Here is a 71,801-nt window from a genome sequence, read left to right as displayed (position 1 = left end):
AAAGAAATTAGGAAATGTAATTAGTAGGTTTTGGAGTTATGACGGAAATTTGTATATGGTGATTGGTATTTCATGACTATTGATGGAAAGTAAATTATGTTTTTTAAGTAATGTGATTCTCTCGCCTAGAATGAATGGTGAACAAAAGATCTTCGGAACTAGTCGTATCACGGAATTTTTTAGCAATAGAGCTATTGAAAAAAATTGTGAAGTCAATATATTTTTGAGGTACGAGAATTTAAGGTTTACGAGTAGAAGATGATTTAAGTACACTTATGCCTTAGACATGCACATTAAAGTTTTAATGATTAGGTCAGCATTATTAGAGAATAACACGAGATGTCGAGGTTTGATCTGGGAGTTTAATTGATGTTGCTATGCTTATAATTGGAGATATGGACCCATAACCTTAGGCACATGATTATTGTGGTATTTCATATTTTTTTAGAATTTTAGAATTGAGATATTTTAGAGATCTGAACTTTGGAGAATCTTAGGTTATGATTTATTTGAGGTTACTATTGCATGTTGAGAGTTTTATTATTCTGTGGAGAATTTAATTATATTTATGTGAAGTTTATGAATAAATATCGAATGACTAAAAGACTAGAAATAATAGATTCAACTAATTGATTAAGGATTTAGAATAAAGACATCGAAATAATGTGGTGATTATGCACGTAGGTTCTTGAAGTATAGCAAATTCCGAGGACGGAATTTTTATAAGGATGGGAGTTTGTAACATCCCGATCCTATATCATTAGAGATAATTACATGGATATTTTATTAGGTTTGATAATTAGGTTATTATTATTATTATTATTATTATTTTGGATTAACATTTTATTGACGAAGTAGGATTAACTTTATTAAATTGAGATATATTTTAAGATAGGTTTCTAGATAGTGTGCATTTTTTTTTTAAAAGTTCTTTTCCTTTTTCATGCGTGCATGTATTCCTATATTGTTGGTTTCCTAGCCTACGGGAAAGGGGGGGCACAAATCTCCTCCATAAGCAATAGTTGGAAACGAATGAAAATTATTATGAATGTTAAATAGTCTTAGACCATTATTATTGTATAAACTTATCTAAGGTATAAAGTGAAATTGAAAGTGTGCGTGAAGGCACACTTCCCACCCGACCCGATCATGTAGAATTCCGTTCGACCGATTAACCGATTAGCCGACCCGAAAAGAATGTCTGGAAATCGGGGTATTCCAACCCGACCCGACTCTTTTTTTTTTTTTTTTTTTTTTTTTTTTCCTTTTTTAAATTATATATTTTAATAATTTGTTTATGTGTGGTAATAATCTAGAAAAATTTGATTACCATTTTATACAAAAAATTTGAATACATAAAACAAAATCAATATTCAAATTAAGAAATCACTTAAAAGTTAGCTATCAGTTAAAAAAAAAAGTAATAATAATAAGAAAAAAAACAAGAGTGACTGAAGACATACTAAGGCCTCGTTTGTTTTCACAACTCTTCTCAATTTATCTATTCTCATCTCATTTAATCATTACAATTTTCTCAAGTTTATACACAAAATAAAATAAACAATTCAACTTTTTTAAATTTTAAAATAAAAATAATACTAAAAAAATATATTTCAATAATATTTTATTTACTTTTTAATTTTAATCTAAACTAAACTCATCTTATTTTATTTTATCCACAAAAACAAACGAGAACTTGGAGACATACATATCGCGACATAGATATAAGGTACAAGGGAGCATGTATTTCATTTTACCATAAATTATAAACTCTTGTTTTTTGGCCAGTTGGGATAAGGGTATTAAATTATGACACATTCTTTTTGGACGTATGGGGCCCACATGCACTAATTATATACTATAACTGTAACTTGTAAGTTGTATGTCAGAGATTGAGAGACAAGGCAAATGGCCTTCCTGAGGTACAAAAACGTTGTTGTTGCTTTCTGAAGAGGGTTGAAAGTTCGGGTAACGGATAATGACCGATATCGAACCGTTTTATGCGGTTAAATGCGGAAGCGGAATTTATTACTCGTTTTACGTTTCGGGTAGATTAAATATGATCAGGTTGGGTCAGTAAATCAGGTCGAGTCGGGTCCACAGCTTATTTGTTCAGCCCTACATGCACTACAATTTTCATAAAAGTTGAAGGGATCAACTATCAGAAGAGCTAAACCATTATTTTGCATTTGAAAATCTTGTGGGCAATAACGAAAGTTGTGCGTTGTTTTTTTGTAACGAGATTAATTTCTCCTATATTTGAGGTTGAGCATTATAATCTTAAAAAAACTTAGATTAACTTACAGATAAGCATATACTCTCTAAAACTTGCTAGTATGTTTGGCAAGTAAGGACATTAAAATTTGAGTGTGCAAGAGTGTTGAGGACATTCTTGATTGACACATTCATTTTAAATATTGTTTTTCAGTGCACCTCTTTGTGGTGTTAGCACTGATAATTTTGCTCAAGTTTTATTTCTCTCTAGCGAGAACAAATAAGTTCTTGCAGATATATGAACTTAGGAGCACCCCTTGAGAGTAATACCAAGCACATTGGAGGTTTACATGATAACTATGACAAAAGTCTGAATAATTAGGTAAAACTTAATTAAGCCTAAAAATTTTGTTTGTGATTGCATTGATATAAGATAGGTTTTAGGTTAAGATAATTTCTCGTAAAGTTATTATTTTCTCTCTTATAATGGATTGAAGAATATGAAAAATATTAAGCAAGAAATATGAATATATCGTTAGTTAGCGGCTAAAACGTTACATACTATAATTGTTGCACAAAGCGACGTTTTTTAGCACTTTTAATGCGATATTAGTGAAGTCTATACCTAATTGGATTTAAGACTCATTTCAAATAGTGATGTTAGTGAGAATTCCTAGAGGTTTAGGAGTTGGATGGTCACTCATGGACCGAGTGATATTATTTCTTAGGTGGAGAAATTGTATACTAAAATGTGTCGTGCAAGCATAAGATGATAGGTGTGAAATTTGAAAAACTAAATGTTTTCTCGCTAATAAGATCACTCTCCTTTATTTAGAATAGTCAAAGAGAAAAGGCAATATGAACATTCTATGTGAAAGTTCCTATACATGCACACTAAGGATATAGAATTATAAAAATATTATTTCATCATATAAATGCGATTCCAAATTTTTTTAAGAAAAATATTTTTTTCAGTTAAAATATTTTTTTCAAAATCGAAAATCGCAATTGTATGAGTTATATGATGGAACAATTATCTCCCAGTTTTATCACTTGCTGAGAATGGGATTATAAATGAATTATAGTATAAAACAGTTGTTACATCACACTTGGGTTGATGTAATATGTGGTTATGGCCTTAATTATAAATTCTCGTCCTTAAATCAAGTTCATTCGCCATTAGGTAAGACTAAGTGATTATTTTGTGTATACGTAAATTCAATTAAGATGAAAATATAGAGGATTTAAGTTTGAATACTTTTTGTTGAGTTAAGAAAATTACTCGTATTTTCGGCGAGGGTGGGGTATTATCAATTTTTGTAAACATTTATTTTTTAGAAAGAACATTTTATTACGTTTCATTCCACATTACCTTAACTTTAAAATTTTTTAATTTTTTTTATAAAAGATCGCTAAAAATAGTGGAAGTAATTCAACAACTAGTGTGAGTATGCATTTGAGTGATGGTATACCACTAGTGATAGTGACTCCGAAAATTCATAGAATATAAAAATTCTATTAAGTAGTGTGTTGGCTATATATTAGTAATTTCTCATTGTTTAAGAGATTAGAAGAGAATATTTATAATATGGCTTCGTTAAAGGTATTAAATTCACATAGTAGGAATTTCAATATAGAATTTTAGATTCACTTCACTTATATGATCTAACCTGAGTTGTTGATCTGATTGACACAGAAAAAGTGAAGTTGATAGAGGTATAGATCTATCTGTTGACACTAAGTAAGTTGTCTTTAGATAGTTATTGATTGCATATTTATTGAAACTTTTATTGAATGAGTTAATTAGTTTATTCTCGTAGGAGAATTAGATGGTTAGTTTTTGTGATATTTAAGCGTGAAGTACTTTGAGCGCATGATTGTTGCCAATACTATTTTGATACAAAAAAAGAATGAATATTGATGGTGTTGTTACATGCGGCCCTAACAAACCATCTATTTAAAGATACCCAATGTACCTAGTCGTTTTTTATTAACGACCTATTGAATAAAATTGGATTCTTTAAACGTTGTTGACAATCTTAGAAACATGTCATCCTAAGAGATATAACAATCTGATTGTCTTAGATAATTAATTGTCACCTAATAAGAGGTTTTCGATACTATGAGATGATGGATATGAGTTTGTGAAAAGTAGCTAAAACTTCATGTCTTGTGAGACTGTGTATAAGAAAAAAAATTTCTAAGAGCTCTTGTTCAAAATCCATAGACAATTAATGAAATGAAAAATACTAAAAAATCTAGTTTTGTCCATACTATTTTGTGTTTCCATTATGGTTTGCTCATGGGAGTTAGAAGTTGAGATTTTGTTAGAGAGTAAATATAGCTTACATGATTAAGTGAGTTTGTGATGCGATTGTCTTTAAAAGTAATGACTAGACTATTGTGATTGTCTTTGAGGGTAAAAGTCATAATCGCTTTACCCTTAATGAAAAATAAATTATTGTTATCGCACATGTTTTTGTTGAGTACAAGAAATTTATATGAAATATTGAAGTTGTAAATTAAGTTTGTTGAATGACATTTGTGGTCACCTTGTAAATTCTTAAAAATCGCAGTTGAACTTTCTGACTAGAATCTAAGGTCTATATTGTGAGTTTGACCTTAAATGAGATTCACAATGAGTCGTTGACTTCATAGTTGTGTAAATAACTTTTATATATAAAGCAGAGTCTCTTGGTAGGAGTATGTTTTGGAAAGTTACTACACATGAAATTACGCATGGAGAGAAATGGTCATTAAAGACCACTTGAGAGTTGTGGTCTGATTATGTTTTAGTTGATCATGTGATTTCTCTCCGTCATGGTTTTGCTCGTCGTGTACATGACACTGATGTGTTTTATGATCATGTGGCATCATTGAAATTTTTTTTATGTAAGCACATACATTTACCATATATTTGTGAGTTATGGTGAAAAATGTATGTCGATAGGCATAGATCGGCTCACTCACATGAGCAATTACCTTTGGCACTACAAAGAAGTAGCAAGCAAAGATGAGATAATGTGTCACTCGATAGTTGTCCAGAGAGGGATAAGTTGTAAGACACAAAATATATGTTGTCTTAATGAGAGCTAAGATGAGGTTCATCATATTTAAAATGATCGTGCATGATTACCCACAATCCATGTAGCATGTAGTTTAGCCAGATACAAGATCCTCATTGGCGCTCCGGATAGCAAGCAAATGGAGGGACTTGGGTTAGGCGCTATTATAGCGACTAGACTAAGATCTATATGGTGTATTGAGATTAGATAAACGTTCTTTCTTTTAAGAAAGAGAACTCCACCGTACCATTATTTCATACTACATGTGTTTTTGCGACAAACAGTGGAGATGGGTGAATGAATCTCTGCTTTCTCATTGTGTGAGTCTTGTAGGTCATAATTGATTACCGTAATTTATTTATGCCATTAGGAGACTTTTGACTATGTCACGAGATTGATGTTTTAGTGTCTGCTACTTTGGTATGTTACCTATGACCATGAATGATGCGGTCTAAATAAGCATTATTGGGAAAGCGACTAGACTGGGATTAAATGATATGAGGGCGAAGGGAAAACTATTTTGTAATAAATCGATATTGGTGTGTATTCATTGCCGGCAAATTATGTTGCTTCTTGGAAGTTACGACATAACTGTAAGTACATTATGTTTTATGGAGATCAAGCATTACTATGAGTCATTTGGACGAGTCATTTGGACTTGAGAGTGATTAGGGATGCTTAGTCTGATGTGACCAAATGAGTCAGGGCATAACGAGACACTTTTAGGTATATTGCTATGCTAGTTTTCTCTCAAAGAGATTTTGTATAGTGCTCCCATTTTTCTTTTACAGCTGTGCTCGATGGTCGCACAACCTATTTGCCACAGTGAACAAGATTGAGAACATATTGAAAGATACAGACCTGAGGTATTGCCCACTATGTGCAAGTGTGAGATGTAAGAAAGGGGCACCCCTTCCCCTTCTCTTGGGGGTTATGAAATGGCTCTTAAGCCCCTTCATGAGCCTTGATGACGGACCCTTTATAGCCAACCGGGGTTACACTTAGAGGGGCTATTTACATAGCCCCTCCTCACTTTGGATGAGAAGTGTGTATGGAACAAAATAAAAAATGATCTCTCTCAAAAGAATGATCTCTAGTCCTAGCATTTAGGCTGTAGAATTTGTGAGTGTTGCTCTGGTATTACCACGTAGCATATTCCACTATCGATACGAGAGGATTTTAGATGAACAACTACAACGGAGAATCCATGGAACAACTGCATTAGATCTACGATTTGCCAACGAAGTAATATCGCTTCCGTTGTGTACTTCGATCTAGTATTTCTAACAACCAGGGTTCTTGGGTCGGAACCCAAATGAACAGTGCTAGACACACACCAACATGGCTCCCTCCCTTCTAGCCTCCCTCTCGCACTTCCTCTTCCTTATGTCCATACCACCTTTATAATCTATATTTTTGAATTTTGTTCTCTTTCTATAACTCGAAAATTGGCCTTTCTGTTACATTCTGGTGTTTTAACACTTTATACACAGTGTCTCATTGCACTCATTTATCGTTAATCTTTCAATTTATAAGAGAAACACAATCAACGATTAGTGTGTATAGCTCATGTATGACTTATGAGCAGTCTAGGCATGGTTTGTTTTGACATACTGCAACGCAATGACATGTGGATCTCACAGGCAGTCTACTTGGTTTCTAAATGAAAATATAGTCTGATAGGTAATTTCACATGATTTGGATCGTAGGCGGCCAAGTATGCTCATTGACAATTGTGTCGATACGTGTTCACCAAGCATGCACTGGGAAGGGTGTGGGAGTGTTGGATCAAGGAGATTCGATGTCGCAAAGTCATGTATCTATAAGAGACAAACCACAACGCAATGAAATGTGGATCCCACGAGCGGCCTAGTTTGTTTTTACAACACTTCTCAATTCATCTCATTTCATCTAATCATTACAACTTTATCAAATTCTCACACAAAATAAAATAAACAATTCAACTTTTTCAAATCTCAAAATAAAAATAACATTAAAAAAATATATCCTAACAATATTTTATTTAATTTTTAATTTTTATCTCAACTCATCCCATCCCATCTCATCGACGAAAACAGACCAAGCCTAGACTGCTCATGAGATCCACGTGTCATTTCATTGCAGTTTGTCTCTTATAGATATGCATGACATCAAAAGACTATGCAACATCGAATCTCCTTGATCCAACACTCCCACACCCTTCCCCGCGCATGCTTGGTGACCACGTATCGACACAATTGTCAATGAGTATACTTGGCCGCCTACGATCCAAATCGTGTGAAATTACCTATCAGACTATATTTTCATTTCCCTTGACTAGGGATCAACAAATTAAGGAAGTGTAATTCTCTATTAGCTAACCCAAAACGGCACATCTCTTGGCCATAGCAATACAATCTGTAAATCAAAACTATACAAAAAAAAACCCCATGTGGCAACTCCCCCTTAGCGGGAAAGGGCATGGGTCAATTAATTGATATAGAACATTTTTTCTTATTTTTCTCTTTGTGCTATATTAGATATGATTGATTGTTTGTCGGTTTCCTATCCTATTAACATTTATCTAATGTATACACAAGACATGCCTAGGAAATAAACTTGCAAACTTAAATAGGGCTAGTTTGGATAACCAAGTATTCTAAAGTATTCTCAGATAATTCCTTCTCAAACATCACTCAGATACAAAACATTTTTCAATTTCAAATCTTAAATTTTTCATCTAATCATTAGCTAATTATTATAAAATTTTCAGACTTTTAAACAATACGACTCTTTTAAATTTCAAAATAAAAATAATATTAAAAAATTATATTCAAACAATTTTTTAATTCTATAATAATTTTATTCAATTTTTTCTCTCTTCTTTCTGAAAAATCAATAAAATATTTTAACTCAAACTATTTTGCTATTATTTACAAATTATTTTAAAATTATTTATAGATATTATGATATATTTAAAGTGTTTGAAAGATCCCTTGGAGCACCAAGATGGGGGAGGGTTTTGCAGCCAACATAGGAGGCACATGAGACTTTGCAATATTTTTCTACGAACAACGATAAGAACACAACTAGGGTTTTGCAGCCAAACTGTTAGGACAGTTTGGTTACAACTTTTTTTCCTCTCGGTTCTAGAGTGCTCTAGTAAGGAGGAAGAATATCCTTCACCCTAGTGGAAGGTTTTTTTTGCCAAGGGCAAATTCTGAGAGGAGAACAACAGTGTTTTGGACTTAAGCTTCATACAAGAACAGAATAACAGTGACTAGGTATAAGATGACTGAAGAATTAGCTGAATTATGGAACAAGTTTTTATTGACAGAGGATGAAAAAGATGAAATTGTGATAACGGGAAAGGATATCAAGGAAACTATGGAAAGATGTAAGCTTTGTTTAGTGGGGAAAATCATAGAGGATAAGAAAATTAATCGAGAGGCCTTAAAAAATACTATGTTTAAGTAGGAGTGTAACTGGTCCGGTTTTAGACAAAATCTAGGACCGAACCGGTATGTACCGACTTTTTCATTTTTCAAAACCGATTACGCCCCGGTTACCTTCCTAAACCGGTACATCCGGTTTTATCGGTTTCCGGTCCGATTTTCTGATTTTTTTGAAATGTAAAAAACATATAACAAAATATTACTTCTTATGATAAAATATTATTAATAATTTAATATATATATATATATTATGTTTAAAGCATATGATCAATTAAATTTTCATTTTTAAGATTAAACTTTTATTTTATAAATTATAATAACATTATCTTATATATAATGTTATTAATAACATATGATCAAACAAATTACAAGTGCTCATATTTAAGATTAACATTTTATGTTATAATTTATAAATTATAATATAAAATTATTTCATATATGATATATAATTATATATTATATATGATAAAACTTATGTATATAAATATTTTGTATAATATATAAAATTAATTTATATATATATATATATTTCAACCGGTCCAGTTCGGTCTGGTCCAGTTCCGGAAACTACGAAACCAAAACTGGACTTGTTCTGGCCAGTTTTCATAATATAGGAACCGGTTCCGGACCGGACCGATTCAAAACCGGACCAACCGGTCTGGTCCAATTTTTCGATTTTCCGGTTTAAATTTACACCCCTATGTTTAAGATATGGAAATTTTGTAATGTCACCAAGGTCATAGAAGTGGGAGAGAATCTGTTTATATTTGAATTCCAATCTGAAAATGATTTAAATAGGATATGGGAGGGCCAGTCATGGATGTTTGATATGAATCTGCTATGCTTAAGAAAAATCAAAGGTTACACTCCACCTACTGAAATGACTTTCACTCATACTAATCTTTGGGTCCAATTACATAATTTACCCTTGGGGTGCATGAATGAGGAAGTTGAGAGTAAAATTGGATCTTTGATTGGTACAATTTTGAAGGTGGATTATGATATCAATGAAAATTGTTGGGGCAGATGGTTAAAAGTTCTGATTGAAGTGGATTTGATGAAACCATTGGCAAGAGGAAAACTGATGGACCTGTAAGGCCACAAGGTTTTGTTCAATTCAAATATGAAAAACTCCCTAAGTTTTGTTTTACATGTAGGATGATCAAACATGGTTCGAGTGGTTGTGAAGGTCAAAACACTCGAATAGATACACCTAAGATGACTGGCACTAATCAATATGGAACATGGCTTAGGGCTACTAACTCTGGAACAAGTCCAACCAGTTCAGAAACCAGTTCAAGCTATGGTTGCAGCTTAGACAGACAATATACAAGTATTACTATGTCCAAGTTTGAAGATCAGGACAAAGGGAAACAAAGTCTAATACAATATGGGAGAATTACAAGAGAGGAAGGAAAAAAGTTTGAGTTGCATATAGCACCACATAAAGATATACAGGAAAGTAGGACAGAAACACATGTACAATATGTTTCACCTATGTTGACTCTGGATAAGGAAGAAAACATGATGAATATATATGTTATAAAGTCCATACCAGAAATGATGTCTAGTAAGGAGAAGGCCACCACAGCTCTTGAGAGAACTCAATGTTTTCATAGTAATTCACAACAGGTGGTTGAGGCAAATGTAAATAAATGGAAGAGCAGGGCAAGGGGACAGGTTAATGTTGACATGGAGCCTACTACTCCTTATGCTACAAGGAAAAGAAAAACAAAATATGAGAATATTCTCTTTACTTTGGAGAACAATCAGGATGCTAGGGATAAGAAACCAGTTGTGGCATCTGTAGAGGATATATTGGCGGAGGCTGTTAATCAGCCCCGCCGAGAGAAATAAGGTTTCTAAGTTGAAACTGCCGAGGGCTTGGCAACCCTTGGACAGTTAGGGATCTTAGCCTTTTGGTTAAGGCCCATAAGTCAAGCATATTGTTTCTCATAGAAAATGCATAAGAATAAGTTAGAAGCTATCAAAAACATGTTGGGTTTTAAAAAATGTATTCTCAGTTGAAGGAGTAGGAAAGAGTGGAGGATTGACTTTGTTTTGGGAGGAGGATGTCAGACTCAGGATTTAGAATTATATGCAGAGGCACATCAACACTTGGGTTGATAAAAAATAATTCTCTTAGATGCTAACATGTTTTTATGGCCATCCTGAAATAGAAAATAGGCACAAAGGATGGAGCATTTTGAGACATCTTAAGCTGCAACATCCTAGAAGATCGCTTTGTATAGGAGATTTCAATGAGATTCTATATCAAAGTGAGAAGTATGGAGGGGCTAGAAGAGAAGAAAAACAGATGGAGACATTCAGAAAAGTATTGCAAGATTGCAAGCTTACTGACTTGGGCTCAACAAAAGCCAAGTACACGTGCAAATAATAGAACTGATCAAACCTTTACTAAGGAGAGGCTTGATATAGCTACTGCAAATTCTTAATGGTGTGCAACATTTGGTGGAGGTGAGGTGCAAGTGTTGGCTACCTCTACATCTGACCACTGTCCAATTTTAATGTCAATAGGTCAGCATAATAACAAGGCAAATAGAACCTTACAAGTGAGAAGATATGACGATAGATAGTCCACCTTTTTTTATTGTGAAGATGTGATTAAAAAGGCATGATAGGAAGGGATAGACAATTCAGGTGGCTACTAAAAATAAAATAAAAGTTAGAAAAGTGCATGAGGGAACTAAGGAGTTGGAGCTTAAAAAAAGAGTATGATACAAAAGGGAGCTTAATTCAGAAAACCAATAGATTGCAACAAATGCAACAATCACTTACAACAAACTTAGTATAACAGATGAAACAACTTTAACAAGAAAGAGATGAGTTGCTTGAAAGAGACCACCTAAAGTGGAAGCAAAGGGCTAAGGTGACTAGGCTAAAACAAGGGGATCGAAACACAAGGTATTACCATCTTTGTGAAAGTCAAAAAAAGAAGAGAAATACAATTGAGCAAATTATGGATGGCAATGGTGTAAGCATTTCAGACACTGACCAGATTGGGAAAACTTTCACTCAGTTCTATATGAGACTGTTTACATCCTCCAAGCCTACAAATATAGAGACCTTTCTTAATGCAACTAAAAGAAGAGTTGCCCAACAAATGAATGATAGATTGTTGTTACCTTTTAGCAAAGAGGTAGTGTTTCAAATGGGTCTCTATAAAGCTCCTGATCTAGATGGCTATGGGGCATGTTTCTATCAAAGATATTGGCTAATAGTGGGAAATAAGGTATGTGAGGCTATCTTATCTTTTCTAAAATCTGAGCAAGATATGTCTGCTATTAATCACACATACCTAGTGATGATACCAAAGCACAACAGTCCAAAGAGCATCACAGAGTATAGACCAATCAGTCTCTGCAATGTGCTCTACAAAATTATTACAAAAATGTTGGCCAATCGAATGAAGGAAATTCTGTCTACTATTATTTCACAGAATCAGTGTACATTTGTCCCAGGAAGATTAAATTTTAGAAAATATTTTCGCTACATATGATACACTTCATACTATGAAAACAAAATTGCATGAAAATAAAGGTTATATGGCTATGAAACTAAATCTGAGCAAGGCCTACGATATAGTAGAGTTGAGTTTTCTTAAAGAGGCAATGCTCAAGATGGGGTTTGATACATAATGGACTGACTTGATTCAAAAGTGCATAACATCTTCTTCTCTTGCAGTATTACTTAATGGGGTGACTTAGGATGTGTTTAAACCCTCAAGGGGGTTAAGGCAAGGCTGTCTATTATCTCATTTTTTAATTCATAATTTGTGCTGAAGTTTTGACTGCTAAACTACATCAAGTAGAACAGAAGCGGCTCATTTCTGGAGTTCCTATAGCTAGGGGAAATATCAAGATGAATCATGTATTTTTTACTGATAATAGTCTATTATTTTGCAAGGAATCTATGCAAGAATGGGCTGAGTTAAATCAAATTTTACATGGTAATGAGTTGGCATCTGGACAACAACTAAACAGAGGGAAAACATCATTATTTTTCAGCACAAATACTAAGCAACTAACAAGAAACTATATCATGGAGATGGCTGGTTTAAGAGCTTCATCTAACTTGGAAAAATACATGGGATTGCCATCTCTTATTGGAAGGTCAAAAGTTAGAGAATTCCATGGTATAGTAGAAAGGGTCAAAAAAAGATTAGAGAGCTGGAAGAATAAATTTCTTTCACAGGCTGGCAAGGAGATATTAATAAAGGCAGTCATTCAAGTTATCCCCACACATAGCATGAGTGTGTTTTCTTTACCAAAGACACTGTGTAATAAGCTTAATGCTTTGATGGCAAACTTTTGGTGGGGAGCTCAAGAAAATCATTCAAATATTCACTGGAAAAAATGGGATAGTTTGAGTATGAGCAAAACAGACGGGGGGATGGGATTTAGAGATTTGGTGAGTTTTAACCTTGCTCTTCTAGCTAAACAAGTATGGAGAATTCTCAATCATCCAACATCACTTGCAGCTAGGATTTTGAAGGAAACCTATTTCCCCAATTCCATTATTTTACAGGCCAAATTAGGATCAAGACCATCATTTGCTTAGAGAAGCATAGACTCAGCAATTGATATAGTAAATGAAGGAAACATTTGGAGAGTCGGAGATGAAAAAAGATTAAAGTGTGGAAAGATAAATGGATCCCCAGACCTAAACTATGCAACATTCAATCACCAGTGCAAGTCTTACCAGAAAATGCAAGGGCTGCAGATTTAATCGATCAAACCAGTGGATGGTGGAATGTGCAACCTCTTAGGAATGCTTTTAATGAGGAAGAGGTAAGGAGATCCTGAAAATACTTGTTTCACAGATTGCTAGTGAAGATAAGCTAGTGTGGAAAGGTACATCAAATGGTGATTTCTCAATTAGAAGTGCATATCACCTTTATAAACAGCAACAAATAAGTAAAATGGAGAGTGCTCAATTAAAGGGGATCAATGAGATTTATGGAAACTGATATGGAATTTGCAAAATAAAAACTCTGTCAAAGTGTTCATTTGGTGAACATGTAAGGATGCTTTACCTACAAAGCAGAATTTGTTTAGAAGAAAGGTCATTGTAGACCCATTATGCCCCATTTGTCAAAATGCAAGTGAAACCCCAACACATATTATCTAGTCATGCCCATCTACACAGGATGTGTGGGGTTTAGGAAGCAGAAAATTACAAAAAATTGTAATAACATATGAAGATTTGGCTCTATTTTTCTATCTATGTTTCATAGAATAGGCCAGGATGAAGTCTGTTTATTTCCAGAAACATCAAGGGCACTGTGGCCTAGGATAAATTAATGGGTTTTTTAAGGTAGTCTCTTATCTCCAACATCTATATTCATTAGATCTCAACAGGCACAACATGAGTTTAAACAAGCACAATTAATGGATCGAGGTTCACAAAGAACAACACAGCAGCTGGTCAACACAATATGGAATGTTCCACCTCCAACTTGGCTAAAAGTAAATTGGGATGTGGCAGTCAGAGCAACAGAGGCAAGGGGATTAGTAACAGCTGCACTATTGTGTAAGGATTTGGATCTTAAAAATGTTGTCTTAGAGGGGGGACTCAAGTCAAGTTGTCAATGAAATGAGACAAAGCAAAGTGCAAAATGGGATGCCAAGCTACTTGGTGGAGGATGCTAAAGCTGCCTTGAGGGACACAAGATGAGAAATTCAACATGTAAAGAGGGAAGCAAACAAGGTAGCACGCCATTTAACTCAAAAAGTAGTCTCATTGGGTTATGAAATGCTAGATATAGACTATGTAAACTCATGTATTATGTCTCTTGTAATGGCTAAAGCCAATATACAGTTTGAAGTAATGGAAATCTTTTGTGTTAAAAAAAAAAAGACAGTTTGGATATTTCATTTTTCTACTTTCCTACGCACAAAATTATTTTACTAACTTGTATTTAATTCTATAATAACTTGTGAAATAATTATCGATATATTTTTTATTCACGTAAATGTTCACGTAAACAAAACAAATGGGGACAAGTTAGTAAAACAAATAGAAAGAGTGGTTTATCTGTCGCACTTAGATAAATCCGCCCCCTCTCCTCTACCTAAATCTCAACGGACTTATCGATGCTCTCTCCTCCCTCTCTTTCAGCCTTAAACCCACCCAAACTATATTTCAACCCGCACGTCTCTCTCACTCCCATTTCTCTGCGTCTCTCCGGAGAGAAAATCCTCGGAAAATGCAGTCGTCCCTAAGTATCTCCGTCTCTCCCCACACCTCACTCACCGTTCAAAGATCAAACCGCAATGCCCTCGAACCCCTCGCCTTCGCTCCACCTTCCAAGCCTTTGAACCTCCGCTTTTGCGGTCTCACTCGCGAGGCCCTCGGGTTCTCCTCCCTCCGTAGAAACTCCGATTCGTTCCGATTTCGGCTGTCCTCCTCCGCGCGCGTACGCCGTGCTGATAAGTTCTTCGTCTCCGCCTCGCTCTCCGACAATGGAAGCCCTCCCAAGACATTCGACTACGACTTGCTCATAGTCGGAGCTGGCGTCGGCGGCCATGGAGCTGCGCTTCATGCCGTTGAAAAGGTAAGATGAATTGAGTTTGGTTCGACAATCAAACACAACCTAAATGATTTGGTAAAGGCCATCGTAAAGGAAGAATATCTAGCAGTGGCCACATTTTACGATTGAAGTGACAGGAAAATGTATTTGTTGTAGAAGAATTTTAGACTGAAGATGTGCTGACTAATATATTCAACTTATCCATTGTCCTTGTTGATTGCACCCAAGAACTGAGATTAGATCCCGAGAAAGTTACTTTTCTGGGATGAGAGTTATCCATCCACCTATGATCCTTATTAGACCATGATGTCAATCTTCTGGAAGTAATTTCTACCCTTTTTGGCACATATTTAGAGTTTATCTTGTGATGATGTTTATTTTAGAATTTTTCTGGGTGGTGTAGAAACATTTAAGCATTGTATCGCTTCTTCTTAATTTCTAATAAGTGTTTCCTAAGAGGTGAATTAATTCTGAAAGTGATCATTGCAGGGTCTGAAAACTGCCATCGTTGAAGGAGATGTGGTGGGTGGAACATGTGTAAACAGAGGTTGTGTTCCATCAAAAGCTCTTCTGGCTGTAAGTGGCCGGATGCGTGAGCTTCAGAATGACCATCACTTGAGGGCCTTAGGTTTGCAGGTAACGAGATTGGAGTGTCAAAGTTTGAAAGCTTAGCTGACAGAAACTACATGTTTAGACCACAAATACTATTAAATGCATATATGCAGATGTGTTGGTGGGCTGCTGTACGTTAACTGTTTGCCTTCATGCAAATAATGATAGGTTTCGGCTGCTGGTTACGATAGGCAGGGAGTGGCTGATCATGCAAACAATCTTGCTTCAAAAATTCGTAATAATTTAACCAATTCTATGAAGGCACTTGGAGTGGACATACTGACAGGTTTTGGCACAATTCTGGTAAGTCATACTTGCTGTCATGTTGGACTCGGTGGCAATGCAACCAAAAGTTATTTTGGTCACTGAAAAGTCACAACCAGTGTAGTGACAAATTTAAGCTGTTCAGTACATGCTTCTCAATTATTACTGTCCTTTAATTCAGTTTGTGAATGGTTTATAATCTTTGCATCCTTATGTTTGTTGTTTCATTTACCAAACCATTCAGGGCCCTCAAAAGGTGAAAGTTGGATCTGACAAAGTAGTAACTGCAAAAGATATAATAATTGCTACTGGTTCTGTTCCTTTCGTTCCAAAGGGCATTGAAGTTGATGGTAAATGTGTATCCTTCTCTTATTCCTCTATTAAATAATCATGAACTCTTCTTCTGGGTGGAGGACCTTCTGTGCCAGTGTTCTACAATCTTCTGCAATATTGTCATCAGAGGATGCTTAATTGCTGAATATTGACCTGCAGGGAAGACTGTAATTACTAGTGACCACGCACTCAAGTTGGAATCTGTTCCTGACTGGATTGCCATTGTTGGAAGTGGTTATATTGGTCTTGAATTCAGTGATGTATATACTGCACTTGGTAGTGAGGTAGCACATTTCTTCACTTCTTTTAATGGCTGTTGCAATTCAATCAATATGAAATGAAGTCAGATATTTATTTATTTCCAGGGTAAACGAAGAAAAAAAGTGCATTGTTGTCCTGTATATTTTTAATAATAAATTGAAGGACAGATGCTTTCCACCTCATCTTCGTTTATAAGGACTAATCATGCCATAAGAAAGATGCTTGTTGATTTTTCTAGGTACCCTTGTATTTCAATATGGCTTAATATTCAGTTATATTGCATGAATACATGAGTCGTGTCTCCTCTTTCCAACTTTAGTTTGCAATGACATCTTATTTAAATTTGGGATGGATACTACTTCTCAGTCTAATTTTAAGTGTCAAAGTTTTGATACTCATGGTTTGAAATTGCTGCAAATGCCTCAAAATCTGCTCTGCAAACTCTTTGTTGTTAAATTAACTTGTCTAAACAGCCATTGACTCCCTGTTCTATCGAGAGAAAAATAACGAATGGATTTTAAACTCAACTGATCTTTGCCTTTGTCCTTTGGTGCAAGAAATGTTTAGCCCTTTATTTGGGTCCCAATATGATTTATATTACACAAAACGTGCCTTGTATGGCTAAAATCGTTTTACTGCATAAAGGATAAAAACCTTGATAGGTCTAGTCAGTAACTCTTTCCAGCAATCAGAACAAGAAGTTTGCTTTGTGCTTATTTATTTAGTTATTGTTTTTATCTGTGAAGGTTACTTTTATTGAAGCTCTAGATCAGCTCATGCCTGGATTTGATCCTGAGATTGGGAAGTTAGCCCAAAGGGTTCTAATAAACCCAAGAAAAATTGACTATCATACGGGCGTTTTTGCAACCAAGGTAACCTGTTGCTTACATTTGAATATTTAAGTGCTTCTTGGTTGACAGTTTCTTGCATTTAGCTTCTTTAGGGTATTCTTTTTGCAGATAACTCCAGCAAAGGACGGGAAGCCAGTCACTATTGAGCTCATTGATGCGAAGACAAAGGAACCTAAAGACACATTGGAGGTAACCTGAATACTATGAATTAGTTGTTGGAGCTGTCCTACTATGTTCTTTCCTTGCTTATAATTGTCAATTGATGCTGTCAACCTTCATTTATTTTTTTAATTAATTAAATAAATATGAGCTTATTGGCTCCATTAGCTTGAGCTTTAAGTGGCACTTGTTTACGGATTAACCTGCTGCAATTTTCAGAGTGAACAATAATAAGCAAATTACCAAAATCAAACATATGTTTCAAGTTTCACCCACCAACCTATGCTCAATGATGACTTTCATAGAGTTCTTGTTTCTTTGTATTGAAATTGAACCTGGATATCTGAGCTCAAATGTTTGATGTTGATGCTTGGGGAATGAGATGAGATGAGACTTTTGTGAATGGTAGTAAGATAGTTTGAGTTAAGTATTTATTAGATTTTGGGAAATGAGAGAAAAAGTTGAATAAAAAATATTATAAAGTTAAAATATATTATAAAGTTATAAAGTTAAAATATTATAAGTACTTATAAAAACAAATATATTATTAGATTTTCAAGTTATTAAGTACTTATAAAAACAAATATATTATAAAGTTAAAATATTGTTAGAATATAATTTTTTAATATTATTTTTGTTTTGGGATTTAAAAAAGTTGAATTGTTTTTTGTTTTTTGTTTTTTATTTGGAAATTTGGGAAAGTTGTAATGATTAGTTTGAAAAAGTTGTAATGATTAGTTTGAAAGTGTTTGTATTTGAATGATGTTTGGGAAAGAAATGAGATGAGATGAGATGGAAATTGTTTCCAATCTCCCGTATGAGTTGCTTGTTGGGACTTCCTATTTTAGGTCAGACTTTTTTTGCTTCATACAAGTCGCCTCATGTTATCTTTAACAAACCTTCGTTCACTTTGCTGCAGGTAGATGCAGCATTAATTGCAACAGGAAGGGCTCCATTCACACATGGTCTTGGCTTGGAGAACGTAGGACTTCTCAGAAACTAATGATTGAGATCATAGAGCTGTTACCCAAAGAGAAATGGTTTCATATTTGCATTTTTTTTTCTGTAGATTAATGTAGCAACACAGCGTGGTTTTGTTCCTGTTGATGAACGCATGCGAGTAATGGATTCAAATGGCAATCTGGTTCGTTTTGAATTTGTATGACCGTATTTCCTTGTATAGTTCCAGCAAATTGTTAATGACACAATCTTGAACATTAGGTCCCTCACTTATATTGCATTGGTGATGCTAATGGCAAGATGATGCTTGCTCATGCAGCCAGCGCACAAGGAATTTCAGGTAAGTAGTTTACTAATTGATTGTCTGCTGCCTTGAGTCTAAAGACTTTCCATGACATCCATTACATTTTTTGGCCTAAATATTTTTTACAGTTGTTGAGCAAGTCACTGGAAGAGATCATGTGCTCAATCATCTAAGTATACCAGCAGCTTGTTTCACTCATCCTGAAATCAGTATGGTTGGATTAACAGAGGTGATTTTGAATCTTTAAAGGCCTCGTTTTGATGTTGAGATGATATGAGATGAGAAATCTGTGAATAGTAGGGAAATGGTTTGAGTTAAGATATTTTATGGGGTTTTGGAAAATGAGAGAAAAAGTTGAATACAAAAATTATAAAGTTAAAATATTTTTAGAATATAATTTTTTAATATAATTTTTGTTTTGGGATTTTAAAAAGTTGATTTTTTTTTTTTTTGTTTGGAAGTTTGGAAAAATTGTAATGATTCGGTAATGATTAGATGCAAAAGTTGAAAATTTGAAATTGAAATGTGTTTGTGTTTGAGTAGTATTTGAATGTTTAGATAAGAAGAGATGAAATGAAATGGGTTGAGACCATCTCAACATCCAAATGGGGCCTTTGCGTTCTGTTATCTAAAAACATTCCTGTGCGTGTTTCTGTGTATCATGGCCTATACATTTGTATCTATATTATATAGTTCACTTAAAAAAACGATATAGTTCACTTCGCCGTTATCTTCATGTAAATTATTCATTGCCCCATTATTTTCTTGCGTGTGTTTAATATTTTATGCGTTGTGAAAATAAGAGCTGTTTTCAATGCACCCTTTGAATATCTGAAACATCACTAAACATCTACAATTTGCAGCCTCAAGCAAGGGAGAAAGCTGAAAAAGAGGGATTTGAAATAAGCATTGCCAAGACAAGTTTTAAGGCCAACACGAAGGCCCTAGCAGAGAATGAAGGGGAGGGACTTGCTAAGGTGATATTTCTGTACCATTGTCCTATGGTTGATATATATATATATATACACACACACACACACACATATATTCTCACTAGCTTCTTTAGGTGTAACAACTTATTTATCATTTTCATGCAGTTAATATACAGACCCGACAATGGAGAGATACTTGGAGTCCACATCTTTGGATTGCATGCTGCAGACCTCATTCATGAAGCCTCCAATGCAATAGCTTTGGGGACACGTATTCAGGTAAGTTTTCTGTGCCAAAACTACAATGTTTATGACCGCAACTTTTAACATGATCTCGGGAGAGTGCTGTTTTATCAGTGAAATTTCAGTCATTCTAAAGCTAAGACTGAAACTGTATCATGGATGCCGTTCAGCAATTTATTTTTGCTACATTTTATTACCACGCAGGACATCAAACTTGCAGTTCATGCGCATCCAACCTTGTCCGAAGTGCTTGACGAACTGTTCAAATCAGCAAAAGTGAGTCACCTATACTCACCTCTAGAAATCATGCTGAGCATGCTGCACTAGAATTTTTTCTGTTCCATGCTATGTGGTAGAGACAATGACAAGTAGAGGGTGCCTTGGCAGTCACTTGATGTGTAGTGGCTGACAAGTTACCGGTAGCATATAATAATGCATGTCTTGTTAGTGGAAAGCACTAGAAGTGGGCTTTAAAACATAAGCACATCCCAACTGACTATCACTAGCAGGCATAAAAGGTCCCCTGATATTACATATTATTGTTATAGTACTTATTGAATAGCTTCTTCAATTTATATCTTTCCTGATATGTTGACCCACAAACCTAATCCGGGCAGGTTAAAGCTCATGTTTCTGGCCCAGTAAGTGAACCGATCGCAGTCTAAGCTTCTCAACAATCAAGTATGTATTTTTGAAATTTGCTTGTACTAGGGAGTTTTGAGGAATTACGCATCTCCAAGCATTAGAAGAGATCAACACGCTCGCTACTCAACAGAAAGAAGGAAACTGGCTGACATCTTGAAGACGATTCTGGCCGAAATATTGGAAAGTTTGATTTGGCATTTATAACGCTTTTGATTTGGAAACTTTTCTACTTCCTAATTTTGAATAACGTTATATATATGGTTCTGAGAGTTATTCAACTACTTCCAAAATCATTTCGCTTTTCAAGCGCCCTCGGACCTTTAGATATTTTAAAGACATCTGGTCACAGAAAATTCAGACCCACTTTCCTCCCAAACAAAAGCTCTTTTTATGATTAACAATGATAAACATCGGAAGAGCATGTGAGGTATAAACATAAATCTTTTATGAGATAGATTTCACGAAAAGAAACTTTACAATCTAGTGGGGTTACATCGTCAATTTAAATTTTCATGTGTATACTAAACATCTTTCTTTTAAAAGTTTTCAACATAACTATTTCTTTTAAAAGAAGTTGATGTATTTTTAGGTTCGATTGGGTAAAGTTTTGAATTCCATTCCAGTTGAGATACTAAAATGGAATATTTTTAATATGTTTCGATATACTATTTCAAGATGGTCATAATATGGATAAATTAATTATATATAAAAACAATTATATATTTATTTTTATGATGGGAGAACCACCTTGTGACAAAGCTCTTAGGACTCACTCAACCTAAACCCCAAGAGAGTAGCACAACAATCCACTTAAATTGCAATTTGATCTCAAGAGAAATCAAACTTGTAACATAGAACTCATACACACAAGTTCGCTTTTACCACTTGGACTACTAGCGGGTGGATATATATATATATATATATAATATATATATATATTGGCACAGGAGCAAAGTGCAAAGCACGTTTGTTTAATTCTATTTTTAAGAAATAATATGTTTTTTATAAAAAAACAAAAAATAGATTTCAATCAATAATTTAATGCATAGAGAAAAAAAATGTAAATTCTAATAAATATTTTTGGGTAATAATAGTTAAGTATTGGATAATAATTATATGTTCGCATAGATTATAACATAAAGACATTAGTTAATACAATTATATTTAACAAAAATATTAGTTCAACATATGATTTCGTTGATCATTCTACCATGATCTATTATTTGTGTCATCTTGCGCAACATCAATAAAGAGGACATTGAAATTTTTATGCTTCTATTGCTTGAATCGGTTAGGATCTACAGAAAGTTGAGTCATCCACTCTTTCTCTGAAGCTTTTTCTACAAGATTTTCTATATATGACTGTTCTTACAAAATAAATTTTGAATAGCTTTGCATGATTAATAAAAACCTAAACAACTTTATATACTGAAAATTGAAGTATTGTAAATTAACAGAAATCTTAAAATAGAATGTTTTTAATTAAATTATTATGGATGCTATAAATAAAACTAAATTTGGCATAGCACAAATATATAAAAATCAATTAAAATGATTTTTATTATAATTAGTAAATAAATAGTAAATGAACATGAATAAATAGTAACACTTTTTTTCTTCCATAAAGAGCCTTGAATGAATAGTGATGCTTAGTGAACAGCCCCAACTGAACAATGCAGTGCCCTCAAACAAACAACGCAAAAAATAAAACATAAATAAATAAATAAACAAATGAACAATACAAGAATTAAACAAAGAAAATAATAACAGAAACAACACTTAAATAACAACAGACGCAATAACAGAAACATTAAAAAAAAATCTCATGAACCTTTATTGTGTTTTATAGTATTGTTTTTAATGATACTCTGCCAACTGATATACAATTCATTTACCACTTAGTTGATATATAATAAAAAATAAATAAAAAAAATGACATATTTTGAACATTACTTTGTAAAATGGGAAATCATCTCAGAGTATCATTGTTGCCTCAAAAACCAAAACTTGCACTAAAATGGTACATGTTTTTGGAGAAAATTAAAAAATTGAAATAGGAGAAATACCCATTTGCATTTGCGCACCATATGTTTAACGAGAAGTGGAAGGAATGCAGATTCACTATTTGTGACAAAAAAATAATAATAATAATGGCAACACAACTTTCAATCAGAAAAATGTACTTTGATCTTTACTTTCTCGCAATTTCTTTAACTTTCTCAGGTGCTAAACGAAGAACCAAAACTTTGGAAATAAAGAAACAAGCGAAATTTCAAAGAAAGAGAAAGTAAAGTGAAAAGGAAATGGGGTTGGATGGTGCACCTAATCTGGTGCTTCTGGACCTCAAGTTATCTCTTTTTCTTCGTAGTCATATATTTCTTCTACCTCTATGTCTGTGTCATTCCTCAGCTCGTTTCCTTTCCCATTTACCTCCCCACAAGGGTCTTAACCCTCCCTACCTCTCCTCGTAATCTCTCTCTAGGAGTTAAAAGAAGTCATTTTTTGCTATTTCCAAAGACAGAAAACCCCAAACCCACACCCTCCCATGCATCTCTTTCACCCTCATTGATGACATTGATTCTTCTTCTCAGAACTGGCTCGGCTTCTCTCTTTCCAACCACACCAACTCCCACTTGCCCTCTGACTCGTCCCCACTCTCCCTCTTCCAAGCCTTCACGTCCTCTACCCCAAGTTCAACATCACTCACCATCTCTCCCAACATCCCCACACATCTCTCACACATGACATTGATTCTATCGTAGGTACTATTGTCAACGCAAGGCCTAAAGAAGATGCAACCGCTGGTGCAACCGACCTCTCCATGTTCATCACCTATCCGAAGCTTGAGGACTTTCTCGGCTGCTCCACCGCCATGGCTGAAACTGCACCGCTGGCTCAATTTTCTAGCGAGACTCTATGACGATGACTATGTGCAAGCCCGAGATGTACGACTCTGAGCTCAAGACCATAGCCATTATCTTCCTCCAAGGGTTCTCCACCCAACAGCAAACCCAAGCCCAAAAGTTGGTGCACCTAATTTGCAAATCGTTGTATCAGAGAGCTGTTGGCCATCAGAAGGGGTGATGTAGCAAGCATAGAAAATGCAAGCACTTTCTACAAGAATTGAAGGGTGGTACTCCAAAGAGGCCTGGACAAGCAATAGAAACTTGTTTGCCATGTATGATGAAAACATGAAGAATGTTCCTCCAGTCGCTGCGAGTGGGAAACGTAGGAGAGATCGAGAGAGAGCTATTGCTGCTTGAAGGAGGGCTATTGTTTGGCCTGGTCCGCGACTGCTAACGGCGGCTAGTGACAAGAGGTGGAGAGAGAAAAAAGCGTGAGTCTCAATTAAGAGAGAACACATAGATGAAGACAAATAGAAGATGCAAATAAGAGAGAGAGAGAGAGAGAGAGAGAGAGAGAGAGAGAGAAGAAGAAGAAGAGAGAAAAATATTACTTCGGTGATAAGAAGAGACAGAAAATGAAGAGGAAAGAAAAAAACAGGAAAGTAAAAAGCTAAAAGATTAAAAAAAGGAAAAGCTGCCGACACATAACACAGCTGAACCAAAAGATCAAAGTCACCTCGTATAAACGAACACAAAAAAAGAGAATAGAAGGATAAAAAAAATACAAAATGTTACACAAGGATTATTAAACAGAATGTGAAAATTTGTGAAAGCGCAATAGACACTAATTATAATAAATATATATTGATAAAAATGTAGTTATTGAAAAAGCCTTTTATCAGTGATATCACTCTTACAAAAAGGAGGGCCTTACATATCCCATAATCCACGAGCTAGGTGCTAAGAGTGAATGATATTACCGTTTCTCCAAATAAAAAATTGGATTGAAACCCCCCACCACCATATAATAATAAAAATAAAAATAAAAATCCTTGAGCTAGGCTCTTGGAGTATTTTTTTTTTCTTCTTTTTTTCATGTATTTTTTTAATCATTATAAATATTTAAAAAAAATAAAAAAATTCACAATATCATTAAAAAATATTTTATTAATCATTCAGTAAAAAAAAAAATTCCCATTCGGGACACTTTTTGGAAGCATTTCTCCATATGAATTATATCACTCACTTCGGTTTGGCCCAAAACCAGAATAAAACGGTCACACCAGCCGGGCTGCCATTGTGACTGATTTCGAACCAAAACGTCCTTTCCATCTGGAATGCTAAAATCCAGCCAGAATGCACAAAACAGGCCAGAAGGACCAGAATTTTCGCCGGAACAAAACATCCCACGTATCCGCACCAATTACTGTTCCGGCACAAAAATCTCTGGCCATTCCAACTGGAAAAATACAAAACATTGGTCTAGCTTGCAAACCGACAATTGGGCGGAAAAATTAAAAGAGGTACTTTTTTCTAAATTACTGAAACCATAAGATAAGACCATACACATCTGAGCACAAAATTGGAAGCAATATAAGTACAATTAACATTTCAATGAGGTAAATCAATCCCAATAAAGCACAAAGACCATAGGCTCCATCCAACTAAATGATTAATAATGATAATAACAACAATTCAGAACGTAAGCATATCCTTAACAATCATCAGTAAAAAGGCTCGGAAGTGCCGCCCCTACTAGGAATTCAAACAAAACCCATTACAGTAGCATCAAAGCACTATACTACTGAATATTAAAGTAAACATGAAGGAAATGAAATCATAGATCTCAAACAAAATGTCTGTCTGTCTGTCTAGTCTTCTACTCCTCCTCGGTGGCGGAGTCGGCACTCTTCTTGTTATGCTTTCTCGCGTACCTTTGGTTCCTCAAGAACTTTGGATCCATCTACCAACAATATATTAAAAAAAAAAATTGTATTTTTTTATCAATTACACGATTGAAATAGTTGTAAAATAATATAGTAAAAAGGAAACGAAAAATAAAAAAGAGTACCCCTTTCGTGGAGGCATGGCGGTGCTTGCGGGGCTTCTTGATGCCGTTCTTGTGAGCCTTGTAAGACTGGTTGTGAGCCGTGTGGTTCTTCGACTTCGCCATCTCTGAAAACCAACACACACAATCACGCAACAACACAGACGCAGAGAGATATACAGATAGAAAAAGATAGAGAGAGAGGAGAGACCTGTAAGAGGATGTAGATGTGTTGCTCTGCTAGGGTTTGGTTCGGCGGAGAAAATGAGAAGCTTTGGGTGCTTTATCTAGAACCCTAATTCTGACTTAAGTCGTGGGAATTGGTATATATCAAACGACGGAATTGCCCTCGCTGGTTTTGTGGTTTTGGGCTTCCGTTCAAACTTCAAAGTGCTCAACCTTTATAATCGGTAAGTGGTCTGGTGCGAGCTGAGCTCGTGTGAATGGACCAATTAAAAGGCCCATAATCCAACTAAGGCCTAGTCTTCTCAGCTCAGAAAAAGGACCATATACCTCCTTTCCTTGCTGTAGATAGAGACACTATTTTTTTTTTTTTTAAAGCAAATTGTATTAATTAATAACGGACATTATAAACTTGACCTGAAATATATATTACAAGTCAACTATAATATTAATAGCTCCCAAGTACATATATGTGACTAACATGGTCTAGTTCAAGCTGCAAAACCTTTACAGACCTAAAATCTGAGAGACAGCACTACTCTGTCCAAGACAGAGTTAACCAAACTCAGACTCCATCTAAGATGGAGTAGGGTTAACCAAAACCCACACTCCGTGTAAGACGGAGTTGAGGACACACTCCACGGACGAAAGTCAAAGAGACTATATGTTTTTTATTTTTATTTTTCTAAAAACAAAAGATATTATAGAAATTAAAAATACATGAAAAAATAATCGATTATATCTTGAAAAGATATAGATCCGCATTTTCAATTTTGGAGAAAAAAAAAACACAAACAACGGTTGTGATGGCACGTGAGAGCCACGCGCCACCCTGGTGGTATGGCGGACGGCCAGGTCTAAAGTAGTCAGTGGTCTGGGACCCAGAGAAGCCGCGCGTGGAGGCAGAAGGGCACCATGAGTGGTGGCGCGTGGAATACATGCGTTCTCTTTGGACCGCGCTTGTAGCTCACGCGCCGTTCCGTTCGGCGAAATTCTTTGCTCGTCTGAAGGATCGGTGCCTTGGGAAGCCTGCGGTAGGGCGCGTGGTGGTCGCCAGATGCTGGAGAGCAACAGATCGACCTTTCTCCATACTTAGCCCTGAAAAACACCCAAAAATGAAAAAGAAATTGAGAAAACTAGAGATGAGAGGAAGGAGAGATGAGGGAGGGAGGGAACTTTGCACCGTTTCTGATCTGGGTAGTTTCTAGAAAGGAGGAGTCTCTCAGCTCTCTGTCACTAAAAAACTAGGGAAAGATGGCCTAAGACACTATTTTAGTTAAGAGTAATGATACATGTATAATTCTTTTATAGTCTTTATACAATCATATTTTAAAATAAGAGTATTTGTCTAAAGTAATGTACTTCTATAAGTTATTTTACAAAATTATTCTTCATTTAAAACGAAAGTTTATAAAAATTGTAAAAAAATTATAATTTATCATTTTAATTCTATCCTTCTAGTCACCTGCTAATATGGATAATGATTGTTTTAAGTAATTTCATATCTCAATCACTTAAATGAACAGTAATTTAAAATATATCACATTAGCAAGTGTGACTAAGGATAATAAAATTCAAACGAAGAATATAATTGCTAAAAAAATATTGATTTCTAGTGCTTTTCAACTGATTTGTATTGGTTTTTTTTTTTTTTCTTTTTGGTTGAGTAATAAAACAGGACATACAACCACCCTATGTGGCTATTTATTTAGTTATATTTTCCATCTGGCGTTTCTTCCTTGTGTACATCTATCTCATTGATTGAATTGATCACATCAAGAGTACCTGATCCTTCTACTCGAACTTTCTTACGAGCCAGCGTACGAGTATTGAGTTCAACTACATAAGAGAATGATGTGTGATCTGTTCTCTCTATCCACGTTTCATGTATCATACTCTTGTAGTTTATACTTATTTTCCAACATCCATTACTAGGTCTAGGTGGTTTTCATGTAGTTTGTTTGGATTGGTTGAGACTATGCATGAGATGTTTGGTGCTAAAAGAAGGCAGTGTGTGATGTGAAAAACCTACTCCCACTTGGCACTCCTTTGCTCATTGAGAAACATCATTGATGCAAGCATAACTTATTTTCACTTTGTACAAACTCTAGCGTTTATGTAGAATACAAAGATGTGACGATGAAAAGGGACGATTTTAATGAAAATGTCCATGACAATTTGGAGGAGATCCATGTGGTTTATATGTTATACACCACACTCTCATCATATTTTAATCATATTAAGTGGTATGTGACATATTTATCACCATTAAATGATAAAAAATATAATAAATGATCATTTAATGGTGATAAATATGTCACATCACCATTAAAGTAAAATCCAACTTGAAGAAACGCATGTGGGCTTCTTGAGTACTATTATAGTCACGTCCAGATAAGGAAGCCACCTCCGATTACCTCCTCCAATCCTTCTTAAAAAAAAAGGTAGCATATTCTAATTCTAGACTCAAATAATTTAGAATAAAATTTTACAAAATCTGAATTATTATTTTATTAACAATTTAGTAAAATGCAATTGATGGTAAATTATAGTTTGCGGGCTATATAAAAAATTTATAAAACTAAATTATTTTACTAAAAATAATAATTAAATATTATAACAATGTTTACATACTAATCTTTGAACAAATATTTAAAATATATCATATTGTGATTTAAAATAACAAAAAAAAAAAAAAAATTAATTGATTTCCTCTCCTAAATCGAAACAAACGACAGCAAAGCGATTGTTTTTTCCAGTTGTAAACACGTAACCCTGAAGCGTCTGCACAAAAAACACTATCTCCCATTGTCCCAAGTGAAATAAATGACAGCGATGCAGTTGTTTCCCAGTCGTAAACTTATAACCCTGAACAATCTGTACAAAAACAAAACACTCACAAACACCAATGCCCCCATTTTCCTCGCCAGCCTGAGTTTTCCATCGTCCTCCATTCCTCTATAGCCTTTTAGCTGTCCTATATATAGTCAAACCTAGATTGGATCTTTGCTCGATCTGGGTCTTTCGTGTTCCGTACCCCGTATCGATCTGGTTCTTTTTCAGACGTATTCCGCCCATTCTTCTGAGGCTTTTGGTATTTTGGTTCAGAAAGACAGACAGATATGTTCCTCATTGATTGGTTCTACGGCGTGCTCGCATCGCTTGGCCTGTGGCAGAAAGAGGCTAAGATTCTTTTCTTGGGTCTCGACAATGCTGGCAAAACCACTCTTCTTCACATGTTGAAAGACGAGGTGGGTTGTGTTTTGTCTTTACCTATTGCTCTCTATTTATCGTCCACTGATAGCGATTAAGTTATTCCTAAAATGTTGGAAATCGGGTGACTGTTTTCGGCAGAGACTAGTGCAACACCAGCCAACCCAGCACCCCACTTCGGAGGAGCTGAGCATTGGGAAAATCAAGTTCAAGGCTTTTGATTTGGGTGGCCACCAGATCGCTCGCAGGGTCTGGAAAGATTACTACGCTAAGGTATATTCGATTTGATTTCTTTCCTTTTGTCTTGGCTGACGTAAAACGCAACTAAATATGATCATGATTGCTTGTTTTAGATTTTTCTTTGGTTTTTAAATAATATTATTGGATTGGGACTCTTTCTTGATCCACAGTGAAACTTAAACGTGTATCTGGCCATCGTATTCTTTTGAAACATCTTATAATATACATATCAAGTATTGGCTATTCTTGTTTCCACTATATCGACCTATAAGTCTTATCTCTTGCATACCATCTCGTGCACTTGGGCTATGCCTATCTGTATTAATAATATCGTTTACTTGTAAAAAAAAATCAAGTATTGGCAATATTTTTTCATATGCGAAGATGAGAAAAATAAGAGGAAGTAGTGGGGCCATATTTGAATGTCATTTATGCACGTTCGAAACTTTGAATCTGTTTATTTTGGTAGAGGTTATTTGAATGAACCGCTGGAAGCATTAAGCAGATCTTGCCGTGCCCCTACAAGTTCAATATTAATTTACTGCGATTTTACTATATGTGTTAAGTCAGGTGATCTAGTATATTGTTCTATTTGCAGTTTATTCGTTATTGTTTTACTCGAATCGCATCAATGACAGAATCTCTTTTACTGTCTAATATGCTGTTATATTATCCACAGTTTGGAATAATCATTTCTGCATTCTTTTCCCATTTTGTACATGTTGAATCATGAAGGATTAGCCTCCTGGCTGAATCGTTGGAATATTCTTCTTTGTGGGTTTGTTCTGCTAATTGCAAGTGCATTAAACTGTTAATGGCCCCTGCTTTAGTTCCTTGTGTAGACATGAAAATTGCTTTGTTGCCTTCTTTGCATGTGATGTTTAATCCAACTGTTACTCGAGTTTAATTTAGAAAACAGCAAAAGCATTGCCTGGTCCCATGGCCCCCTGTTTAGCGTGCTATGCCTCATAATCCCAGATAAATCCTCGCTATGTTTGTGTGATCCATTGGAGGCAAACATTGACAGTAAATGTTTTGCTGATAGCACCTTTTTTTGTTGTTTTTGGAGGTGTTTTAATAGTATTTTTCTATACATGATTCCTTCAAAAAGTTTGACATGGCTTCATGGAAGGCAGTTTCATGGAGATGTCAACTCTGGTGGGAAAGAGAAGCCATAGATTTATTGGAAAGGATTACCTCTCAGCACAAATAATTTTGGTTCTTAAAAAGAAACAGTGTGAGTTGTCTGAAATAAAATTCTAGAACCGTTAATTTAAAGAACACTTATTGCCTGATTTGGTCTTTGTTTCATGATTGATTCTCAAATTCCAAGTAATTTTCAGCATCTACTATATGCGAATCTCTGACTATAGTACCATCTCAAGCACAAGTTGTCCTGATTCCAGTAGTGGTATTGAATTCATTTTAACCAGCTCCAGCATCAATATACCTGGTCTGTGTGACCGAATAAATGAGAGAAGTTCGTTCATGCAATCCTTGGGTTTCTAGATGTCCTACAGTTTCACACCCCGTTCTGTTGGACTCAATTATAATTGTAAATTGATTTGACCTTTGCACTCTTGGAATGTATGACATGCCAGAGAATAGAATGCTGACCACATGTTTTTCATGTCCATGAATAGGTGGATGCAGTGGTTTACCTCGTCGATGCTTATGACAAGGATAGGTTTATGGAATCAAAGAAGGAGCTGGATGCCCTCCTTTCAGATGAATCCCTAGCTAATGTTCCATTTCTTGTGCTTGGTAACAAGATTGATATTCCCTATGCAGCTTCAGAAGATGAGGTACGCTATGCTCTTGGGCTGACGAATTTCACAACTGGCAAGGGAAAGGTGAATCTTACAGAGTCCAGTGTCCGTCCTCTAGAAGTTTTCATGTGCAGTATTGTTCGCAAGATGGGTTATGGTGACGGCTTCAAGTGGCTCTCCCAATATATCAAGTAGAAGTAGAGTAGGGTGATAACAAAGTTGCTCTGTATTCAGGTTCTAACCTTTCTGAAAGTATTTATTTTTTAATTCAATTTCTATTTCCTTGCCTCTTTTGTTGACTTTATTTTGTTATCACTGGCGTTTATGGACAGAATCATAACTCAGAAAAACACTTTGTTATGGTTCAATTTTACTTATTGAGGTTTATGGAATGCTCATGATGTGCTTTCAAAAATGAAAAATTTGGTATTGAAGATTAAACTACTGCTGAAATTCTTCATTTATCAATGAAAGAAAAATTAAAAAAAGACAACTGCAGAAATATTTGATCCATACAACGTCTAATTTCCAAATTTCCATTTCGAAGGATTGTGGATTCATTTGTTTTCCTTTTGTTTTTTGAAAATGAAACTGTTCCTTCTTGATGTTTTGTTCCATGGATGGTATGTAATGTCTTGCTAGTTTCATAGAACATGGTTCTCTGGTCATATTCAATAAATCAAGGGTAGTTTTTTCAAGAAGCAATTGTCCCATTGTTTTGTCAAAAGATAACTATGAGCATGAAACAAATGAGGGAGCTGAGAGATTTAGCTATGAGGAGGCACTGGACCTTGCATTAATGCTTGTTGAGAGCTTTGTTAACGGGGATATCAACACAGTAAACCAAGATGGTCATGTAAATCAGTTTTTCTTCTATGCTGCTCTATCTTTTACCTAACTTTAATGGTACTAGACTTTGGAAAATTGCTCATAAACTTGTACTCCAAGCTACTACTACACATTTATTTCATTTAGGGCAGGTTTGGGGGTGAGATGAGAATTTTATGTTTTGTTTTAGTGTTTAAAATATTATGTTTTAGTATTATTATTGTATTGGAATTTGAAAAAGTTGAATTGAGATTTGAAAAAGTTGAATTTTTTATTATATTTTGTATGAGGATTTGAAAAATGTGTAATGATGAGATGAGATGAGATGAGAATTTTGTGTCTCATCCCACCCCCAAACCTGCCCTACTGTACTAGTTTCAAGTTTCAACATCATATACGCAATTTACATCCACTACGTAGCACCCACTACGTAGCACACCCACTACGCATATACGCAGTTTCAACATAGTCACACCCACTACGTAGCACGATATCTATCCATTTATATTACTTCTTTCTTTAAATAAGTAAATATTATGAGCCAGTTTTTTCATTAAGGAGTTGTTTAGATTTAGAAATGAGTTGAGATGGATTGAAATGGGTTATAAATAGTAGAATAAAAGTTAAATTATTTATTATATTTTATATGGAAATTTGATAAAGTTATTTTAAAATTTAAAAAAGTTGAATTGTTTATTATATTTTGTGTAAAAATTTAAAAAAATTATAATTATGAGATAAGATGAGTTGATGTGGATTGAGATGAATTACGAATACAAACGTTTAATTCAGTGTAACAAACTATAATGCTATACAACCAACCAAAGCGGGACCACAATCTTAACAGTTTTTCATTAAAAATGCATAAACGACTAAAATCAGGGAACAAATTAAAGAGTCATAATTAAATATGATTATTTCTATAATCTATGAATCACTTCTTACATTTTATAATAAAATTTAAAAATAATAAAAATAAGTATAGAATATATCATGTGAGGTTGATGAATAGCGAACTCTATTATTTATATCTTAGAAAAATTTAATTATAAGAAATTTTACGCATTAATATGAGTATTCATTTAATATGATTAGTTAAAAAATAAATTTTATTAAAAATAATATTAATTTAAATTTAAAATATAAAAATAATAATATTAATATATAAATTGATACATAAATTTATTTGTACGTAATAAAACTCTTACACCTTTCATTTTCCTAGGCGGCCTGAGGTCCTTCCACGTAATCACAAACATCGTTGCCACTAGTTTCCTAATCGACGGCTGGTACACCCCCAATGACGCATACCATCCAATCCAATTCTCCCACGCGAGACATCAAAATCAACAACCGGCTATTCTCGGTCACCGTTCCTACCTCCACTGGCGCATTTAAGCACCACTCTCGTTTACCACCACCAAGCCCTCGCTCACCGGACAAAACCGGTCATCCACCTCCACCTCATCAACCTCATTCATCATTCTAAAAATATCATAAACCCCCCGGAAAAGTAATTCAAAAACCAGTCGGGAAATATTCTCTTGTTTTCCTTCGTTTTCATCAATTTTTCTACCAAACCAATCGCAGCTCCTTTTCTTCGAACTCCAAATACACAACCGATTTTCGGTGGGAGATACCTTCTGAATCGGTGTGCCAAATCTCTTGGAGAAAACATGTTCCTTGTCGACTGGTTCTATGGAGTTCTGGCATCGCTGGGTCTCTGGCAAAAGGAGGCGAAGATCTTGTTCCTTGGTCTTGATAATGCCGGAAAAACTACCTTGCTGCACATGCTAAAAGATGAGGTTCTCCCTTTTTGACTCTATTCTTTGTACATTTTTTCAGTGACAAAAAGATACTAAACAGTCATTTAATTAACAAAAATAGATATTTCTTTGTCCTTTTCTTGGAGTTGTTTGCAGAGATTAGTTCAGCATCAACCGACGCAGTACCCGACGTCGGAGGAGCTGAGTATTGGGAAGATAAAGTTCAAGGCTTTTGACTTGGGTGGACATCAGATTGCTCGCAGAGTCTGGAAGGACTATTATGCCAAGGTTTTCATTTTAATCTCTGTTCTTTTATTACATTTCTTCTGCAACTAAGCAAATACTACTTCAATTCGTTATCTATTTTTATTTTTGTTTGGTCTGTTTACCGGGCTTTGCTTTTTTGATTGTCTTTTCCCCTGTATTTTGTTTTCTCGATTCTTCATTTATATATGCAACGTTGTCGATCAATCTTAGGAAAAACTCACCCTACACCCGCACATATCGATTCCAGGGTCAGTGGTGGGATGGTGGCTGTTATAGATTATTGGAATCCACAGTGGGGTTGTTGCACAATTGTTCATATGGGTGCCTGGCTGCCAGCTTTTATGCCTTGTTACCTGTATTTGGTGGTCGAACTATTTTAAAAGAGCATGAGGAATTTTTTTTAACATGAAATTTAGTGGAACAATCGTCTTTCCATTATTCTTCCATACTTGCAATTCCCCACTTGGGGAAAGCAGTAGATGGCAGAGAAGATAGAGGAGCCTATATGTTGAATGAGCATGATCTATTTGGGGAAGACCTTTATTATGTTGAGACTTGCGTGGACTTCTTTAGGCTTCGTGGTTTCTTTTATTCTCCATGGAAAAGAGTATATTTCTGACATGCCTCAATCATATAGTTTCATCTTAATTTTTGGTGGGTGATGCTCGTGTCAATTGCAATCAAAATCTTGGCATCTTGTGTATATTTTAATGCTAACCGACTTCCAATTATTATTCTTGTTGAATTACTCCTGGTTTAGAAGGCACAAAAGGCCAATCCCATTCAATTTGTGGTGTTGGCGGGGTGGTACATGGAAAGACTAGACTGAACTTCTGTGATGGGATTGGTACCTTACTAATCATTTGATTCTTTTATCATGGAGGTGGATGCTGTGGTGTACCTGGTGGATGCTTACGACAAGGAGAGATTTGCAGAGTCAAAAAAGGAGCTTGATGCGCTACTCTATGATGAATCGCTGGCAAATGTCCCGTTCCTTATCCTAGGAAACAAGATTGACATACCTTATGCTGCCTCGGAGGATGAATTGCGGTATCATATGGGCCTGACCAACTTCACCACTGGTAAGGGAAAGGTTAATTTGAGTGACTCCAACGTCCGTCCCCTTGAGGTTTTCATGTGCAGCATTGTCCGGAAGATGGGATATGGTGAAGGTTTTAAGTGGCTCTCTCAGTACATCAAGTAGGCAAAACGTGCAGATTTACACAGGCGACCGAGATGGTAATTCTCCTATCACTGCTGTAGTCTCTCGTCATTTGAGTTGGTGTTGGGGGAATTTTAAGCATAGGTGTTGATGTAAAGAGAATATATATTGTCTATGGTAGTTGCCTTTGATTTTAGCCGGAGTGTGTTTTCTACCTATTTCTTTGGTAGCATAGATAAGCTGTGTGTTCTGTTCTCACTCTGTATTGGTATCGAAATTGCAGAACTAATAAAGGGATTGAGGTTCAGTTGAGAAATAGTAATGTTTACCGAAGGTGAACGCTAAACTCCACAATGCAATTCATTGGGGGTTTTCCCATTTCAATTTTAATTGGGAACAAAAATTTTGTGGTATGGTCAATTGAATTGGTTCTTATGCTTAGACATCTCTCTCTCTCTCTCTCTACCTTCATGACACAGCAAACTGAACTTGTTTTAGATTGGTCGCTGATATTTGCACTCTTAAGCAGGATTTTTTAGTTTATTGCCATAGATATTTATCAAAAAAGAAAAAATAAATAAGTTTGTTTGCTATCGGTCCGGTTTGGATATATAAACGATTTTATCTCATCTCATCATTATAATTTTCTTAAATTTTTATATAAAATATAATAAATAATTTATTTTTTTTAAAAATTTTAAAATAATATTCTATTCAATTTTTAAGCTATATTTAGATATTGAATTGAGTTGAGATGATAAAATATTATTATCATTTTAAGATTTGAAAAAGTTGAATTGTTTATTATATTTTATATTATATTTTGAAAAAATTGTAATGATGAGTTGAGATGAATTTTTAGAACAAATGTAACCTTAATTTTCATATAAAATTATTTTATTTCATTTCATTTCACTGTACAAACGATACTATAGTCTACTTCCACAGACAACTTGTTGTGACCGTAAACTTATTTGATCGATTGTTTTACTTTCGTACCAACTCCAAACGTTTGACCTTCAGAATGGCCACGTGTGCTGGTCTAAATCCCAAAGGCTTCAAGGAGCACTGCTTATTTGCTTAAAGAAAAAGAGTAATGCTATTCATAAGTCCATACACCATATATCAAAATTTTTTTATTTTTTTAAAATTTTTTTAAAGTTTTTTTTGATTTTATTATTCTTAAAACAATTGAATTATTCTACTCATAATCTATATACCATACATTTGATAAGAGAATAAAATTAAATAAATCATAAAAAGGTTGGTGTGTGGTGTATGAAGTTTAGGAATAGAATTTTTCAAAGAAAAATGCTACCGCCATCGCTCCATTCTATAACTAATGGATAGGAGCTCTGGGAGCGGTGGCTGTAGACCGCTCTTGCATAAATAGCTGAGGCTTTTGACGCTTTTTCTTTGCGTATGGATAAATATAGGAAAATACTATCTATATTTAAGATGCGTCATGGTTGAAAATTTAAAATTACTAATAAAATAGAACTGTTATATAATATCGTACATCAAATTATAGTATTTCTCATATATCTAGAGGTCATGTCACTATTATTTATTTATTTATTTATTATTATTATTATTTTCTCTACACTAATAGACTCTCATATATATCATTTGAGATTTAAATTCAGAGATAAAATGAGATAAGATGATTTTAAATAAATGTTAAAAATTAAAAAAAATATATTATTATAATATTATTTTTAATATTATTATTATTTTGAAATTTGAAAAAGTTAAATTATTTATTATATTTTTTATAAAAATTTGAAAAATTTATAATGATGAGATGAGATGAAACATTTTTCGAATTCAAACAAGAAGAATATATTTTATATGAAAATTTGAAAAAGTTGTAATCTTTTACTAATTTGAGTGTGTATTCTGTATTTTTTTAATTTAATAGTTAAAGTGTAAAATATAGAATTCTTGGCAGTATGAGAATGGAAATATATATTTATCCATTTTGTTCTTTCTAAGATATTCTGTGTACTTGAGCTTTCAGCAAAGGAGAATATATATATATATATATATATATTTTTTTTTTTCAGCTAAGTAGAATCATTACTTAAGAATAATGCTTTATTTTAAATTTGTATTAAATTTCACTGTTTCATTACACGAAATAATCTGTCAAGATTCGTAGTTTTTTTTTTTTTTTTAATTTTATATATTTCATTTCTTGTTTGATAATATGGTAAGAACCTTTTTTTTTTTTTTTTAATCTAAATTAACTGATTTTTCCCGCAACGACGCGTCGCTTCATTAAACAGATCTGAAAACAGTTATGCTCGTGGAAATATCTTCTGAACTTTAACTAGGAAATGCACTCCGAGTCGTGTGAGTTTTACTGTGTTGTAAATGTGGAACCTAAGCAGTTGTAGCCTTCCGGCCTTTGAATACGCATGAAAATTCATTCTTATTTCGTTTACCATATCTTAAGATCCATTGATCATTGACCAACATCACTCATACCGGAAAACCAGCCCTTCCTGAGTGCGTGAAATTGAATTAATGGTAAAATCAATACTTTTGAATTTTCATTTTTTTTTTTTTACAAATCAATATGGGAACCTAAAAAATACTCGCAATTAGGTACCTTCGTGTTTGAAAACTATAGGATGTATCTAATTGTGAAGTTTTTGAAGTTCGGATATTACTTTTGCGAAAGTAGTAAATTTAGATTGCATTTAGTTGCAAGATCAAGTTGAGTTCAATCTAATTTTAAGATAAATTTAACATCTAAACACTCAACTCTTAAATTACTAAACTCATATCAACTTAAAACCTCCTCACACATGAGACCTATAACCTTTTTCAACTTAACACATCTTTATACGTGAGATTTATAATATTTTTCAACTTCCAATAAAAAATATTAAACTCATCTTAATATCCAAACACATTTTAAACTCAATTTAGATGAGCTATATATAACTCTCTCCACTACTCAACTCACTATTATTCATAAAGAACTAAATTCAGCTGAAATTAACTCAACATCCAAACGCAACCTAATTTCATGGTTATGGCCCATGATAAAGCTGCAGCCACACATTGTTTGTACTACTTTTACTGTTTTCTTCTAATCTGCCCAATGTAGATATCCAAAACACAGGTGATTACTAGATCTTGTGTCCAAAAGCGCACTAACAGGAGTGATCAAAAGCAAAAAGAGAAGTTAAGGACCCCCACGAGAAGACTGAATCCATGACCCCCTCAATCTTAAAACCCTTGCAAAGGGTCAAAAGTGCAAACTGTCCTTAATCTAGGCATTTACAACATTTACAGAGTACAAGAGCAAAGAACCACTCTTTTTGGATTTATTATCACTTGCTATGCGCACCATCAACAGCCAGAGTCCCCAGAACCCTGCTTAAACCTATTTCTGCAGAACCTGCCTCCGGACCTACTTCATGTACGTATCAGGGTCAAGAAGCCCTTCATATTCCAACTGCAGAAAACAATATCAGATTGATTAATTGTTCCACCAAATTGAATAGTAACACCAATAATCTCCATGCGATCTACCTACCCTTGCTTGGTTATGGGTTAACTTCATCCTCCGATATTCTTCTTGTGCTTTCTTTGAACGAAACATAGCCTGAACCCTTACAACAGATCTATCAACACGATCTTCAGCTTGCTTCCGGCTAGTTCGATAGAAGTCCTCCTCTGTAACACTTTCCTGCTTCTGACATGAATCGGCTTCAATTGGATCAACATGAAGACCACGAAAACCTTTTCTCTTCAAACGCCATCGTAGAATTGCTTTCTCAAGCACCCCAACTGACCAAAGAATTTTATGGTATTGCCTCCGCACTTGATAGCCACGGAAAACAGCCTGCATTGGGAAAAATGCAGTCAAACATCTTTTTCAAGAATCTCTGATGTCAATAAACCCCACCATTTACGCTTTTGGTTACAAGCTCAGGATTGATGGCCAACTACTTTGACCATGTTTTTTTTTCTTTAAAGAATCTGGTGAACTGTGTTAATGTATGTTACTCAGCCGTCTTGTTTCATGGACAACACCTACTTTGACCCAAAAAACACAATTTGAATTTGATCAGGTCAAAGTTCCAAACATTTGAGGCCTCTATTGTTACATTGTGAGGTAGCCACGTTTTTGTGGGATGATATCTTCAACCAGACCAGTGTGGCATGGATTATGCCTAGAAGGGTAGAGGATATCTTTTAAGTGTTGGAGAGGCCTTAGGAGCAATGTTCATATTGCCGTTGTGTGGAAAATGATTCCTCATTATATCATGTGGTGTCTTTAGATTAAGAGAAATGGTAGGTACTTCGAAGACAGCGAGCGTTCCTTGAACGAGTCGAAGAGATTCATTTTAGGGCTCGTTTGGATAGTGAGATGAGATTTGATGGTTTTAGATGAGTTGAATAAAATATTATTAGAATATTATTTTTTAATATTATTATTGTTTTGAGATTTAAAAAAATTGAATTGTTTATTATATTTTGTATGAAAATTTGAGAAAGTTAAAATGATGAGATGATATGAGATGGGTTGAGAGTGTTTCTGTATCCAAACGGGACCTTAATTTTCTTGGGCTTCTGTCATTGATTGTAATGGTAGCCTTTTCATAATTTGCTTGTACCTGTTAGTGACTATCACTAGTGCTTAGTGGTTGCTAAGTGTATTCCGTGTATACTTCGTGTGTACTTAAGCTATGCCTTTTTCTATCAATAAAGTTTTATTCTTATAAAAAATTTGAGAACACTATCATCCACAGTCAGCTATGTCAGAAGAAGAAAGGGAAAAGAAGGCTTACTTGAATTTTGATAGTATTACGACGCAGGTTAAGGAATTCTTTGCGAATTTTCCATGTTCGGAACCTATGTTGGATACGGGCAGCAGCTGCTATCTTTTTTCGTGACTCGTACTTGCGAAAGGCATGTTGAATCTTCATTGCTGCAACTATACCGCGTGCTTCAGCCTCTGGAACGGAAAGCTCAACTTCTTGGGTCCATAGTTTTAGAGAGTGCTCCCTGAATGCAGACTGTATTCGCGCAGCAGCTTCAGCAGCTGTCCGATAAGCAGCCAATGAATCTTTTAGGTACAGCTGATCCTCAGTCAGGTTTTCCATGTTTACTGTATCAGTTGAGGTAGTATCAAGGGAACCACTGACATTTCCAGCTATGCTCATATCATTGAACTGTTCAACCAAGGCCTTTTCTGAAAGATAAGCTGCTAAGCCATCGTACCCATTCAAAGATGCAAGATCGGCAGCAGTGCGTCCACCAGGGTTTTCTGGGGTAGGGTCTGTGACCAAGTTTGGCTTTGCACCAGCAGCTAAAAGGACGGCAACCATTTTCTCCCTGCACATTGCAAATTTTAGAAATGCATAATCCAAGATTGCATGCCCATTTTCAAAACCACTACAAAAGGTATAAATATGCTCTGAAATCAGTGATCCTTGCGGTATAGGTGCAGGCAAGAAACAGTGTTAAACTCACATAAATCAACTTGAGACTTGTTTATGTTACAAATACATGCAAAAAATCAACACTAGTAAGAAGAGAAAAAACTGACATAAAAACAATAGAGCAGGCTCAAGCTCTCTAGGGTGATGAAATGGGGACAGGAAAAAGTTTTTAATGCGAAAGCTCCAAGAGGCAAATAGGACATAGAAAATCCAACCGGTGATGTATATGACAATTGACAAATAAAAGAATTACCTTCCATAATATGCTGCCCAATGAAGAGCTGTCCATCCATGTTTATCACGAAAATCCAATGATAAGCCTGACCATGAAAATAAATAAATAGCCCATGTATATTCAAGGATAGCACATAAATGTATTACAGCTTGACCTTGGACATCATATTCAGTGGTTTTGGAGCCTTCAGCAACTCTTTCTAGCAGCCACTCCCTCAGTCTGTTTCTTAAAGTGAGTTCGAACAGCACGTCTTTGGCTTGTGGAAATGGAGGTTTGTTGTCTTCAATTGACTTGATAAAATGGGTCCAACCAAGAGATATATTGGAGGTTTTGGAGGCAAACTTTTTAGCCTCCTTCAGGGCATTTGGTGATACTTTATTGGACAGGATACTAAGGCTCTTAGATGTAGAGAAGAGCAGATATGCAAGTCGAAGCTGAACTTGGAGCTCTTCCCACTTGTAATTCTCTTCTGAGGAAACTATTGGGTAATTCACAGGAGCACGATACTCAAAATTCAAGACTTGGCTGATGGGTTTGTGACCATCAAAACTCATGAAAAGGTTTACTAGTCCAGGAGAATGCGGTAGCACAAAGCAGCGATAAACCCCAGCCTGAACCATTTCTACAGGATAACAGGCATCGCCACAAACACAAATGAGACTAGACTTCAGAAGATGTAGGTACTCTTCATGAATGAATCCAGTGACTAGGATCTGTAACAACAGTTTAACAAAGGAAAAAAGTTTACAAGTATTTCAACTTGACTATCCTAAATTATTCCAATCTCATATATAATGGTGAATTTATAGTACATTCACGATCATTGGTCAACCTGAATGCAAGGAAGAACTGACTACCCGGACAGCTTTGAAGCTTATATTCATTTTAATACCAGTGGTAACAAATATCAAGTAGGTCATGTCTTATTTTTGCTAAGTTTGGAAGGATTTACAGTTAGCTGCTTCAAAACATATATGCAAGGAGCTTGAAGCACGGTGCTAGCCATGGGCTTTAGATGGGTACTAAAATGGTTGTGTTGACGGTTCAGATAAGAAAAGCTAAAATTAAATTCAGCTGTTCAGAGTTCTGTTCAACCAAAATGCTGCAACATCCAAATCTCATCACCTGATAAATCTAGTATCATTAATCCAAAATCAAAACACGCAATATAGTATTTCATTTGAAAAAAATTTGAATGATTCAACAATCTCAGAGAATATTCTGATCCACCAAATTACGCTTCACACACAACACACAAGCCATCATTGTTCCAAGTAAATAAATATTAAATAAATGGGAAGATAGGATTGGAATATTAAATAAATAGTATTTAAACACTTGTAAGTTTCGAGTATCAAGCAAAGAGAATAAACACACCATTATTGTTCCAAATCTAATTAGTGACACTGGCGAGACATTACACAAGCAGTTTAAGGAGTTGGACCATATTTCTCTCATTTTCTTTACTTTCCCCATCCTTTTTTCCAGAAAAATACTTGGGGAAATTACACCAAACTCAACCCCCCCCCCCAAACAGGTTCCCCCCAAAAAAGTAGCACTCCAATGAAAGTGACACTTGACACCCAATAACTTCATTAAGATGGAGAAAAAATGATGCAACACAATCTTAACAGTTGGATCTATACAAAGGGTGTGCATGCAACTTATGCTTCAAATTGGTGGGCTAAGTGACAACTTCCGTAATTTGGAAGTCATATCGCAAATTAGTTTGAAGGGGTAAACATAATTTTCTCCTAATATATCTACATATAGAGTAAAATTTGTCCCATTTGTATCACAAGTACATACAGGGCAAAGAATGCTGGTAGTGCCTGCCAATGAGTACTTGGCCACAACTTTGAATTTTGCACTTACCAGAAGTTTCAACAAGTACCCATGCTTAATAAACTGAGATTGTCAATATGTTTTCATTCAAGTTTTTTTCCCTCTGATTTTAATAAATTAAACTTACATATCAAAAACAAGTTGAAGGCATTTGAAGCATATAAGATGAATATGAAAGCCTTTCAGTCATAAAAGAACACCACAAAATAGTAATGCAGGAACTGGCAAAGAAAAACCTTTGTTTTCTCTGAGGAAAACGCCCATGATGGTGAGGCATCCGTTATGGTAAATATTTGCTCTGGAACGGAAGATTCATGATGATCCATCACAGAAGAGACAAATGACTCTTGACATGAGGAAATTGACGAGTCAAGCACTACACTCTCCAATGAACCTGGTGAGTCAGCCATGATTTGGTTCATCCACCTTCCAAAACTATCATGGCTTTGCAGCCCATCATTGACCAAAATGTCTAGGGAATTATTGGTGCCCAGGGTGATTGAATCCCTTCTGGGCTTGTTTGTGTTCACTTGACCATCCAGTGCCTGGATATGAACGCTGTCTGGGAAATTTGAATGAATGTTATTGCTCCTAGCAACCGTCTCTGTCAAATTACCGAGAGAAGAAACTTCAGCTGAAAAACTGTTCACTCCCTGCAATGACAAACCAAAAGATATTCATTTATATTATAAGTAACTAAAGAATAATCATATATCATGCCTATGTTATAAAAAACAAAGCAAAAAATAGTAGATTGAGCAATTTAACCAAAAGTTATATACACAACACCAAAGTGGTTTAGTTTGCTCATTGAAGTATAAAAGTAAATGTCAAGTCAGTCTGCAAACATAATAAACTACAGAAAATGTATGGAGGCTAAGTAGAAAGTAACATAAAAATTTCATGAGAAGGCAACTTGGCCTAAAAACATTATATATATATATATATATATATATCAATAAGAGTAACCAAGTACACTGGACGTATACAAGAAAACACCTAGTCCATACTAGAGAGCTCCTAATGACCCAAAAAGCCAGTGAAAAAAAAAACTAGGGGTGCTACCCGCATGGTGTGGGGCAGGGGCACCCCCTCCCTGGCCCCCCGCCCCGCACCATGCGGGGGAAGGGTTTTCAACCCCGCCCCCGGGAGGCTGGGGCAAGGCCCCCCGCCCCCGGGAGGCTGGGGCAAGGCCCCCCGCCCTGGTAGCGGGGGTGGGGTTGAAACCGCACCCCACCCCGCCCCCTGCTCAGCCTAGTGATTCACTGGATCTATAATTTTTTTTTGGTCTAAAAAAAAAAAATTTTTTTTAGACCCAAATTATAATATAATATAATTATAAATTTTATTCAAAAAAATATAAACTCATTAGAGTTATATTTTGGACTATCTTGACCTCATAGGCCAACCTTTATATAGGAAGTCAAAGCAATACAATAGTCATTCTTAAGCAATGTGACACTTACTAGGAGGCCAAGGCAATCCATTAACTTGAATTCCAAGTTTTTAACAAATTCTATATATTTATATACAATATATATTTATATAAATATAAAAAATAATATTTTTTATTATAATTTGGGACGGTGAGGAGCGGGGTGCCGGGTGGGGCCTCGCTGGGGTCAGCTCGCCCCCATCCCCGCTAGTGGTTCTTCATGAGGAGCGGGGGCCCCCGCCCCCCATATGTAGTGCGGGGTAGCCCGCCCGCCCGCCCGCCCATGTGAGGGAGGGGTAGCGGGAGGCGGGCCGTCGCTGCCCACCCCTATGAAAAACTACCCAAAATACACCAAGCCTGAATTGGAATAAAACACACCTCCCCAACCCTAGCCTCTTGTTTCCCATAAGACTAATACTCCACCCGAAACTCCCTTTGCGAGAACGCTTCATAATGCCCTTCCTTTAGTCTTCCCTCGTCTTGAGGTACCACCCTTAGTGTCGTAGTTGATTACCCAAAAAAAATGCTTTTAACTCCCTCTTTTCTTAAAACTTGATTTGGTTTCAAGCGAGTGACTCGCCTCAATTGTAGTGAGTAGTGCTTTAAATAGGTCTTCACAATCCTCCATGTGAGAGCCCCACAATATGTTAAATCTCGTTAACCTTATGCAGAACCCAATCCGATGGTGAACCCGCTATATTGTTTATTGGAGGAAGAGAAACCAGGGGAATAACATTATTCCTAGACATAGTACCCAACTGCACTCCCGACCCTAAATATTCCTCCTCACAAGGCACCAATAACAAACCCATAATTTACTCCCCACCATATCCTGCATTCAAATCCCGAACTTCCTCAACAACTATATGGTTGCTGTTTATTGTTGTTGTCACCATTAAAGGTTCCTCCCCTCCATCGACGAGGACATTGCTTGTATGTGCTCCACCCCCTAACGATCATTTCTGTGCCACTTTGTCAGACCCTATTGCTCCCTCAGATGGCATAGAACAGGTAGGGGAAGTAATACCTTCTTTTACCCCATTTTCATCTTCTAAAAGAAGCTTGACAGTTTCTTCCAAAGTACTCAAGACCCTGGAAGGACCCCCCCATCTATAACTGAAAGTGAACCCTGGAAAAAAGTACCAACCCCATTAGCAACTGGTGACTGAGGGCAGTTAGACGAAAAGCTACCTATGTCCTGAGTGACACCGACGTGAACAGTGATGACGGCGTCGAAACACCCTTTGCCGGCGCACTTGACTTGAGGCCTTCAAACCCGTAGGATCAACCCCCCGCCCCCCCTAGTCGAACCCCTTATCCAAACCCACGACAAGGTCCAACCCCTTCTCCACTTTAGTCATGAGACCACTCACATACTCCATAACTCCCGTCAATTGAGCTTTGACAGCCCACAAGACCTCCTCCACTTCTCCCAATGTCACCTAACAGCCTTTGTCTCCTACAAGTGTCTTGCCCTTTCCTTCCGCTGCGGAGCTATTCTCAACTGGACTGCCTGCCAATAACCTCAACACTGAAGCTACGAGGCACCTTTGACCGAGGAAGGCCTTCCCACTGTCTTCCCATTAACAAACTCCCATCTATTTGAATGCTTTAGAATAGCGGCTTTGGACCCAGTAACGCTTCTAATGGACTGCAAAAAACCTTTCCAACCAATGCCATTTGCACCTTCTGGAATCACCAACAAACCTTTCCTCCTTCCATTCCAAAATTCTGAGAGTTGCAGAAAGTTGCCCCTTGAGTTAATATGATATTGAATGATGAGAACTCCATCACCCATTCTTAGCTCCCTAAAGAATCCTTCATGACAATTGAGTTCTAAACAATCCTCTATTCCCTTAGTCAACCACGAAGTTGTTGTCCCACCAAGACACATGAACGTAGCCATCCTTTTACTACGTTCAGAGATGCGAAAACTATTTCCTCCCTCTTTCGTAAAAACAAAAGTTTTCAATTCCACCTTCAACCACCTCTAACCTTCTATCTGAGACGAATCCACGTCGCGCATCGTCATCGTCTGATCCCAAGTCACAATATCATCTCCCATGATCATCTTGCTTTGTCATCTCATGGAGAAAGATTTTATATGAAAAAAAGCAAATCAAATAGGAGATCTTCGCCGACGAAAATAAAGTGCAGATGAAAATCCCGATTGTCGGAGGGGGGCCGACGTCGGAAGGCCCACAATGGAGTCGCCGAAGCCTGTCGGTCTTGTCGGTGGCGGTGGCGGAGGCACAATTCTACGGTTGATGTCACCTCCGAGAAAGACAGAGAGAGAAATTTGCGAAATTCCAAGTTGCCGGAGGGAGGACCTAAGACGGACGGCCCTCAACAAAGTCGTCGGCGCCCATCGGCCTTGTTTGTGGTGGTGAGGTGTCACTCGCCGGTCTAGGGTGGGTGAAGGGTGGCCACGGGTTTGGGTTTCTTAGGATTTTCTCTCTCTGTGTCGTTTCTGTAAGCATTTTTTTTTTAAGTAATCACATATTTGGCCAAAAAAATATCAGACACTCACACTTGCACAGGAATGGTCAAGTTACTCTACAATCCTACTAAGCAATGGACAGAAAAAACCACTAGTGAAAAAAGTAGTGATGGAAAATAATATAGGTTTTGTTAAGATATAAAATAAATAATAAAAATCTACATTTCCCCATCAATTTAAGCTTTTGGGACAAGTGGTGATTTCACATGTTTAAAATTTCTCATATCAATATTAGCAATAAATACTAATGGCACAAGGAACTAAGTTGGTTGATTAAACAAGCATGCTCCCTGATGAAATAAATATCCTCTACCCTTGGGATACCAAGGTTGAGCAGCTAAAACAACAAAAGAATATTTTTTATATGAGGAAAAAAGGAAGTCAAAAACTGAGATACATGGCCTTATTTGTTTTCGCAGATCAGATAAGATGAGTTGAAATTAAAATTAAAAATTGAATAAAATATTGTTAGAATATATTTTTTAATATTATTTTTATTTTGGGATTTGAAAAAGTTGAATTGTTTATTTTATTTTGTATGAAAATTTGAGAAAGTTGTAATGAGATAAGTTGAGAGGAGTTGTGAAAACAAATGAGGCCTAAGATGCCTCGGCTTATAATCACCATTCATTTGCTTTCGGCATGGCATTCATCATATAAGGTGTACCCAGGAGAAGAAAAGAACTCAAGATGAGGGAGAAAACTCCTAAAAAATAGAGCCAAGATGAAAGAGAAAAAAGACATAGGAACCATCCTAGCCAATGAATAATTTTACTTACATCATGTAAAGAGCCATTTACTCCAATTTGATTTGACCGATCAAAGCTTGAAACTTTATCTGTCAAGAAGAAGGGGGACAAAATCATTATGAAGCTTAAAGGTTATGGTTCAGTTTAAGCTCAGCAGAAGGGTTCCACTTTTCTGTCAAGCCAATGGCTCCGTTGCAGATAGCATCTAGCCATTTACCTCCTTTAGGTGCAGTTGAGGTGTTAGAATCATTTGTCAGCAGAAGCTCATCCCATTCGAGAGTATTAATCTCGTGAATCCTCAGTTCATGATTATGTACAGTTAAATTGTCACCAGGCCCTGCTGCTTCTCCAAATAAAAAAAAGGGTCAGAATATTGCATATCCATTTTTGAAGCAGAATTAGTTGCACTAATAAAAAGAGTAGATCACGATATAAATTGTTTGACTATTCTTTTAGATCCAAGTACTAGTTGTCTTATAAAATGAACAGTGCTTGTTTTATCCTCTCCAAACTCAAAACTACCAGAATGTATTAGCAAGCCAAACAAGCGACTTCACTACGAAAACATTATAGAATTCAATATACATAAAGTTCAACTAATATCACCTAAGAGTTCTTTCTTGCCAGCACTATATGTATGATTAGAACCAGAGTCGTGTTCTTCTGATGAAAGCCCAGGAGCAGATGGGTCAGAGCCACTACTAGAATTTGAATTGACAGGTGTTGCTGGAGATCCCTGCAACTGTATCATAAGTCACCCACAGCCCAATACAACGTCAGAACATCTAGTTCTTCCTAGGTACTGAAGTGAATGGCAAAAACAAAAAGAATAAATGGAATAAGTTATGATAATACTGACCTCCTGTGTTTCACGATAATGAACAAGGACTATGTGCTCTAGGCTCCTGGAAAAAAAAAGTAATAACAAAATCATACAAAAAATTACCTACAGAAAATTTTTTCATTTATATTATAAACATATAGCCAACAAGTTGGTGGACTTAAAGAAGCACATAAACCTTAACCATTGCATACTTGTCAAGAAGCCAGTAACACCTGCGAACAAAGGTTGGGTTATCTTGACCATGTGCATAGTATACATGGATCCTTTCTTCATTACCAACCTGAACCATGAAACAAACAACAGGCAAAGCAAACTTCATTAATATAGAATTTTTCAAATAGAGAGAACATCTATTAACCTTTGTCAACTTGTATCAATATGTGCATATAAAAACTTTAATGAACTTCTGGGGGTATACAAACTAATGTAGATAGGTAAATATATAAGACGAACATTTATATTGCTACATATCTGTGTTTCTGTCTGGTTATCTCAACACGTGCATGCTGTGTTTTTTTTTTTACAAGTATCAATATGTGCATATTGTAAAAAATAATCACTAGGGTACATTGATTTGCATTGGTTGATGCCACTAAAAGATAACAGGAATTGGGGAAGCTCACTTTTTTTTTTTTTTTTATCAATAAACAAAATTTTATTGATCATAAGAATAGGCAAAAGCCTAGGTATATGGGACATATACAAAAGCATCACCCAGGTATACAATTGGGGAATCTCACTTTTAAGTGTTCATGAGCTTCTTTGACAGTCTTCCCATCCTTTTTCTTCTTCCAATTATGACCATCCTTCCGGAAGTTCCTAAGCATCTTACGGTCAAACAATTGAATAGTGCCACCTGTTACATTAACCACCACAATAGACAACATAACAATATCAGTAGTAATTGATAATGTGTACCAATCTCTCTCTCTCTCTCTCTCTCTCTCTCTACACACACACACACACACACACACACATAGTATGCCAATCTATCCATAAAGCTTTTTAAACCAAAGGTAAATTTCATCAAATCCACGCAATAAGTATGCTTCTTTGTTCTCAATTCCAATATGTATGAGCAACAAACGCATAAATACTGTATTAGTATTGTGCACTCAAAGATATTACATATGAACAAAGTCTTAAGCAATGTGACTTGCAAATGCATGCTTCTAAAGCCATCACATATAGCTTATAGGTGGAATATGTCACCCGAGGTTGACCTTAGGCTTTTTGAGAAGACTTATACACAAGGGTAAAGGTAAACATTAAGATAAGTAGAAAAATATTTTTTTTTTATAAGTGATAAGTAGAAAAATATTTTAACGTCTGTAACAATGAAGTTATATTGTGAGCGCAGATTAATTAAGTCCAGGAAAAAAACAGAGGAATTAAATGAGGATATTTGGGATGACTCTAGAGTTAGCCTTATACCAATCCTATTACAATTAATAGAAATAGGAAATTACTTTGGGGCAAGTTCAGTGGCTTGACATTGATTGTGAAATACTTGTAATTGCAGAGTATTGCATGAATTTCATTTGGGCGGAGCCACCTTGCTTTGGCTTCTTCCATAATATTCTGAACATCCAAATCTGTTCATGCAAAAATGAACAATAAAGAAAAACACGAGAATTAAACTATCAATAAATAAAGAACTCACATCCCAACTATAATTCACGAAAATTTGCGCAGAAAAGAACAGCCAGACTAAAAATAGCAAAAAGTACCTGTATAATTTTTAACATAAATGTAGAACTTTGTCAAATTGTACAGGGTTAAACATTCATTAACATAAATATAGTCTTAGCTATTTGTCCAGTATTAGAAATAAAAATAATTTCCATTAGAGCTTTTTCTAAAATGTTTACTCCAATTCCAGTAGGCCTTGGTGAACGACAGTCATTTCTAAATTTTCAATTATGTGAATTATGTATAATGTCTTTCCTGTAAATAAAACAATGGGTTTTTATTTTTGATATTCGAAAACGATTTTATCAAGGCAAACGAAGTCAAACAAAAAAAAGGACTTACAATTACACATGTAGAAGACGCTCTTTTCGTTAAAAAAAAAAAAACACTGGGAAAACGGATGAATTTCCAAACGAAAAATCAGCCAAGCTCAAACTACTGAAGAATTACTTTTTTTTTTTTTTTTGATAAGTACTACTGAAGAATTGCTTTCGTGGCTTATAAAAGCCAAAGTTCTAAGCAACTTACCCCGCTGCTCAAACAACACAGGGAAAACGCATAAAAGCGCTTTCCTACCTTTAGTTAGCACGAAATTAGGTCTTCGAAATCAATCAAAATGCTTTTCAAAGTGATTTTACTTCTAAGAAACACTGAAACAGGAGAAACACTTCAACAAAAGCATTCCAAAAATTACTAGATAAAATATATTTATGGCCGTACCTTGCAATGTATGGAAGCCATGAATCTCGGTGCCCACAAGCTGCCCTTCCATCATTAAAACCTCGGAAAAATAGAAATTCCCCCCCCAACAATTATTTTTCTCAGACCTTAACTGATAACCCCGTATCTTAAACCTTATCAGTTCTCAGGCCAGGGAAAAAATGATGCTATCTGCAAGAAAATTAACGATTACCCCCAAAAAAAAGCAGGCGATGGTAGAAGCTTGGACGAGTACCTGATGAGAGAGAGAGGGTTTGAAATGGAAGAGAAAACAAAAATACAGGGACTCGGAGGCTGACCTTTATGATCGTCCCTTTCCCTGTTTTTTGAACAAAAAATTAAGACAAAAAGAAAAGAGTAATTAAGAGCATTATTGGCAGTGGCTTATGAAGATGTAAAATCACTTTTTTTAAGAATGATTTTACATATAAAAAAAAATATATATATATATATATATATGTGCATCAGTCGGAAGTCCCAGCACACTCAACGCATTGAGTGAAAAAAAAAAAAATCTGTGAGGTGTGCTGCGGCTTCCGACTGATGCACAGCATACCTCTAAAAAAAAAAAATAAATATAGATAGAAGCCACTATTTAGTGCATCCATTTTGCACACATGATGTGGCATCATGTAGACCACATATCTCTCCAAATGAGTGTTGGAAATAATCAACTATAAGCAGTCACGCAGTGAGTACAAAGTGTACATTGTTATAATGACTTCTCTCTAGCATTACTAAAAAAATAACTCTCATATTAGTTTATTAGTTTATATATTTTTGAATCAAATAATAATAAAATATTATTATTTTTTATTTTTTATTTATTTCTTAAAATTATTTTTTTATATATATTTTATAATTAATATTCACTTTGTATTATCAATTTAATATAAATTTTATGTATCAAAATCATCTTAATATAAATTCTACAAAGTTGATTTTAATGGATATGAGAGAAAAAAATAGTAAAATAATGTTTGAAGAATGAATAGTACTTCTTTAAATTTGAAGAATTACTATTTATAGTTATGCAAAAATTTAGAGATGCATAAGTCAGTGTAGATGAATTTAAAGACATATTCTTTAAATTTAAAGATAAAAATAAAGATGAAGAAGCCACTACCAATGCTATAGTTGTGAAATATGTAAATATTGTACCATCATTTTGAAAAAGAGTAAAATCTATTATTAAAAAATTAATTTTCTTTTCATATGAGTCTTATATTTATTTATTTTTTTTAAAAGTAATTACGCGACGCTTGCACATTCATAACTGTAACTATCATTTCTTAAAAAGAAAATAATTTTCTTACAATTCTTCTACGTCTATTTTACAATTCTATGTGAAATTGAGGGTAGTTTTATAAATTTTATTTTTTTAATGAAATGGCAAGATTGTATTAGTTGATTATCAAATGAATTGTAAAGTAATTATAAAAAAGTTATAGGTGTATCATTATTAATGATTCTCTTACAACTCTTATCTATCTATTTTACAATACTATATAAAATTGAGGATAGTTTTGTAAATTTGATTTCTTTTTTAAATGAAGTTGCACGATTATATTGGTTGATTATAAAATGTGTTGTAAATTAAATGTAAAAAAATTATAAGTATATATTTTTTAAATAATGAATGGGTAGTGCTAGTATGTTATCCATGTTTTTCCATTTGTGACACTAATGCAAATTGTATTTATTTTTTTTTATCTTTTTTCTCAATAATTTTTACACATTTTTAAAAAAATTAAAAAAAAATATCAATATATTAATAACCAATTCCTTAACTATTATGTAAAATAAATTAAAAATTAAATGCATAAAATATTAAATTGAGGAGACAAACTTAGGCCCGACTTTGTTAGCCAATACAGATGAGATACATCTCATCCGTACCGTACAATAATTTTTCTTATCCAAACATACTATATTTCATATCTACATTTTAAAAATATTCACTTAAATAAATAGTAATGAAAAATAACTAACAGTGAGCTGTGTGTAAATAGTGCAAAACTAATATGAATAGTAAATAAACAGTACATGAACTGTGCATAAACAATAAAAATTGATTGTGAATAGAATGTGAACAGTGTATAAATAGTATAATTTTCAGCTCTTTAATCAACAGTGGGATCTATATATTTTTTAAATCTCAAAAATTAAAAATTATTTCATCTCATCTCAGTATTCAAACACATTTTTTTTTTAAATTATTTCATCTCATCTTAACTAAAATTTTTTATTATTATTCAAAATATCTCTTCTCATATTATCTGAAATACGTAACCAAACGGGACCTTAGAGAATGTAGTATCATTTTTTTTCCATGATGAATACATGTACGTGGTGTTAATAATGCAACGCACATGTTATATAATATCTAGAATTTTATTATTAAAAAATAAATGTTTTATATAAAATTTCAAAATAATAATTTTTTATTAAAAAAAATATACACAATTGAGAAATACTCTAATCATAAATAGATTACAAAAAAATAATCTCACAAACTGATGTGAATTGATTTGATTCTTTAAATTATAAAATAAATATAACGGATTAGATAAAATTATATTAATTTATAAAATTATTTTTTATTATTCTTTTTTAACGCAATTTGTTATTGCAAATACCATTATCTCAGCCTCTCAGGGCTGCTGAAATACCGAGAACTGAGAAGTGACACTTGAGCGTCAGTTGTACCAGAATTGGAACATTGAACACGTGGTAAACTCGTGGCCGACAATCTGTTAAAGAAGATGAGATTGAGATAGATCAATCGGTTGTTAGGCTTTGATTAGTAAGAGCTAAATGAAATGTACTACAGCTGAATGGCCTACCTCAAAACATTATATTCAGCTATTAAAGAGGAATGAAAACAAACATGAAATATAGAAAGACGTGGCCAACCTTGCCACTCTCTTAATGTGTCTGCTACTCTTATTAGTCAATGTTCATTCATACTTAAAATTAAGAACAAAATAATATATTTATAACATAGAAGAATCATATATCATAGTCCTAACATTCAAGGTCGTCACAACTCCAATCTTACAAGTGATCGGAGTTATTTTAAAAGTTTATATGTATATAATTATTTTAATTATAAAAAATTTACAAACTAACATGATAGGTATATATACAAAAACGGAGGCAAAGAGATCTCATGACTACCCTAAACCTTGTTGAAAATAATAAAGAAAATATTAACTCATATAATTACTATCGACTTGTTTACTTCCTATAATTATTTTCTTTTATTTTTAATTCTAAGGGGCCGTTTGAATAGAGAAATAGTTTCATCTCATCTCATCTCATTATTATAATTTTTTTAAAATTTTTATACAAAATATAATAAATAATTTAATTTTTTCAAATCCTAAAATAATAATAATAATATTAAAAAAATAATATTCTAATAATATTTAATTCAATTCATCTAAAATCATCTCATCTCATTTCACTATCTAAACGAGTCAGTTAATGGCAATCCCTAAGACTCCAATGTATTAGTTTATTGCAACTCTAAAAAATTCGGACCCTCTTGTAAATATTGCACTTTTCATCACCTTTTGATATTCTCATGATTTTTTAAAAATAAATTTAAAAATTGAAGAACAATGACACCTTAGGATGATAATTTAGCAATATTAAAATTTTTTATGGCATAAAAATATACGAGAAAGTTGGGAAAAAAACTATGAATGTGAAAGCATTTTCAGGCAAATTAATAATGATAATGATTTATATGTGTAACTAAAATCATCCGATCAAACAAAAAAAAATCATCATATCAAACAAATAGGGTACAACAAGGATCATGGTGGTCGGTCCTCGTGTTACATGGCATAAACACCACAAAGTGGATCAAAAAATAGTAATGTTATATATAGTCGTGGAATACATAAGTGTCATGCAGTCGCTTTGAAAAAAAGTGAGATCTATTATTAAAAAACTAAATTCTTTTCATATGGGTTCTATGTTTATTAACTTTTTTTTAAACTAACTGTACGACACTTGTACACTCATGACTACAATTATCATTTCTCATCAAAAAATTATGTTTCAAAACAAAGGACCAATAAGGTCACGCCGCCTGATGATGGATAATGAGCTTTTCTAGTTCGATTGCAACACTCCACCTAAAAAGGGATACTGGCCCTTCTATCGTTTATGATTCGATTGCTCAAAGTTCAAATCATATCCATCTCATTTTCTCCTTAGTGAAGGAAAACGAGAGAAGACAAATACCAAATTTCAGTCTAAATTTATCACTATCAGTAAGAGAAATTTTAAACAATCCATATTTTAAATCCCTAAATTATATATCAAAAAGAAGAAGTTATAATCTTTCGATTTTATCCGTTAATAAAAAGTCTCTTCGATCAAGATTTGGTATAATTCTTCCGTTTCATTGTTATTAACGATTACTAATTTATTAGTGTCTAATTATATTAATATAGTATAAGTAGTGTCTAACTTATTAATTATAAGATCAATTGACATGAATAACAAGATTAAAATTTCATGTTATATTAATTAATAATTTAGTATATAATATATATAATATAAAAAATTAAAAAATACATATACGTAGCTTGGTTCATTTCAAACCGGTTTTTAAATTTTGAAAATCGGTACCAAACCTATTTATGACCAAGTTCTATTCTTAAGAACTGATATCGGTTCGGAGCAAACCCACCAATTTATTTTGGTTCAACCGATTTTTTTTCTTTTTACATCCCTACTTTCACCCATGCCCCTCACCTTGCACTGTGGGGTGGAAGCTTTTCCATCCCATTGCATGCTCATTGGGCAATAGCGAGAGTTGGGAGGGAAGGTAAGAGCATTGTCATTGGATTAATTATTCTAATATTCAAAATTTGACTAATATAAATTTTTTTTACTTTTAGCCAATTATTCAAAACTTGAAGTCTACATTAGATTAGCCATCACACTATGTATAATAATAAAATATTATTATTTTTTATTATTAATATTTCTTTAATTAAAATATATAGATGAACATTACTTATATTATAATTTGTTATAAGATAAGATTATTGCATTATTTTGTACTTTATAAATAATTAATAAAAATTTTATTCATATTTTCTCTTAGTATTATAATTTTTGCATGATTATAGATATATGCAAAAAATAATTTCTTATATTTTAAAAAATATTCAAAGAAAGATGATTAATATTATTTTATAAAAAAATATAATTAATAATAAGAAAATGCATTGTAATTATAGGGATGAAGTTACACTAGAGGAAAGGAAAAGAGAAACACAGGAAATAATAAACTATGAAAATGAAGATGCTACAGTTCCCTTCATATATGACTCTAGAGATGAAGTTACTATAACTCATATTTTAAATAAATAGAGTGTAACTAATCCAATATAACTTTCAGGTTGCGTTTGGATGTTGAAATGAGTTGAGTTGAGTTGAGTTGAGTTGAGATAATAAAATATTGTTAGAATATTATTTATTATTATTATTATTATTTTGAGATTTGAAAAAGTTGAATTGTTTATTATATTTTGTGTTGGAATTTGAAAAAGTTATAATTATGAATTGAGATGAGTTGAGAGGAGTTTTAGTTCCAAACGTACATTGTCAGTGCTCTAAGGATAGGTTTGGGGGAAGAGATGAGAATTTTGTGTTTTGTTTTGAAGTTTAAAATATTAAGTTTTAATATTATTATTGTTTTGAGATTTGAAAAATGTGTATTGGGATTTTAAAAAATTAAATTATTTATTATATTTTATATGAGAATTTAAAAAAGATGTAATGATGAAATGAGATGAGATGAGAATTTTGTATTTTATTTGAGGTCCCAAACCTGTCCTAAGGGATCGAGTAGGAGAAAAACTCATAATTTTTTGCAGAAAAACTCTACTTGCACCCGGGGATGGGAACCTCCCGCGTACACGTCCATCCACGTGTGAAAACAAAACGAGGCGTTTCGTTGAATTCGGCCAGTTTGAAACAGAAACCCATAAATTGATTTCATCTTCTTCTTCCCCGCGTACCCCACCAAGCTATTCATTGCAAAACCGATTCCGTGAAAAAATGTTCATAATAAAAACAAAAAAGCCCTACTTTCTACTACAATGCGCAGGCATTTAATCTCTCTTTCTCTTTTCTTTTCTTTTCCTATGCACAAATGCAGCATACCTCCAAGTTCTAGATCTGTTTTATTTCATCCATTTTTTTCCAACCACATGCACACGGAAACACCCACACGAAGCTGACGAACAGAGATGTACGTTCATCCATCGAATCTCATATTTGTAGGATATTCTATTGTGATTTTTCTCTGTTTTCTAGGCAACCAAACAGACTGTTATGGACTATTGCATGATTTTTCTCTATTTTCTTGGCAACCAATCACACTGTTACGGACTATTGCGTGATTTTCTTCCGTTTTCTCGGCAACCAAACACACTATTACGGACTATTGCGTGATTTCCCTCTATTTTCTCGGCAACCAAACTGACTGTTACGGAATGTTGCGTATTTTCCTTTGTTTTCTCGACAACCAAACACTGTTGCAGGAACTTGTTCTTATCCGGATGAAGAAGCAGCGCGAGCCTACAGGACAGTTTCTTGTCCATGGCTTTTGGTGGTTTCAAATACTAGGTGAAGATAAAAAAAAGAGAGAGAAAAAAACAATAAAACTTACAAAAGAGAAGTGATGGAAGATTTGCATATGAGATTCCATTTTTCTGGGATGGAGTTGCAGAACCCATTTTGGCGCTGTGTAAAGTTGAAATCATTTTTTTTTTTTTTAATAATATCAGCTGAGTACCACGTCAGCCAATTCCCCAACAGGTACCCAACGCCGGGTACCTGTAGCAGAACTATTTTTTGCATAACTATTGAGCGGTAGTACTTGTCCAACCTCCCATTACTTTTGTAATTTCTTCTAATTTCTCTTCTAATTTTAATTTTTATATTTTATTATTCTTTATTTGACATCTGATTTGATGCATGACATATCCTACTAACTACTATTATTTTGATGGACGGTGCTACTCCATGGAAAGAGTCTACCGAAACCACCACCGAATAGGCAAACTTTTTTTTTTTTTTTGTCCTTTTTTTTTTTTCAAACATTCTTTTAAATTTATTAAATATTTATTTTTTAAAAATAAAAAATATATATTCATTTTAAAATAATTACTTAACAATAAAATAAAAAATAAAAATAATAAAAAATTGCATTCGGTGGACCACATTATGGGAGATTCCTATTTTGACAGTAGACAGTTTTTCTATTGAAAAACAATTATAATTATGGGGATACGTGTTAGGCTTTGATCGGTTGACATGTGTAAAAAATATAATATGAATTGCCTTTCAGCTTTGTCAGGTAGGGACGCGCTTGGCGAATAGGACAGGTTTTATTATATAAAATCAAATTATTTTATATAATCTCATATAGTTATTATAATATTTTTAAATTTTTATATAAAATATAATAAATAATTTAATTTTTTTAATTTTAAAATAAAAATAGTATTAAAAAATATATATATTATAACAATATTTTATTTATTTTTCAACAAAACATCACAAATCATCTTAGAGCATCCCCATCCGGATGCCTAAAACACTATTATTTCTAAAATTTAGAGATGAAATTTAGGGAAACTTCATTTGGCGCCTCCCATCCCATTCCCTAAATTAGGGATTACTTTTCGGGGATCTACAGTCGTTCCCCATATTTGGAGAACCACTGTACATCCCCAAATCGCCCGAACCTCAAATCTGTTGCACTTGGTCCCGCGTGTTCCTCTCTTCTCTCTCGATCGCCCTCGTTCGTGAAGGAGGCCCTCTCTCGCCCTGTCTGCCACCATTTACGGTGTCTTCTCTTCATCGACTCCACAGGAATGTAAGTTTTCTCTTCTCTGTGAAACTCGCGCCCTCTTCTTCTCTCCATGGATGGACTCTGTCATTTCTCGCAGAAATTGAACAAACTGAGCCTCTTTCCATGGTGAATCTGATATATTTTCGAGTTTTATTGACAAAAACTATTGTATTTGTCAGTTTTGCCACTTGAAATCCGAGAACCCTAGATTTCAATTACTACTCTAGGGTATGAATATTCATGGATCTGTGATCCATATTCACTGGATTTAGAATGCATGTATCTGCCATGGTTTGATTTTGTTCCTGGATTTATCGACTTCTTAGTGCTATTTGATCAATCGACTTGCTGCTATATACAAACACTGCATTTTATTGGGTGCTCTGCGGTTTGAATGAACAATTTTTACTATGTATCATTCACGGCACAGTTACTTTATTGTCTGCCATGGATAAATCTCAGACATTGCTCTGCTTTGTGGAGCTTGTGTGGAGTGTTGTGCATCATTTGGCCATTAATCCCTGAAGCTGAGTGCGTATGAAAACTCCCCATTTTTGTATGGCCCGACTCTTTTTCCCTTTGAATCATTTACCATAATCCAGTTGGTTGTCATCAAACATGTCATGTTGTCCAATGAGATCAAATGGTGTTATTTTTTTTATTACTATTATTGTCATTTTGTCATTACCAGCTTTGAGCTCCCTTGTTGGTTTGTAGTATTTTTGTTAAATGATTTTTTATGAAAAATATTACTTGTATGTGTTTAGGAATTTATAATTCAACATGATACATTATTAGTTTAGGTCAAACCAGCTGACTATAATGAATATTTCTTGTTATATAATTTGTATTTTGTCAATGACCATATATGTTTGGATACATATGGCTATATACCTTTGGTTTGTGCTATTTTTGCCCCCCATAATCCATATAATGGAGACAAACATGTTGTGTATTATTAAACTTTAATGGTTTATGTCCATACAAAGCCACCCGAATGATATCTGTCCTCCTCTGATCACCACACATACAAAGCCATTTTTAATGACATTAACTGATTATTGATTGTGCTTTGTGCATCAATTTTTCATAAAAAATTTTAATCCTATACTCTCTTCAATTTTCTGTTATTTAATCCTATACTCTCTTCAATTTTCTGTTCCTATACTCTCTTCAATTTTCTGTTATTTAATCATATACTCTCTTCAATTTTCTGTTATTTAATCCTATACTCTCTTCAATTTTCTGTTCCTATACTCTCTTCAATTTTCTGTTATTTAATCCTATACTCTCTTCAATTTTCTGTTATTTAATCATATACTCTCTTCAATTTTCTGTTATTTAATCCTATACTCCCTTTTTCTGTTAGCTTATACTCTCTTCAATTTTTAATCCTACCTCATACCAGTTATTTAATCTTTGTTTGTGGCATGTGTTTGCTGGTTTGAGCTAATGTTATCTCTTTAATTATTGTTCCCATGGACTAAACTCTGTTGGTTTGACAAAAATAAAATCTGTTTTTATGTTCTTATGCACTTTGCATGCTGTTTAGTATTGGATTTTCCTTCTCTAACCCCTGGCTGTGAATTTGTCTGTGCTATTGGGACCTTTGCAGTGTTTAGTACTGATGAATAATTATTACTTGTGGGGGAGGGAGGGAGGGGGCTGCATGTCTACTATTAGGCTATGATGATGGGGTTTAGTGAGATAATTCATAAGTGTTAATGGGCCCCATTGAGATGGCGGAGTAATCCTCACCCGAATGATCATACTGCAGTTTGTAATAGTTTTCACAAAAGGCACGTGGGGTTTGGGTAAGGTTTTGCAGCCATTTGATGTTGGGCTCCTCTCTCACACATGATGTAAATTTTGTAACCCATTCTGAGCCACATTTAAAACACACAAGTGTTTAGGGAAGTGGATGGGAATGCTCTTATTTTCACGTTTTCAAACTAAATTTTTTATTGGATCTGAGTTGTCTTAACCCCTCGGCTGTGATGATGAGACAATCCGAACATGGTGATGGAACACTTTGGCACACACCTCCATGGCATGGTAACCCGGATGGCCGATAAATAGTGGCAACCGATTGTTGCAACCATGCAAGGGAGGGTGCCAAGTGTGTCGTCATACATTGCCATAGGATTCCTGAGCCGGCTACAAAAATCACTTAGCAAATTTAGTTCTTAATTTTCTAACATGTGTATCACATGTTTTATGTTTACAAATTTTTAGAGATGGACTCAGGAGAGCATGGAAATATGTTCTTCACCAGCCTCCTGACTCAGGAGCCTGAACTTGACCACATTTATGTTGGTCAAGGTGAACAACATCCCGTGACTTTGGATGACTCTCCACCCCCGCCCCAAGTAGATCCTCCCCCCTCTCAAAGAAAATCAGCTAGGGGTGCAAACTTCACCCCCGAAGAAGACAAGTTACTTGTCTCCGCATGGCTGAATAGTAACATTGATGCCATCCAAGGAACGGACCAAAAACACGCCCAACTTTGGGAAAAAGTTAGTCAATACTTCAATGATTATAAAGAAAGTACAAATGAGCGAAGTGTTGGGTCCTTAATACATCGGTGGTCTGCCATTCAAAAGGCGACGAACAAATTTTGTGCTAAACTCGCCCAAGTTAAAGGGCTGAATCAAAGTGGCATGACTGAGCAAGACAAGGTATAAGCATCCACTTTATTATTATTTATATGCATTATGTTCCCTTTATCTGCATTTTGGATTGGTTAATTATTTGATTTTCATTTTGAATTGGAAGTTTGACAAAGCGAAGGTCATGTACCAATCGCTTGAGAAAACGGCCTTTCAGTTCGAGCATTGTTGGCAGCTATTGAAAGACCAGCCGAAATGGAATCAGCGTTGCACAAAGGACGGGACAAAGCGAAAGTCGACGATGTCCCCTACATATTCGCGTACATCAGCAGTGGCAACTAATTCACCCATTGATTCAGTGGGTGGTACAGAGGGCGAGAATATGGAAACTAATGATGTCATCGAATTGGATAGGCCAATAGGAAGAAAAGCTGATAAATGAAAACGTAAGGCCCAAGGCAGAGCCTCAGAAGAGCTTGTGGAGCTCAGCAAGAAAAGGTATACTCTCCTAGAGGAGTCACGTGCTCAGGAGAAAGAATTTTTCCAACTCAAGGCGGAGAAGATGGCATATGAACGAGAAATGGAGGAAAATAAAAGTAGACAAGAGGATGAGAGACTGAGGTTGGAGGCGGAGAAACTGGAAATCGCCCGGTTGGAGACAGAGGAGCGCATAATGTTGCTCGATGTGAGTACGTTAAATGAAGTTCAGCAAGTATATTTCCAGCAACTTCAAAGAGAGATATTGGCGCGACGCAATGCATCCTCAGATTAAGGCTTTTTTTTTTTTTTTTTTTGTAACTAAACATTTATTCAGTACATAAATGTGATGTATATTATGAACCACTCGTTTATGGCACTTTTCTGCGTTTATTGTATTATATAATTTGTACGTTTGCAAAGTTTTATTAAGAAGATAGAAAACGTGATCGTCAAATTTAAATTATCCATGGAACGATATTTCTTGATTACAACTCGATATTACAAATTCTTAAACTATTACAGATAATGAAAATATTACAATAACTTAAACTGCATTTTCTTGAACCAAACATGTTTTTTGGAATGAAAATTCTAGAAACTTGAAATACACCGTCGCTACTAATGATAAAATAGAGACTCCAACACAACCTTCTCTTCTATTGTTGGGAATGGAATTGCCAGTGATGTTCAATTAAATCTGCTTGTAGTTGATGATGTGCCGAGCTATCCCTAATTTCATGATGGCGCTGAATGAAGTTCATAAACTCATTTGTTGGATTGCGCGACAATTCTGGAATATCATCATCAAGTTGATCGTACTCCATGTTCAGACCTTGACTATCATCACGCTCGTCCTCAATGATCATGTTATGTAGAATAACACATGTTTTCATTATATTTTTTAGGTCATTGACTTTGAATAATCGGGAAGGTCCACGAACGATTGCAAATCGTTGTTGAAGTACTCCGAAGGCACGCTCGACATCTTTTCTTGCAGATTCTTGTGCTGTGGCAAAGTTTTTCTTCTTATTCCCTTAGGGTGATGGAATCGTCTTCACAAACGTTGGCCACTTAGGATAAATACCATCGGCAAGGTAGTACCCCATAGTGTAGTCGTTGCCATTGATTGTGTAATTGACTGGTGGAGCACGCCCTTGAGCAAGTTCCGTGAAAATAAAAGATCTCTCTAGCACATTAATATCGTTATGTGAACCGGGCATACCAAAAAATGTATGTCATATCCAGAGATCATATGAAGCAACTGCTTCTAAAATAATAGGTGGTTCACGGATGTGGCCAGAGTACATACATTTCCAGGCAGTGAGACAATTTTTCCACTTCCAATGCATGCAATCAATGCTTCCTAGCATTCCTGGGAATCCCCATTGTTCACCAACAACAAGCAATCGAGCAATATCATTGGCATTTGGAAACCGCAAATATTTATTTGAAAAAACAGTTACGATTGTCTTGCAAAATTTTTTGAGACTCTCCATTGCGGTGCTTTCTCCAATACGTATGTATTCATCCATAAAATCTCCAGTAACCCCATAGGCTAGCATTCTAAGTGCTGCGGTTATCTTTTGCATAGAAGATAAACCAAGTCTTCCGGCATTATCTCTTCTCTGGACGAAGTAGGGCTCGTAAGCCTCTACCTCATTTAGGATACGGAGAAATAAGGGACGATTCATCCGAAATCTCATTCGAAATAGATTGGAGGGATATACTGGATTTTTTGAGAAATAGTCACGAAAAAGGCACTCATGCCCTTGAATATGATCACGCCGAATAAACTTACGACGTTGGCGATTGCCATGATGTCTCGATGACTCTCCATCAACCTCGGCATTAATAACAGCATCCAGCTCATCATCAGATGACAAGTATGTAAGTAATTTACGAAAGAAAGAACGAACCATTTAATGAAGGGAGTTAGAGATGAGACTTGGATTTTTGAGAATGTGAATGCAAGCAAAATGCGTATTTATAGAGAAAAAAGTTACCGTTACATATAAGACACAAAATGTTAACGTTGAATAAAAGACAAAAAAAGTTACCGTTAGAGAAAAGACAAAAAAAGTTACCGTTGGAGAAGAGACAAAAAATGTTACCGTTGGATAAATCACAAAGCGTGTGTACTAATCATAACGAATTAAAAATGTTACCGTTATACTATTCTGCAAAATATTTATCATCAATAAGCGAAAAATGCACATATTTAAAAAAATTATTATTTTTAATATCGATATTGAATTGAAAAATAATACTGTATCTGTCAAAAAAATCGAATAAGTATTTATAAAATGTGATATTTGAAAATAAGAGAATAAGACAAAATAGTTAGTAGTTAAAAATGGAAATGAAAGTGAGAGAAAAAAGTAATAAAGAAAGAATAGAAGAATATTATTTTAATAGAATAGAAAAATGATAGGGAATGAGATGTAGAAGGTTTTATGAAAATGAGTAAAATTTAGAATAAAATTATAGGGAGTGTCATTTTTAGCTAAAATTTAGAGAAAATTTTAAGGAACCGGATGGGGATGCTCTTATATAAACTGCGTAACCAAATCTGGCCTAAATATAATTCAAGAAAAACTAAAAAAGTTTAGGAAGTATTGATCTACGTCTTAATTTGTTCCAAAAATAGTTCTTTTAGGCTGCGTTTGGATATTTGAGTGATTTCAAATAATCTCAATTGATTTATGAATAGTAATATTTTATGACTTTTATTGAGATGTGTTTAAATATATATAGGTTGAGATATATATTTGAATGTATTAAGTAGGTTGAGATGAGTTTTAAATTTTTATGAGAAATTGAAAATAATGAGTCTCATCAATGATTAGTTTGAGATGAATTAAGATGATTTCATCTTCTAAACATAATCTTAGGTGAGATGAGATTAAATGATTTGTAAGTAGTAGTGAAATGATTTGAATTAATATATTTTATAGGATTTTAGAAAATGAGAGAAAAAAAATTGAATATAAATATTATAAAGTTAAAATATTTTTTAATATAATTTTTATTTTAGAATTTGAAACAATTGAATTGATTTTTGTATTTTGTTTGAAAGTTTGAAAAAAAAATATAATGATTAAATAAAAAAGTTAAAAATTTAAAATTAAAAAGTGTTTATATTTGTTAAGATATAAAATAAATAATAAAATCTATTTATTTCCATTAGTTTAAACTTTTAAGATAAATGATGATTTTACAATATTTATAATGTTTAGATATTAAAATTAGATAGAATAATAAAAAAAAAGAAGATAATATGATGTTGCTATTCAAACGGATCATAATTTAATGAGTAATGTTACGTATAATTATAAAATATATAAATATTGTGTTATCATTTTTAAAAAAATAAAATTTATGATTAAAAAATTAATTTTTTTATATAAATTTTATATTTATTATTTTTTTAATTGATTACATTATTCTTATATATTTATGATTATAAATATTATTTTTTTAATCGATGGAATGTCCTTGACTCCTTGCTAAGGACGGAATATGGATGGGATGGCTACTTATTACATGAGATAAGACGTGGCAAAACATTCTACTACCACTCCAAACATTAATTAATGATTAAACCCGTGATTCGCGATATCATTTATAAACGAATAATGCTATTCGTACGGCTCCCGATCTCGCTCTTGGTTTCGCTCAGTGTAAAATTATTTTTTTAATATATTTTTTTTTATTTAATAATTAAGTAAGTATTTTTTAATGATATTATAATTTTTTTTATTTTTTAAAAAATATTTTATAGTGTTAAAAAATATATATATAAAAAAATAAAATAAAAAAACACTATATTTTACACTGAGCGGGACCGAGAGCGGGAGAGGGAGCGGGGGCTGTAGCAGGACTCCTTATAAACACGTTATACGCGGTTTTTCACGCTGAAGCCGCCAGTTGCCATATAACTGTGCTAATAAAGCAATTATTTTCTCTTACCTCGGACAATTTTTGTCTTCGGGTTTGTTTGAACACAATTCTCAAGATCTTTATAATTTTATTATTAAATATTATTCAAACACAAAAATAATTCTCCCAAATTCGCTCATGAAACCCATAATTCACAGATCCTTGGTCTCCCAGCCCATATGGAGGATAAGCCTGAGGTTAGCTTCTAGTCATGTGGTTGAAATTCAGAAACATCATGCACATACCCGTAAACTAGGAACCTCAGGAGTCCAACCTGCCCATACGGTAGCTATACCTGAATCAATATCATTCCCAGTTGCTCTTCAGCTGTTCGATGAAATGTCTGACTTGGGTGTAATATCTGCCACGCACATCATTGGCCACTTTGCTCGACAGCACCGCCATGAAGAGGCCATCTATCTCTTCTCAAAAATGCTTGTATCAAATATTACACCCAATGAGTTCACGTTTGGCACCGTAACTCACTCATCAACTCTGCTAGGAAACCTTAATATCGGGAAGCAAGTTCATGCTTGTGCAATGAAGATTGGCCTTCACTCAAATGTCTATGTCGGTAGTGCACTTTTAGATTTTTATGCCAAGTTGAGTACCACCGAGGAAGCTCAAAGAGCTTTTGAAGATACCTTTGAGCCAAATGTGGTATCTTACACGACTTTGATCAGCAGCTACCTGAAAAAAGAGAGGATTGAAGATGCTTTCTCAGTTTTTCAAGAGATGCCTGAGAGAAACATTGTTTCATGGAATGCGATGATTGGAGGGTGTAGCCAAACAGGCCACAATGAAGAGGCTGTGAATCTTTTCGTTGAGATGCTTAGAAATGGATTGTTGCCAGATCAGTCGACTTTTCCTTGTGCTATCAGTGCAGCAGCCAATATTGCTGCGCTTGGAATGGGAAAAAGCTTTCATGCTTGTGCTATTAAGTGTTTGGGTAAGCTTAATGTGTTTGTTGGCAATTCGTTGATTAGCTTTTATGCTAAATGTGGAACCATGGAAGACAGTCTCTTGGTTTTCCATAAAGTTTCTGAAAGAAATATTGTTTCTTGGAATGCCGTGATATGCGGTTATGCACAAAATGGTGGAGGGGAGGAAGCCATAAAATTCTTTGAAAGGATGGGGCTCGTAGGTTGTAGGCCTAATAGTGTTACACTTCTTGGCATCTTATGGGCTTGCAATCATGCCGGCCTTGTTGATGAGGGTTATTCATATTTCAATAAAGCAATAGTTGAAGATCCTAGCATGCTAAAGCCTGAGCACTATGCATGTATTGTTGACTTACTCTCCCGTTCAGGGCACTTTAGACAAGCTGAGGAGTTTCTTTGGGATTTGCCCTTTGATCCGGGAATTGGGTTTTGGAAAGCATTGCTTGGAGGCTGTCAGATTCACTCGAATGTGGAATTGGGGCAGTTTGCAGCACAAAAAATATTGACTTTGTATCCTGAAGATGTGTCATCATATGTAATGCTGTCAAACGCACATTCTGCAGCCGGTAGATGGTCTTGTGTTTCAACAATAAGAAGGGAGATGAAAGAGAAAGGTATGAAGAGGATTCCAGGTAGCAGTTGGATTGAAATCAGAAGCAAGGTCCATGTCTTTATAACCGGAGACAGGAATCATCATCAAAAGGATGAAATTTATATGGCCTTGAGGTTTTGTATTGAGCATTTGAGGGATCTTATCGAATATTCCAATTTTCTTGAAGATTCTTGAGTCTATCTTTGGTAGAAATGATTAACATTTAGCATGGCCAATCTTTATAAATTGGGGTGCGAACATTAAGTTTTGAGAGACTAAAGTCATTTATTCTGTATTGCACGTATAGGTTTCAAAGATCAGATCAGCTATCGCAATAAGTTGCACTGAAAGTGAAAAAAGGACGTCACGAGGGGTGGCTGAATGACTGATATTGTGTACTTCTTGATGCCAACTTCCTAGTTCAACCTCGCATGGATGCCAAGAAGAGAAAAAAGAAAAAGAAAAAAAGAATACAAGCATAGAATCCCTCTCTATAAAGCTGGAATCTCTACAAGAAAATAAATTAACAAGTTTTTGGCGTCTCACCAGACTAGTCTTATCTCAGGATCAAACATGCAATTTCATTAATTATTCAAAAAGTGCCTTTAATCGTACTTTCTTGATTCTTAAATAACCAACAAAATAGAATGCTACTCTAACTAAAAAATAACAATTGCAGGTATAATAAAATTAGGAAATACTAATACTAATCTAACTAGGAAAGCAATAAATTATGAAAAGATAACAATAAATTAAAACAGCTCACTTATTACGGCGCATCCTCCTCAAGAAAATTTACTTAAAATTTAACTTGTTTAAAATGATGAAAATATTCACAAAGAGAAAATAAAAGTAGTGGTATGTGCAATGAATGGAAGAGTGCAACGGGAATAAAAAGGGCACTAGTCATGGACTAGATTCATATTTTTAGATTTTTTTGAGTGTCGGAATGAAATGTAAAAGACTAACAATTTGAAATTAACAATCAAGGAACCAACTAAGCTAAACAATCTTAATTAATCAGAAAATTAATTAATAAAACTGAAATTATTTAAGTTCTAATTAAGTTTTAATTAATCTAATATGCAATGAAACTAAGAGATTAATAAAACTAAGCTAAGAATTAAACTAGATTACAACGTAATTGACAAAATAAGAACTAGAGATTGAAAAGCCCCAAAACCAAGATTCTAGGATTAATCCTTATATTCAAATTACAAATTCTCAAAATCAATATATAGCAATTGTAATCACTGTTAAACGAAAGCTTAAAAGAGCAAGAAAAATAACTACATCAAACTTAACATACTAAAAATAAAATATCCAAAATCAAATGATTCTAAATTAAAAATCTAAAAAATATAAAATAAAATTCATACTAAAATTAAATAGAGATTAATGAAAGAAATGAGCAAGCTAAATGGATGTAGATGAAGATAGAAAGCAGTGGAGGAGGCTGGAGAAGTTGCAGTTTGGACCCCTCGAGGTTCTTCAAGCTGCAACGTTTTTTTTTTTTTTTGTGCCTCCGTTTCTAGCGAGTTGTTCAAAACGAAAAATAAAGAAATTAAATCCTCTCTTATTCACGTCGTCCAAACTCAAAAATGTGTGTTGGGTCAAAACTCAAACGAAAAGAAAATGGGCCCGCATGCAAATGTGAATTTTTTTTTCATTTCTTGGCCTTAAAAAAAAAAGAAATTAGAAAAGAAATAAAATAAAATAAAATAAAAAAGAAGAATAGAATATCAAAAATATATTGAGCATGTGAATGAACATTATCTAATTAAATCACAAGTTATAAAATTAAGCATAAACCATGCTATTAACCAATTTAAATCACACCTTGGATTTATGTATCTTAATCAAATTTTCATCTAAAACCAATTATAATGTAATGAAATAAATGAAATATATTGATTATAGATGTATAAAATATGCAATAACTTAGCTCAATCACTAGCTATCTACGCACATTCTCAAACTACCATCCTTCTTGGGCATAAGTAAAACCGAAACATCGCAGGGACTAAGACTCTCTCGAATGAAGCCTTTGTCTAACAATTGCTGAATTTGCTGACTGAACTCTTCATGCTCTGTTGGGCTCATGTGATAGTGCGATAAATTAGATAAGGTTGAATTAGAAATCAAGTCTATAGCATGCTGCACATCCTGCATTAAAAGAAGTTGCTTCGACATCTCATTCGGCGTAATGTTTTGAAATTCCTTCAGCATTGTGGTGAGTTCCGTTGGAATAGAACCATCATCTTGCTTCATTTCGTGCCTAACTACCATTAGCACCATAACTTCACCATGTAGGAATTGAGAAAATTGACACATGGTCAAATCTCGAAATGTGCAAAGGATCTAAAACAAACTTCTTACCCTTGAAATTAAAGGAATAAGTGTTAGCATAACCATTCTAGGAAACTTTCCGATCATAGAGCCTTGGACGCCCCAATAACATGTGACAAACGGTCATAGAAATCATGTCGCACCATGCCTCGTCCACATATTTTTTTCCAATGAAAATTTAACCAAACATCGATATTTTACTAGGACTGAGTTGTCTTCATTAACCCAACTGATTCGATAAGGAGTAGGATGCTTCTCAATCTTCAGTCCCAAACATTCTACTCCAGTTTCATAAATCACATTCATGTCGCTGCCATTATCAATAATGACATTCAAAGCTCGACCATCATGTTCTATGCATGTGTGGAAAATATTGGTACCAACCACTCGGGATTAGTCTAGAGCTCTTTCTTAGTTTCGGTCAACACTCGATGGATCACGTAGCTAGGTAAATTTGATGCGCCCAGGTGTTCTTCTTCATCGTGATTACCCTGATTGGTCTCCTCCTCATCCGTTTCTTCAACAGTGTCCATTACTAACAATTATTTTTCACATATGAATGCTAACTTTTTATCACTTATAGGACACACAACAACATAGTGTCCAACCTTTACATTTGTAACATTGTGGCCCTTCGTTGTAAACTTTTACTTTTGCTTTATGGTCTCCAATCACTACACCCTTGGGTTGATCTTTCAGAAATGGTGGCCTTTGGAATGAAGGCGTTGGCACACTTTTTCAGTCTTGGATCTATTGGCATCATTTTTCTCCTAGTCGAGATTCCCATTTGCTTCTTAATACGTAGTGCTAATTGACACACCCCCTCCACATTAATTAAATGTGCAGTCAACATCTTCTTGCATAGATCATTGCGTAATCCCGTGCTGTATCGAGCTAAAGTTTGTTGTTCAGTCTCCACAATCTTGCTACGGACAGTCAACTCGTGGAAGCAGTCAGTGAATTGATCAACACTCAACGACCCTTGTCCGAGTTGTAACATCTCTTCAAACATCATTTGCTCATAATTAATGGACAAATATTTTTCCTCAAGTCGTTCCTTCATTTCCTCTTAGTTAGAAATTGATGGATGTCGGGTACGACGTAATTGTTCTTCCAAGTTTCCCCACCATGCTCAAGCATGACTCTTCAATTTCATCCGAACTTAATGAACCTTTCAATCCTTCGATACAGCAAACAAATCGAAGTAGTCTTCAATAGCCGTTAACCAATCTTCAAAAGCGTTGGGTTCTAATTTTCCATAAAAATCCGGCACGTCAACCTTCATCCTCTTAGTTAGTTCATCAAGAGTTTGATAATTTGTGCCACGCCCACCAAGACCTCGATGAAAATTTTCTCTATGACGTCGGATTCGAGGTCCACGATCCTCAAACTCCCAATCTTCTTCATCTTCCCAATCATCTTCATCATCTCTATCAGCTTCGTCTAACACCTCTCCACGAACTGGGCCACGCCCTCTCCGATTGAAAGGCCTAAACTCCCCTCATGCTTGACACTCATCCATGACATCTAGTCGGTAAGTGAGTTGCTCCAAAACTGTGGCAATTTGATTGATTTGGTGCTGCAAATTGAACTGTTCCGCATCTTGGTGGTTCAGATTTTGGTTGTTTGAATTTTGGTTGGTTGGAAATAAGGGTGTATTTATAAGAGAAATACTAGTAATGTTACTTTTATAAGGTATTTTATAAAAATATCTTTCATTTTAAAATATAATTGTGTAGAGTGTTGTGGAAAATGATGTGTATTTATCTTTTTTCTTTCATAACCCATTTGAAAGGAAGTAATAAAATGGGGACAAACTTGAGCTGTCAAAGGCCCAAAAGCCCCATTTGAGGAAGCAAAAGGCTAAAATACTCAAATTTCAAACAAAACAAACAAGTATTACCTTTGTAAACAAGAATAATGAACTTTTATTTATGTATGAGCAGTGTAATAGACACAAAGAAATTTTATAAAAGTAAACTTACAAATTGACGTGATTTTATGTGATCCGTTAAATCTGTTTTACAATAAAAATATTTTTACAATTTGACAAACCACATTAATTTGTGAAATTACTTTTGTGGTTAAAGTATTTATCTTGTATTTACTTCACATAAGATCGTCGGTTTCACAATAATTTCACATCCTAATTGTCTCCCACCATAACTTGAACATTTTCACGTTACTTCCTTTAATAGACATTGAGGATTTAAGATAAATCTACGAAAAAATATTGTACAAATTATTGTTTGAAAATACAACCCTTGTTATATTCTAGTAAAAGAATTGTGACTAGTATAATATTTTAACCTTTGTTTCTTATCTTATGATATAAGAGTAATGTTATTTTCTATACTCTCATCCTATTTT

The 71,801-nt window shown here is 34.6% G+C and overlaps 6 protein-coding genes and 1 non-coding gene across 12 annotated transcripts; 5 read left to right on the top strand and 2 right to left on the bottom strand.

Moving 5' to 3' along the window:
- Positions 1–14,794: 14,794 nt before the first annotated feature.
- Positions 14,795–21,120, top strand: LOC108979233 (dihydrolipoyl dehydrogenase 2, chloroplastic-like). Its single transcript, XM_018949864.2, has 15 exons — positions 14,795–15,290; positions 15,756–15,902; positions 16,047–16,181; positions 16,387–16,492; positions 16,635–16,759; positions 17,483–17,608; positions 17,696–17,776; positions 18,666–18,728; positions 18,816–18,890; positions 18,968–19,046; positions 19,139–19,239; positions 19,874–19,987; positions 20,108–20,221; positions 20,390–20,461; positions 20,803–21,120. The coding sequence occupies exons 1-15, from the start codon at positions 14,943–14,945 to the stop codon at positions 20,848–20,850; spliced, it is 1,734 nt and encodes a 577-aa protein (XP_018805409.1). The 5' UTR covers positions 14,795–14,942; the 3' UTR covers positions 20,851–21,120.
- Positions 21,121–25,310: 4,190 nt separating this feature from the next.
- On the bottom strand, positions 25,311–26,063 carry LOC108979228 (60S ribosomal protein L29-1-like). The gene is made up of 3 exons (XM_018949858.2): positions 25,935–26,063; positions 25,748–25,851; positions 25,311–25,639 (listed from the first exon to the last, which is right to left on the bottom strand). Exons 2-3 carry the CDS (start codon positions 25,847–25,849, stop codon positions 25,556–25,558), a joined length of 186 nt encoding a protein of 61 aa, XP_018805403.1. The 5' UTR covers positions 25,850–25,851; positions 25,935–26,063; the 3' UTR covers positions 25,311–25,555.
- Positions 26,064–28,731: 2,668 nt separating this feature from the next.
- Positions 28,732–31,543, top strand: LOC108979229 (GTP-binding protein SAR1A-like). Its single transcript, XM_018949860.2, has 3 exons — positions 28,732–29,157; positions 29,261–29,392; positions 31,003–31,543. The coding sequence occupies exons 1-3, from the start codon at positions 29,029–29,031 to the stop codon at positions 31,321–31,323; spliced, it is 582 nt and encodes a 193-aa protein (XP_018805405.1). The 5' UTR covers positions 28,732–29,028; the 3' UTR covers positions 31,324–31,543.
- LOC118349110 lies at positions 30,331–30,457 on the top strand. The gene has a single exon (XR_004802101.1). It is a non-coding gene; the product is annotated as a small nucleolar RNA snoR83 (small nucleolar RNA).
- A 1,859-nt stretch (positions 31,544–33,402) lies between the features above and the next one.
- Positions 33,403–35,529, top strand: LOC108979234 (GTP-binding protein SAR1A-like). Its single transcript, XM_018949865.2, has 3 exons — positions 33,403–33,761; positions 33,879–34,010; positions 34,873–35,529. The coding sequence occupies exons 1-3, from the start codon at positions 33,633–33,635 to the stop codon at positions 35,191–35,193; spliced, it is 582 nt and encodes a 193-aa protein (XP_018805410.1). The 5' UTR covers positions 33,403–33,632; the 3' UTR covers positions 35,194–35,529.
- A 2,737-nt stretch (positions 35,530–38,266) lies between these two features.
- LOC108979232 (calmodulin-binding transcription activator 5-like) lies at positions 38,267–51,009 on the bottom strand. Of its 6 annotated transcripts, none has more exons than XM_035692275.1 (14): positions 50,933–51,009; positions 50,634–50,804; positions 49,691–49,816; positions 48,962–49,077; positions 48,413–48,501; positions 48,237–48,282; positions 47,984–48,119; positions 47,595–47,720; positions 47,408–47,466; positions 42,930–43,346; positions 40,867–41,561; positions 39,960–40,506; positions 38,702–39,010; positions 38,267–38,620 (listed from the first exon to the last, which is right to left on the bottom strand). In XM_035692275.1, the coding sequence occupies exons 2-14, from the start codon at positions 50,686–50,688 to the stop codon at positions 38,576–38,578; spliced, it is 2,766 nt and encodes a 921-aa protein (XP_035548168.1). In that variant the 5' UTR covers positions 50,689–50,804; positions 50,933–51,009; the 3' UTR covers positions 38,267–38,575. The 6 variants fall into 6 exon arrangements, with proteins under 6 accessions (XP_035548168.1, XP_035548170.1, XP_035548167.1 ...); XM_035692277.1 differs by lacking the exon at positions 50,933–51,009 and adding an exon at positions 50,869–50,928 and having other exon boundaries at positions 47,595–47,717; XM_035692274.1 differs by lacking the exon at positions 50,933–51,009 and adding an exon at positions 50,869–50,883.
- Positions 51,010–65,611: 14,602 nt separating this feature from the next.
- LOC108979759 (pentatricopeptide repeat-containing protein At5g42450, mitochondrial) lies at positions 65,612–67,545 on the top strand. Its single transcript, XM_018950500.2, has one exon. The coding sequence runs from the start codon at positions 65,688–65,690 to the stop codon at positions 67,275–67,277; it is 1,590 nt and encodes a 529-aa protein (XP_018806045.1). The 5' UTR covers positions 65,612–65,687; the 3' UTR covers positions 67,278–67,545.
- Positions 67,546–71,801: the final 4,256 nt, after the last annotated feature.

This window comes from Juglans regia, chromosome 7 (genome assembly GCF_001411555.2).
Source record: "Juglans regia cultivar Chandler chromosome 7, Walnut 2.0, whole genome shotgun sequence".
Lineage (NCBI taxonomy): Eukaryota > Viridiplantae > Streptophyta > Magnoliopsida > Fagales > Juglandaceae > Juglans > Juglans regia.
The sequence above is the reverse complement of the archived record's forward strand: the minus strand, read 5'-3'. Positions and strand labels throughout refer to the sequence as shown.

Bases quoted from the DNA above. Each gene is read 5' to 3' on its own strand.
- LOC108979234 (XM_018949865.2), top strand. From the start codon at position 33,633: ATGTTCCTTGTCGACTGGTTCTATGGAGTTCTGGCATCGCTGGGTCTC. The intron at 33,762-33,878 runs GTTCTCCCTTTT...AGTTGTTTGCAG, and splicing joins TGCACATGCTAAAAGATGAG to AGATTAGTTCAGCATCAACC. The intron at 34,011-34,872 runs GTTTTCATTTTA...TTTATCATGGAG, and splicing joins GGAAGGACTATTATGCCAAG to GTGGATGCTGTGGTGTACCT.
- LOC108979233 (XM_018949864.2), top strand. From the start codon at position 14,943: ATGCAGTCGTCCCTAAGTATCTCCGTCTCTCCCCACACCTCACTCACC. The intron at 16,182-16,386 runs GTAAGTCATACT...CAAACCATTCAG, and splicing joins CAGGTTTTGGCACAATTCTG to GGCCCTCAAAAGGTGAAAGT. The intron at 16,760-17,482 runs GTAGCACATTTC...TTATCTGTGAAG, and splicing joins ATACTGCACTTGGTAGTGAG to GTTACTTTTATTGAAGCTCT.
- LOC108979229 (XM_018949860.2), top strand. From the start codon at position 29,029: ATGTTCCTCATTGATTGGTTCTACGGCGTGCTCGCATCGCTTGGCCTG. The intron at 29,158-29,260 runs GTGGGTTGTGTT...TGTTTTCGGCAG, and splicing joins TTCACATGTTGAAAGACGAG to AGACTAGTGCAACACCAGCC. The intron at 29,393-31,002 runs GTATATTCGATT...GTCCATGAATAG, and splicing joins GGAAAGATTACTACGCTAAG to GTGGATGCAGTGGTTTACCT.
- LOC108979228 (XM_018949858.2), bottom strand. From the start codon at position 25,849: ATGGCGAAGTCGAAGAACCACACGGCTCACAACCAGTCTTACAAGGCT. The intron at 25,640-25,747 runs GTACTCTTTTTT...TATTGTTGGTAG, and splicing joins GCCATGCCTCCACGAAAGGG to ATGGATCCAAAGTTCTTGAG.
- LOC108979232 (XM_035692275.1), bottom strand. From the start codon at position 50,688: ATGATGGAAGGGCAGCTTGTGGGCACCGAGATTCATGGCTTCCATACA. The intron at 47,721-47,983 runs GTGATATTAGTT...TATTTGGAGAAG, and splicing joins TGGCAAGAAAGAACTCTTAG to CAGCAGGGCCTGGTGACAAT. The intron at 40,507-40,866 runs GTAATTCTTTTA...TGCAATGTGCAG, and splicing joins TGGGCAGCATATTATGGAAG to GGAGAAAATGGTTGCCGTCC.
- LOC108979759 (XM_018950500.2), top strand. From the start codon at position 65,688: ATGAAACCCATAATTCACAGATCCTTGGTCTCCCAGCCCATATGGAGG.